Source organism: Manacus vitellinus, unplaced genomic scaffold, assembly GCF_001715985.3.
Source record: "Manacus vitellinus isolate BGI_N305 unplaced genomic scaffold, ASM171598v3 scaffold_12_pilon, whole genome shotgun sequence".
Taxonomy (NCBI): Eukaryota; Metazoa; Chordata; class Aves; order Passeriformes; family Pipridae; genus Manacus; species Manacus vitellinus.
In genome coordinates, this window is record NW_021938949.1 from 13,092,056 (window position 1) to 13,153,401 (window position 61,346).

Genomic DNA, 61,346 nt, shown 5'->3' on the forward strand with positions numbered 1-61,346 from the left:
CGCCCCCGGCGAGCGCGCGCCACCCGCGTCGGGCGGGGGAGGCCGCTCCGCCCGCCCCGTCCCCGCGGTGCGCCGCCGCGCCCCGCGAAGGCGCGGCGCGGGTCGGCCGTGTGTCCCCCCGGCGGTGCCGCCGGGCGGGCCCTGGGAGCGGCCCCGCGGCGAACAAAGGCGGCGGGCGGGCCGCGCCCGGGGGGAGCGAGAGCGGCGGGGCGGGAGCGCTCGCTTTGCTCCGGGGCTTGGAACCAAACCCCGGCGGCCGAGCACTGAACAGCGGCCGGGCCCGGCCCGTGCCCGCGGCCCCCCGCGATGGCACTGTGCGGGTTTGGGCGCTAAAGCAGCAGCGCGGTGATTTCTGTCCCCCCCCGGCCCGGGGCAGCCGTGCCCCGCGCTCGGTGCTCGGGCGGCCCGGGGTGTTCTGGTGCGGAAAGTCAGAACTGTATTGCAGGAAGTGGAAAAGAACGCCAAAACCAAACCGACCCCAGAAACAAAACAGGCAGCGAAACTCAGATATTGTCGATTGCGGTCGTCAGAGTTGGTTAGCAAAGGTCATCTCGGTGTAAATCCTGGGGGTGGATCTGGATTTGTTGGTAAGATGCTCCTTCTTCGGCTTGTTTTTTGGATCTGTTCTGTATTAAAATATCTGAAGGAACTGTAAATCGAAGTCTTCCAGCCCTGCTCCTTAATTTTCCTGCTGGGGAAATGAAGTGACTTCACAAAGCGTCTTTGTTCTCTCTTGTTTCTTACGTGAATTTAAGAAAAAATGTAACAAAGCAGTGAAAATTGAAAGCAAACCTCGAACAGTATCTTATTATTTTGTGGGTAGGGAGCGAGTGGGAGGAGATGCAACTAAATACTGAAGGTAAATAAAGAGCAGGGAATGAATAGGTGTTAAACCATTGCTATATATTCAGTTCCACTTTATTCAGGTATTTCCTTTTGAATACAGAAAAGTTCGTTTCTCTTTTCAGAAATAAAAACTGTTGTTATTAAGTGGCTTTTTGAGCTGACATAACAGAGTTCTGTGATTGTGAGCAGAAGTATTAGATGAAGCAGAGGAGTTAACTCAGCTGTTGGAACGTGTGTTGTTTACTGTTTTTCCTGTTTCTCCCCCATCATCTTGCATGCTTGAAGTCTCTTATATAACAACCCAGTGATGCATGAACATGAACATAAAATCTTTTGTACTTTTGCTGTGTGAGGAAGCTGTTTCTATAAAGATTTTGCGTTAAGATTTCTATTTTGCCTTCCTTATTTTGGTGCCAGTCCAAGTCTGGTGAGCAGTTTTCAATCTCTGTAAGGCATGCTTTAGTTTGCACTGTCGTTTATTATCTGTAATTACGTGTTCAGACTGTCAGAGGGTTAGGCTGGGCAATAAAATGGCTTTGACAAGTCTGCTTTGGGTCAGGCTTATTCTGTGATGGGCAGGTGCTTGATGGGCAGGTGGATTCTTGGCTGGGTTGGAGCTGGTGGTAGTGGAGATGTTCGTCTCAGTGGCATCTCTCTAGGAAGCAGTTTGGGTGTAGCTGCATTTGTGCCACTTCCCACTTGCCTCTGCCAAGGCACAGGCCTGCTTCCCTGTGCCCCTGGGGTGGGAATTACATGTAAATAGCTTTTGGATCCAGCTGCCTGAATGCATTATGCTTATTACTACTGCTGCTGCTGGTGCAGGAGGTACCAGCAGAGAGAGGCTTTTACTTCTGATAGGTGAAAGGGATTTATACTGCCTGCCTTTTGGTCATGTATTTACTCCTGCTGTTCTGTTTCAATCTTACTCTTCTCTCTGCAGTGTCCCCTTTATTCTAGGACCCAGGGTGTAACTTCTCTCCTCTGGAGTGCAGTTTTCCTATATGGAAACACTGGTGAACTGTTTGTGGTTTTATTTTATACACAGGCTTCTGCTTTCACAGCTTCTTTCTGAAGTTTTGATCTAGGATGGTGTAGATAATTTCTGACTGAGTGGATTTAATATTTTGGGTTTGTTACCTTCTGACTCTGTAGGAAAGGCTGATGTTACAGAAAGAGGTCTCTTTGTTCGCAGTGATTTCCACTAGGCTTGCACCCCTGTCAGGGTTCATAATTCAGCTGAACCATTGAGGCTGATAGAGATCTATCAACAGCAATCATGATAAAAATTTCAATGTGCTTTGTACTGTACAAAGATCCAATTTGAGATTTCTGCAACCCAGTAATTGTGTTAATAGTGAACTCAGTGATGCATGGCAAGAGGATACTCTCCTCTATCTTAAAAGAACACATCTATACACTGCACTTGTTTTTGAAGTTTTAGCTCTGTGGAGAGGGAAGTGCAGCAAGGACCACTGGCTTCCAGTTGTTTTTAGCATTTAAGGTGCAGAGAATACTTGTTTGAAATATTTGCAATAGCTGGAGCCGTGAATGTCTATAACAAACAATAACTGAGTTATTTGGTCAGCTGAAGGTTATTAATTCCCAGGGGTGGTAGTTCTGGTCCCTGAATTATGTTATGCATTTTTCTGCTGTTCTCAATTTATCTCCAAATAAGTGATCAGCTGAATTTGTGCAGCAGGAGAAAGGATCAGTCCTGCCCAGTTCTGTCCTTTGGGACTGGATTTTCAACTGGGGGAACTTGTGTGCATGGCAAACTGTAGATGCTTGTTCTCTGGACAAGCTTTACACAGTGTGACCTTGCTTTTTAGAATAACCAAGGCCTCTATTCTTTCTGCAGAAAAACTCAGTTCTCTACATTCTGTTTGAGTTTATTCACTTGTGTTCTACAGATCAGTCTTGGCTTTGCAAGATAATCTGGCAATTGTTGCATTCAAAGCCCTTGTGCCTGAACGTGGCACGTGGCACATGCTAAATATTGGGAATGTTCTTTAAAATGTATCTTGAATGCCTCAGAAGTGCCAAAATACAGAACACAAGGGAGCTGTCTTGCCTTGTGCTGGAAGGAAAGCAAAGAACCGATGAGAGGCATAAGTGGCTTTGTGTAACAGAAGTGGAGGGATTCCTGTCCCCCTCAGCTGGCACAAACCTCTTCTCCTTCCTATCCCCTGTTTGTGTGGCTGGACCAGCATCTGTCACAGAAGGTGTCATTGGCTCCTGGCAGTGGACTTTCTGTCACTTGGCTTCTGTGAAACAGGATGAGTCGAAGCCTGTGATAAAGATGAAACAGTATGAATTGTTCTTTAACATGTTTGGATTTAGGCAGCTCTTTTTTTTTTTTTTTATCTCTACTAGGTTTAGTAAATGGAGCTTGTCATGGCCACATAGGCAGTTGTATTTAATGCAACAATCAGTTCTGCCTCTGACCTTAATTACTGATACATTAGTCTGCTTTCTTTTTTTTTTTTTTCCTTCAGCTCACATACTATTTTTTTTCTTCCTTTAGCTTGTACCTTTCAGGGAATTGCACAAAGAGTAAAGCAACAGTACAGGTTTTGCTTTTCTGGTAATAGTTACAAGCTACAAAGCAGCATTTAGACTGTTTAAATGTATGTAAGTACATATGTTTACTTGTTTTAAGTTCTGTCCCTGCAAATGGAGGAGAGCTGTTGCTAAGTAGGTGGTGTTTTTTATCTTGGAAAGTGGATGGATGACATTAAAAGTCAAAACATGATTGTTATTTGCCTTGTATATAACTGAGTCTAATGTGTTTCTGGTTGAGAGGGTCTAAGGATAATTTGTGTGAAAGAGATACTGTCACAGGTGCTATCTTAAACAATTTTAAGTCTTCTGCAAAATCATCAAATATTGGGGCAATGTGACTGTCAAAGTATTTTAAGAAAAGATAAGTTTTGCCTGAATATCTTTTGGATGCAAATGAGAGGGAAAAAAAATAGAAAACTGCTTCAAATAATAAATTTCAGCACTCACATATGCTCATCACTTGCTCACTATTCTTTTATATGGGGTGCCAGTTTGTAACATTTCCATGAGCTTTATTGTTGTGGAGAAATTGGATCTGCACGTTCTCAAGTTCAGTGTGTCATTCTTTAATGTTTATGCTGGAGGTGATAAATAAATGCAGTTGTTACAGTGCTGGACTTTTTTCATTTCTTCACAAATTGGGGTGGAGTTTTGGGGTTGCTTGAAATTAGTAAAGCTGCTCTTAATACTTGTCCAGATTGAGTGGCAAGGTATTACATTGTCAGTTGTTAATTTAGAGGACTAATAGCTAACTACACAGCTCACATGCTGTGACTGCACACTTCAAATAGCCTTATCCTGAGGGTTATACAGATCATTTTAGCTTGTTTAACTGAGGTATTTGTAAATCCAGCAAATTAAAGACACAAAGAAAAAAAAATCACTGTTTCAGACGAATTAAATTGAAATGTCGAGCTGATGATGTGGAATTACATTGAAGTAATTCAGTTTTTCAAGTGAAGTAGGTAGTTTTGCTACTGGTCAAGTGTCCAGTGCTTTCACCTTGGTCAGCTGGTAAATATTATTAAAGCAGTAGTGTTTGCTTCTAATTACACTTCAGTGGTGGGGTCATGATGAGAGGCTCTAGAATTAGACTTACTGGTAGTTTTCTCATCAGTTTGGGTTTTATTAATAAATACACCAGGATCTCGAGATTATTTTTATTTCTACTTCAACAAGCAAATAAAAGAACTGTGAAGCTGTGAAGAGGGCCCAGTGTGGACCTCCAGCTGGGTGGAGCAGTAATGCATTCAAGCTGTGCCTGTAGTCTGGTGGAGCTTCACTGACATGACTTTGCCTCATCTGGAGTAGATAAGTGGAAACCAAAGATGAATTAGAAGCTGGAAGAAGGGTTTTCTGTAGGAATGTTGTGTAACTGGGCACTGACCAGAGTGTTGGTTCTGACCTGGGGCTTCTCCCTGGATCGCCGGGGGCACTTCAGTGTCCATTAGGGTTTTCTTGGATGTGTTCTCTGCAGCTGTGGTGGTGCAGTGTCACCTTTGTCTGATGGACTCAGTGTTGATGTGAGATTGGATCCTTCTGGGCCAAGTGCAAACTGTTACATATTATAACAGCCATTTATCTCTCTTCCTTTTTGAGGAGTGGCATATCCGAAAAGTGGATGTTCAGGATAACATGTCCAATGTGTCGGAAGAGAGAAGCACTAGACAACAGGACATTAAGAAAGGACTCCAGTTTATAGAGTATGGTTTTGTGGTTTTTATTCTTGTATGCTTATTCACCTCTATATACATATATATGAGATGGAAAGCTCTGGGAAGGTCCTTTTAGTGTAGCACCAGCAGAGACAGGAGAAGGACCTGAGTTTCTCCTCAGAGTACTTGCAAACACTAACATGTTAAATGGGGAGCAGTCTTAAAGAAAAGACAGAACCCCTCTTTGTTCCTAAACACAGCAGATTGAAGGTGGGAGGTTATTCCTTTTCTGTCTTTGAGAAAAATCAGCCTTTAATCTTTTTTTGTGAGTGGAAAATGTTGTTAGCCTGAAAATTCACCTTCCACTTAAGAATAGCTGCACTAAGACTGGGTTGCTACTGAAAGGGATGGGTTTGCTAACCACTACCTAAGTGTTTCAGCTCTCTGGAGCTGAAAAGTAACCTGATGAAAAATCATCTTAGTAGTTAACTTTCATTTGTGTCAATGCCAAATTCTTTTGAAGATCCTGATTATATTAAAATCATTGTGAAATTTCACACTAGTTCATTGTTCACATAAGGCATTCTTAGAGAAAGAAGGGGAAAAAAAAAGAAAAAAAGAAAACTGAGCATTTAAGAATTATTTAGAAACAGAATCTCACTTAACCTATATGGAAAAGGAAAGGGTTCCAATTTTTCTCCCTGAAAAGGTAGAAATAAATACCTCTTTTTTTTTGTGCTAGAGAAAGTCTCTGTTGCATGTCATACAAAAGATCTCTTAAAATTGCTGTAGTGTCATTGGTATGACTTAATTAAAATTGATGTGTTCTTGTGACAGATAATTTGTCATTTTATAATACTTACAAGAAGATTGCAGTTCTCCTCATGTATAATCTGGTTCTGCACAGTGGAGGAGAGGAAGGAAATCGTTTTTAATCAAACAACACTGATGTCTAAAACTCTCAAATCATTCAGAGCCTTAATACATTTTGAAGAGCAGAGTTGAGTTTGTAACTTTAACAGAAAGTGAGTCTTTAGTAATAAGAAAGCACAGTTTTTTAATCAGAACTCATCCACAGCTCCCTTCCTTGTTCAGGGCAGGCTGTAGGCAAAATTTAGAGATTTGCCTGTTGGAGGAAGAGAGGCTGCTTTTAGTGAGACCCAGCATTCTCCAGTGGGATTGTCTTTTAAGCAATATGTATAATAAATAAAGTTTGTGGTTTTTTTTTCTAGATCTACTTTGCCCTATCCAGGGACGCAAGAACAATATGAGGTAATGAAATTACTTTAATTGCCAGAAGGGTTTTTAACATGGACCTATCTTAGTACAGTTACTCTTGGTTTTAGTCATTCTTTAATTAGTGATATAGTATGAATGGTAATTTAGAAAGTCTTAGTATGGGAACTGGAAGACTACTAACATTATTATATTCAGATATTTGGGGGTGCTGAATTCACTCATACAGAAGTTTAGATGAAGTCTTTCTCTCCTAGTGTTGGGAATAAATTTGGGACATTAATTGAATAAAACAGTGTGCTATTCTAAGTAAAGTTAAGAGTAGCACAGCAAAAGTGAGATTAAAGGACTTCACTCACATACACCTTCAGAACATGTTTTGTTTCTGTATGTCTTATGAGTTTGGCTTGTATTTTCAAACTCATCCTCTTAGTTCTTAATCCAATAGTAGGTGGTTTCGTTGGATTTGAGAACATATTAGATAAAATGCAGTTGTTCACATTTTAGATTAAAAAATCCTTTTGCTGTGCAAAAGCAGCCCTTCTGCTTTGCCAGTTGCTATGGCTGCTGCTTGCTGAAAGAATGTATGGAACATATATATATATAGATATAGATGTAGATATATAGATATATAAACATCTTTGAGATTGTCTTGGGAAATGTCAGAAGAAAAATACCAATACGGCCAAAAGTTTTGCATTTCACTTTGATTCCGTGAGGCTACAAGTGTAATTTCTTTTATTTAAAAATTTATTTGGAAGCGTGGAAGAAAACCAACAAACTGCTGTTGACGAGTGTTGCTTTTCTCTGTTCCAGTTATTTATACGAGACCTCGTTAGAAACCTTTTTAATGAAGGAAATGACGTGTATCGGGAGGGTGACTGGAGGGGATCACTGAGCCATTACACAGAAGCTATAAACATTGCTGATTATGCTAATTCTGAAGAAATCCACGTTTCTGATGATGTTTTAGAGAAGCTGCACGTGAACAGGATAGCGTGTTTTTCAAACATGGTAAGCTCCTGGTCCAAACTGGCTGTGGGAAGACCCAGAAAGTTTAAAGAGTGCTTTGAAGATTGACACATTTCAAATCATCACGTTGGCACATTCTTTAAATTCTGCTTTTTAGAAGTATGATTGAGGTATTTTTAGTTACTAATACTAGAATATTAGCATAAGAGTCATACTGGAATTTGATGGAACAGTGTTTTTATCTATTTATACTGCTGATTGCACCTGAGTCTGCTGCTTTCTCTGCAGAACAAGATGGCTCTTCTGAAAAAGCTAAATTGTCTTTGTAACTGCTGGTGGATTTTACATAAATGATGGCCCTGCCTGTTTTTAGTTGCCTAAGTTGGTGACTGAGCAAAACTCATAAATGCAGCCTTGGTGAATGTCTTACAGTATTTCAGTACCTTCATCTAATACAGGCTAAATTCATTATTTCAATGATAATAGTTCTGATTAGTGGTGGTTTTTTTTCTTTTTCCTTCTCCTAGGGATTGCATGAAAAAGTTCTAGAAGACTGTGAGATAGCATTAAGATTGAATGAAAACAATTTCAGAGCTCTCTATAGGAAAGCAAAAGCTTTGAATGAGCTGGGAAGGTATAAGAAGGCTTATGATGCTGTAGCAAAATGTTCTCTTGCTGTGCCACAGGTGGGTAAATTATATATTGATGATTATTTTTAAAGGTTTGAAACAGATATTACATCATTTGAAACAGATATTCTTGAAACAGATAATATATCAAGACCACTGAAGTTCTTTCTGTTGGTTTGGGTTTTTTTTAATGGAGTAAAATATTTTTTATTCCTCTAAGCATTATTTCTTGTGGAAATGAAAACTGAGAGCAGAGATTATAGTCCCCAAGCTCAGTTTGTTGTGTTAACTTTCAGCAAAAGAAATAAGTCACTTTGCAGTGGGGCTCAAGTGCCATGAATGTTTGCAACAAGCACTAGAACCGCTGAATTCTTCGTTTAAAATTCTCTACGATGTGAAGAGAAACCCCCCATAATTAGAATGTACTGTATTGATTCTTTTGGTAACTGCATTTCAGCTTTCCAAGCCTTTAGTAACATTCTTGTCTTCCATGTGAATGCCTTGCTGTGCACCTCTGCTCTTGGGCTGGGGCTGTGTTAGCAGCAGTGTGTGCTACAGGAGATGATCTGTAACTGAAATCCTGGTCCTCTGAGGTCTGCTATCTGTGGTTGTTTGTGTGGTTGGGTTGGGGGTTTTTTTGTTTTATTTCTTTGTTATTTTTTAAGAGTTGGGGTGCATCAAGACAATTCCTGCAGGACTTTCAATTTAGTGACATCCAAAACTAGTCTGATGTGGCTCTCAGACCCTTCACGATGCAACCCGAAATGCTGCGAGTGGGGCTGCTGGAGAGGTTTCACTGCAGAAATGCATCCCTGATTTGAACTGAAATGCTGCTGGAAGCTTTGCATGCTTTGCTCAAAATAGAGTGATCACAGGACAGAATACTGACTTGCTGCTTTTTCACCTTTCCCCATCAAAGTGACAGTGACATGAGCAGACAAACTGGGGAGCGTAGGTTTGCCTCTTGATATAGAGAAGGTTTCAGTTTTGTTTCCAAAGACACAAGCACTTTATCTGAATGTGTAACTTTGGACTTTGGATCCTCACTTTGCACCTCCAGATCTGAATGTTTTTGCTTAAGGTTGATATGCCTTTATGTAAGTTTTATAAATAGCTTTTTCTAGCTGTGGGACATGATCTGAATACTAAATCTTAAAATAATTTCAATGGATAGCTATTGTGACTATAGGACAAAGGGAAATATGTTTTTAACTCAACTTTTCTGGTTGTGTGGTGCAATTACTCCCAAAATACAGAGTTCTCATTAAATATTCATCAGTGTCATGTAGTAGTTAATATGTTAATCAGGAATGTGGCCCTCAATTTGTGTTAAAATGATAAAATAAAACCCCATCCCCTCAAAGAACAAACACCCTCCTCAAATAAAAAGAAAAATACTCACCCACAAAAAAAACCCCCAACAAAACACTTCTCTGAATTTCTCTTGTTTTGGAAAAATCTTTATTTTAAATACCAATAAATAGGGGAAAAGGATACTGTTCATTTTCTGTCCTTTTCTTTTTAAATTCCAAGTGTTGGAGTGACTTTTGCTTGAGGGTAGCTTTATTTTTCATGTTTAGGTTTTAGTCCCATGTGTTTGTGAAAGAATAAAGCTGAATTAAGAGACACCCTGCATACAGGATCTTGCAGAATATAGACTGAGATGTAAACAGATGTCCTGGCTACATGACAGTACATGTAAATGATGAAATTTTATTTATGTCTTTTAGGATGAAAGTGTGATTAAGCTTACCCAAGAACTAGCTCAAAAACTAGGGTTAAAAATAAGGAAAGCATATGTAAGAGCCAAGGTAAGATTTTAACATTTTACAGTAAGGTTTCCCTCTCTTGGTGTCACGGTTGTGTTTAATGAAAGTATCTTTTCTTTGCAGCCACCCTCCTCAAATTCAGTTTCTAATGATTTATCAACTCAGGTAAGGTTTTACATGGTCCAGGGAAACTGTCTCTGTAAACTACAGGGAATAATTGTTTCATATTTCACCATGATAAAGGAAAAATGGTGCTATTGACATTTTATATGAGATGCTGTTATCTTGGTCTTTAGGGTTCTGTTGATCTTTGTGTTCAGTTTTGCTGTATATTATGGCAGACTGGGACATAATGTTATCATTCAAGTTATCTTGGTAGAATCAATGTTATCTAAAATATTAAATCCAGTGCAATGCATATATTTACTTTTAATGTCTTGAGGCAAGAGCATAGTTAATATGCTTATTTTTTATTTTACATATTGACAATTATCAAAATGAAGGTTGCTGGGATAAAATCTCTTTTACTATATGGATTTGTCCAAATTTGACCTTCATTAGCAGCTAAACTTGCATTTGTCTTGCTCCTTGTAATGTGTCTGAATGGCAGAAATGAAGAGGAGTTAATTTTTATCTTACAGACTTCTTTCACAGGAATATAGACAATTTAGCTGTAAATGAATGGGGAAACGTAGGAACAGCTCATTTAAGATACCATTTAGACTCTTTCATTCCCTGAAGTATCATTCTTACTTTTGTTGGTTGGCTGCAAATTTTTAGTGATACTGTGAGTGGATTTCAGTCTGCAAATGGATGCTTTATCTAAAACATTATTTGACCCTTAAATTGCATTAGAGTTCATAAATTTCAGATTTTATGAAATCTGCATTTTAGACCTTACTTTCTTCATTGTAAATATGTATTTGAAAAGTTCAAATGGCTTTTGTGCAAAGTGCTGAGAGGTTTTTTTTTTTTTCTTGCTTACAGAATTCTTCTGTAGAAGATATTGAGTTAGGTGAGTCTGGTGTTACAGTACCAATGCTAGGAAGCTAAATATGCCACACATATCTCATTGTATTTGTTAGGAAACGTCTGAAGAAAATTCATCTTGTCATTTGAGAGTTCTGTGGTAAAAAGTCTGATCTGCTTATCTCTAAAACTGTATATTTAAGTGGCTGAGCAAATTTCCTTTTGGTCTCCTCAACTTAATATGATTGTAGCTGCTCCTGTAGCGACCATTTCCATACTGTTCTTTTTGACTTGGAAGAACAGGGAGGGAGAATATGCCAAAGATTTAGTAAAGTATCAGATCTGTAACCTTTCCTGTTTTTCTTAGTTTGAGTGATAGATAAACACTGAGCCATAGGTGCACATGAACTGGAAGCTGATGGCAGCTAAAAACATTTAATGTGGTTTTCCTTCTTCACATTTCTTCACTCCCTCACCCTCCACACTGTCAGGGTAAAAGTTATGCAAGATCTTTTCACATCTTTGAACAAAGTTTCCAGTCGTTCCCATCTTACCTGTTTCAGATTTATCTGACCAGAAGCAAGAGATGGTTCCTGCTGCTTCTTCATCAAACTTTGTTTCTGAAGTGTCTAAAGTATCACCAGTTCCTGTACCATCTCTATCTGCTGTTATGCCTCTTCAAATGGAAAAGGTCCCTTTGCCTTCTGCAGTGTTGGCCAATGGAGGGAATGTTTCTTTCCCTATGCCAGAAGCATGTTTAGATTGTGGAGATGGAGATATAATTATTGGGGAAGAACTTGATGAATTACTTGATTCTGTGCCTGATCCAGATGAAAGTGTAATGGTAAGACTTTTTTTTGTCTGTTTTCTTCTATGAGTGGGATCTTGTATTTTTATCAAGTGGGCAAGTGGTGAAGTGTGTGTTACCTTTCCTGGTTACATGGAGCTGTATTTGTACATAGGTTGATTTTTTTATTTTTCAGATGCAGATTCTTGTAAATGTGGCTGTAGAGATATCAGGACTAGTACTACTGCAGAAATACTATTAGCTACTACTACTACTACTACTACTACTACTTAGAGGAAGTACTGTGAAAAGTGAATTGAACACTTGAAGTCTGGGCTAGTGTGGTTTTTTTGGGTGTTTTTGTGCAAATAACCCCGCTTAGAACATTAAGAGTGTGTTGGAGTGCTCACCCTGTAGCTGTAGAAACTATAGTTAAACAAGCAAATAGCTTTGCAGGACAGAAGTACTTGGGCTGTGGCCTTCTGGGACTCTCACTGGTATCTCTGCAATCAGAGCTCTGTCCAGATTCCACCTCCTGGCTGAACAGAAATAGTCCATCAGGAGACTTTTATATATTTTTAGAAGAGATATTAAAGAAATTTAGTTATATGAAATGTTGTTCCTAATTACACCATCATTCCAGCCCTAGAACAGAACAGTGTTCCTCAATTGTCAGTCAAAATGAGAGCTCTGATAGTTGAGCAGAGATGTCTGAACTTGTTAGCAGTTACTGGCTCCCTGCTGTGGCCCTGCCAGTCATTTGGAGTATTTATTTTGTATTGCACTAGTATTGCTGTTAAATGTTATAAAGTGTGTTAAACGAGGCTGTGGCATATTCAGTTCTTTAATTAGTTGTGATTTTAATTCCTCAGTCACCTGTGGATATAGGGTTGCAAATCTTCAAATCAGAAATGCTCGGGCTTCTCATTTTCCGGTTTATGCACTTTGTGTTTCAGAAAGGATTTTGAAAACGTAGAAAGTAATTGTTTTTAGCACATCCTAGGCAGTTTGCCATAGTGAAATCCAGGAGGAAATGCAGTCTTCCAAGACAAACTCCAGGCTTGTGGAGTGTGGAATCCTGAGGGAGTTGTAGACTGATAAGTTGGGGAACAGAGGGAGTTTCACATGGGCCAGACTCTGTGCAGACCTACTTGGTCAACCTCCAGGAATGGCAGGAGGAAGGGAGGGGAAACTTCCCCACTTGGCATGTCCTTCCTAAGGGTTTACAGAAGGATAAGTTGTTTTTCCTGGGGGAAAGAAGATGACCTGGCCTTTGCAGAATGTGTTACCATTGGATTGTATCCGGGGATTTATTTCAAAACTAATTCTTGACTCTTTGCTGTACTACAGTTTGAATTATGTTCTCTTTAGTTAGAAGAAAATAATGTTCATTTCTGTCTCTTCCCAGTCTTCACTTTGTGTTTTTAATGTAATTTGGAAATTCAACTCTGATCTGATGGATAAAAAAATCCAAATCTGTTAGTAAGTTAGTAAAGGTTTGGTAACTAAACCTTTGAAGTGATTGATCCATGGATAATGCCTTACACTAGGGCATTGTTTAGGGTTTGGGTATTCTTTTGGGTAGCTCTTGCAGTACAGTAGTGTGCCTTTCATTGATGTTTTTCAGTAGGTTTATAAAAATTTTGCACAAACCTTACTAAAAGAAATACTGTGGCAGATTTGTGTTCTTGAGGGTTTTTTTGCTGGGTGTGAACACAATTCTTAAATTTATTTTTTTTCCAGCAAACTACAGGAGCCAGAGGACCTATTCCTGCAGGGAGTGTAGCTCCTAGTGTTCCTTTCTCTGCCTCTTTGCTGGGGACGCTGCCAGTTAGTGCAGGATTTGTTCCTTCACCTTCTCTTTCAGAAATCTTTTCACAGCCTTTGGCTTCTTCACTGGAAAACTTTTGTTCACCTTTAAGCACCTTTTCAATCAGTGACCCAAAAAGAGGTAAGAAACAAGCCTCAATATTTAACCTTTTATGATGAGAGTTGTGCACGAGCCAACTGGCTTTTCTTTTTAACAAATGAGTTTTCACAACTATTCAGTAGTATTTAACACTTAACATTTCATCTCTGCTAACAGTTTTTGAGTGTTGGTTGTACACCAGAATTTATACATAAAACTTTTGTTTCCTTGGGGTCTGTGTAAGCATTGTCCAAGCTCCCTCTGTTCGGTTTTTCTATATCTGTTGTATAACTTTATTTGTTTCAGGTGAATGAGTTTAAAGAAGAAAGAGTATTCTTTCAAACATTTTTTTTAAACAAAGATGTTCTTGCAGCTTAAACCTTTTGTCATGATTTGGCAATAAACAAGAGTTACAAAAAGGGTAATACAGCTATGTACTCTGAAAAGATACCAGATTCAAACCATAAGGACTATAATTATGTAGTGAAATCAGGTATGTGAAATAAGATATAAATAGTCAGTGAACTAGAAGAGATAAAATAGAGTTTTGTCTCTAATTACCAGTGTTACAGGATCATGTTGTCTTTAGAAAGAAGCCAGAGTTACAAAATAAAACTTAAAATAGAAGAATCCTCTTAACCCTCTTTCACCTCATTCTTTCATATCAGGTATTTCTTATCTCACTACCCTTTTTGTACTGCACAAGTATCTTCAGATTGCTTCAGTATCTGCCTGCAAAGCTACTACTGATAGTAATTTTTCAGCCCAGATGTTTACAAGGAACTTTTACATAATTGAAAAAAACTTATCATAGCAAAAAAACCCCCAACTTTGGTGTTTGTCAGAAAACCTTTGATGCTTCTCAGGAATGATAAATAATTTTTTGCATGGGATGTTCTGGGGAACTGGTATAATTAAAACTTCTTGATTTTCCTCTAGACATCTCAAGTTCAGCTTCTAGAGATGGAACACCAACACTTAGCAGCAATAATTCCCCATTGTTTGTACGTATTTTTCATGTTTTCTTTCACATCAGTTCAAATGTTAACACCTTGGAGGCTTTGCATAGATCCGAATTTTTACAGTTGAAGTTTCTATTTTTAATAAAAAGGCACTTTTAGTGTTAAAATAGGATTCTGGCTTGGAGAACAGTAGCACTGGAGCTCACAGCAGCAGTAACTAAACACAAGAAAAAATTTACAGAGGTTGTTTTATATACGCAAATTTTGAATACTGTCACAGCCCCTTTTCCCTTCTGAGGAAGTTGCTGTAAAATACTGTTGAGCTGTAAAATAACCAGTCTAAAATCTCTTCTGATCTGAGTGCCTGAAGAACTGTCCTAGTACAGGAACAGAGCAGATACCACCTTGTGTCTGGAAATCTCTCTGCTCTCTGTCATACTGTGTATTTTCAGTTGTGCTGCTGGCACTGATTACATGGGGAAGGGTGACACCCCTATGAGCCAGGATGGGGTAATAATTAGCCTGAAAAGGGCTGTTCTCCCTGTACCTGCTTGGGTATTGTTTTATGCTTAGTCTGTGCTGTGTAAACAGCCTTTGTAAAATTTCCATGTCCCTTCTTAGACGTGTGTTTAAGGTTATAGTACAATCTTTTTGTGGTAGTCTTTTTATGCTTTGAAGAATAATTTTAGTAGGTTAAATTTGAATTGTAGATAACTAAATTATTTGGATCAAGTAAAATATACTTTCTTTCAACAGATAAATGGTCCTAATAGTTTGTTTGGGTCCGAAAATTACATGGGACTTGCAGGCCAAACTAGAAATGACTTTTCAAATGTTTTTAGCAGTACAACTGCTAATATACCTGTATCTTCAGCACTTGGGGGAAGAAACCCATTGGAAGGCACACATGAGCTAAGACAGGCCTGCCAGTTATGTTTTGTCAAAAAAGGTAAGGGCCTTTTGGACTCGATTGGTTTGATTTCTTTAAAATTAAAAAGCTGAAATGTTCATAATAAACCACCGTTGGCTTCTAAACCATGTTAATCCTGACTCGTTCTTTGCAGATGTAGCACTGTCTTGTGACTGCTAAAATATTTCAACCACTTTTATCTTCTTTCTTCTTGTCTTTCTTTCTTGTCCTAATAGATTCTTGATTCCTAAACCCACCCCACATCCCCACACGCTCTCCCCAGCCTGTGTGTGAGGTCATTCTCATCCTGTATTCGCTTTCCTCCCAAACCCCAGGGTACTGTGAAGAGTGACACCTTTGCTCAAAACTTGCAATACTCTCTCTGATTGGCAATGGGGAATTGAACTGCAGTTCAAAGTACCTGGTAACCTTCACATCCCATCTGTTTTATCGTTCTTTCAAACTAATTCTAAATGATAATCGTGAGGCTTCCAAACCTTGGTAATAATTAACTCCACTGTATTGACTCAAAGGAGCCTAACCAGTATTGGTCTTTAATACAACTAATCTTTTAGGCCTGGGCTGTTGCTGTTAAACAGAGCCATATTTTAAAGGCAATAGCTTTTATTAAGACTAATCTTAAATATAAGCATTGTGTTTATAGGCATAATTGACATTGATACACTAATAAAGAATTGCATCGAGACATTTAGGGGATGACTATTGCACATTAAGAACTTCTGTATTAGTTTAAAATTATTTTTACAAGAAAAATCCATGAAGTGATGTTTGAAAAACCATAGGACACATTCTTATAAAAGCAGGAGCTATAAAATATTTGTGAAAATACTTAGCATGTTCCTAGCTTCACTTTTTGTGTCAACATATCTACTTCCTCTGTTTCTTTCCATCTCTATCAAAGCCTTTAAGTGTCTCCTGCTTTTACTACCTTTTGAAATTGTACTGTTCCATCATCATCTTGTCAGAGAAACTGGGTCATACTCTGGTTTTTTCAGTCTCATAAACAGCAAAATTCACTGAGCATTGCTCATCTTCAGACTCTCTCCCTGATGTCTTCATTTGGCATCGTCCTAAAGACAGAGTTTAAAGCTAGGCTTATTTTTGTTTCCAAAATCACAAAGTTCTGGGATTGGCACTTCTCTTTTTGGCATGTGTGTACTTCTTACAGAGTGTGTTTTGTCTCTGAGCATAGTCCCTGTTCTAATAAAATAAAAGTTGAAGGTTAAGAGAGCCATTTGCTGATCATTGGAATTCATCTGCATTGACTTATTATAAGTAAGCAATTTAAGTTTTAAACTGGTGTTATGGGAATGTATACTTTGGAATTGGAAAAAAATGCAGCAATTTGCTGTCTCAAAGTAATCTTCAGGTTGTAACACAGCATCCCTCCCCAAATGTAGAATAACTTGTGAGTATTTTCTTGCTGAGACTGGTCCTTTTGTAAGTATTCGGGTTTTTTTCTATTCTGCTCAACATGATGGGTAATGACTTTTGGTTCTTCAGAGCTGCTGGTGCAAGTAGGAATTCTGTTCAGTGTGTTCATGTACTTTGCTTTTGGGCTTCTGTGCCAGTGTGTGTATGGAAATGTTACCATTTGCTGCAACTTGTGCAAATACAAGCAATTTTCTGTGATTGTTTCAGGTCCTAAATTATTGGATTACGCTTACCATCCCAATTTAGAACATAAATGTAAGAAGGATATTTTAATTGGCAGAATAAAAAACTCAGAAGATAAATCATGGAAAAAAATACGTCCAAGGCCAACAAAGACACAGTATGTGGGACCATATCATATATGTAAAGGTATGTGTTACAGAGAGGAAAATGTTAATGCCTCCACTCACAGTAATGTAGTTCAGCTTCTCCATAGTGAGGTATAGAATGAAGTTTTATTCTTGCTCGTGGGAGGTGGAGAAGGAAGTTCAGGGTTGTTTATAATATCAAAGGAGAGCCCTATTTTGACTGTTAATGTGGTTATTTAGAGAACATGCACTGTACTCCTGTGCTGTTCTTCATCGTGAATAATTTTGCTTTCAAGTGCCGGGCGATTGCTCTTAAAAAGAGCAACAAAAAAGCATTTTCTCTTGGACTTTTGCAGTATGAACCTCTACTTATGATGACTTGTGGATTAATGAGCAGCTTAGTTTAAGCACAGGGCATTCTGGGTTTTCTGCATTGTTGCCTTAGACTGGTACAGGATAGTTGTGACCCATGTAAAACTGATGTACAGGACTTCTTCACTAAAAACATTTGAAACGGAGCTGGTGGAAGCTTCAAGATGAATTTCCAATAAAAGTCTTTCCAAAAGCAGTGTCACAGTTGATGTTGGCATTTCAGATGTTGCTGCTGAAGAGGAGTGCAGGTACCCAGGTCACTGCACGTTTGCCTACTGCCAAGAGGAGATCGACGTGTGGACGCTGGAGCGCAAAGGAGCCTTCAGCAGAGAGGCTCTGTTTGGAGGGAGTGCAAAGATCAGCTTGACTGTGTCCCGCCTTCTGCAGGAACATCATGGATTATTTATGTTTCTTTGTGAGGTGCTGCCTGATTTCTAATAACACAATAAAAATTACGATAGATGCTAAAATTACCCGGAAAGAAATGCTTTGGTTCATGCCTGTTTTGTAAATTTTGACATGGATGTTCAGTAATAACCTGACTAGCTTTACATTAGAGACTAGATGAAGTATCTGTTAAAATCTTTGAGGTAAGGTATATTTTGAAATGTATGCAATACATACTGTATAAGTATTTTTTTTGTATTCCAGAAATGTTTTGATCACAAACCCAGAATAATAAGCAAAAGGAACAAGGATAACTCATCTTCTTGTTCTCACCCTGCTATGCATGACTTTGAAGATAACAAGTATGTTTGAAATACCATCTCTATAAGTTTCAAATTAAAAGTAAAGGCTTTAGGGCAGTTTTGCATATTGACTTTCATTTCTTATCTGTTGATTGACTTCTCTGCTAACTGCCTGTAATGCTTGGCAGCATAGGCAAGACAGACTTACAAAACAAGGGTTGACTCATGTAACTAAACTAAAGTGAACTGTTTCTTTATCAGTGATTCATGAGGGGCCCACCCTTGTCTTTGAATCTTATGGGTTTTGGTGTCAGTTTAATAGCTGGTGAGCTGCACTGATGTAAGTAGATGTATGATGTTAAATTAATATAGGAATTTGTAAGTTTTCTCTTTCTTTGATCTACTTTGCTTATTTTGCTGCAGTTTTAACTCAGTTAAGAACAGATTTACCTTGATTGCAATGAATGAAATAGACCACAGTCCTTAACTCTGTTGATTATAAAAAACAGTGTGAGGAAAGTGTCTTTAAAGAATAATTTAAGTTAACAAAGTTCTTATTGTTGTAATAGTATTAAGTAAATTTTGGAGAATTAAGAGACTTACATTTTTATATGAGGGATACCTAAGTGGGAGCATTTGAATTGCTTTGTTTGCACTCCAGTTCCCTATATTGCAGCTCCAAGAGCTGGGCTGTTACTGCAGTGCATCACCTCTGTCTTTAATGGTGTTCTACAAAAGAATAAGTATTATGTTAGTAATTAGATCAGGATATGTACTTCAGAGTGGACAAGATATGCTTCCCCTCTGGGAAACCAGTGATGCAGTTGGATTGAATTCAGTAATGCTTTGCAGAAGAGGGACCTCTGGATTTCACAGGAGCTGTTCCACGATGTTTGCTTACTCGGCCTAGAAATGACCCAGAGATGTGGCCTCCTCCTGGAAACTGTTTTGACTTTCCCCTTTCAAATAAAAAGCGTTTAAAAGACATTTTTGAATAATCTGTCATGAGGGATGGTCATTTTAAGAAATATCTAAAACTGGCTGTTTTCCAAACAGGTGCCTTGTCCACAGTTTGCGAGAAACTATGGTGAAATATTCCAAAATCCGCCCTTTCCAACTCCGGTGTCAGCTTGACCTGTGCAGACACGAGGTGCATTATGGCTGCTTGCGAGAGGATAAATGCTTTTATGCTCACAGTCTGGTGGAGCTTAAAGTCTGGATAATGCAAAAGGAAACAGGTATGTTTTGCTTTACTCTTTATTGTCTTGCCGCTCCTTCCTTGTCTCGACTCCCTGGGAAATCAGCAGCTTGGGATCAGGGCAGGAAGCAGGCAGGAGCAATCTGGTGTCTATCAGCTTGGGTTTTGGAGAGCTTTTCTGTGGTCCATAATACAATGCAGTTTTTATGATTACATGGTCACGACAGGTTTAGTATGTTATGTTTAAACGACTACTCAAAGATGCACCTTCACTTATGTGAGCAATCTGTAATTTAAAAAACTTGTCTGCTTCTCCGTGTGATGATACATACAATATTTCTGTTTTGGAGGCCCTCGTGATATCCTTCAGTATATACATTTGTGTGTATGGATGTAAATGTATATCCATGATATACACACATACACGAGGGTGTATATTTATACAATATATCAAAACAGATAAAAGCTTTGAGGCTGCAGTTTCATTCCAGTTTGAGCGTGTCTGTAATGCTACAACAGTCATAAGTACTCAAGCACTTTTCCCCCTTCCTTTTCAGGTATTTCACATGATACTATTGTTCAGGAATCAAAGAAATACTGGCAGAACATGGAAGCTAGTGCACATGGATCACAGGTATTTTCATTTTTCCATTCAACTGGTTCTGCAGTGACTCCGGTGATAATTCTTTTTTAATGTATGGAGTTTATTTTAGAAATTACTTTTTTTTAATGATTTCCAGATAATCTCTTTCAGTGTAGACTTTCTTCAACTTACTTCACTTAGACTAAAATGCCTGCTTTGCTGCTATGCAATTCCTTTTTTGCTTTGCTTATTCTGTTGTAGGTGGAATGTGAAACATAATTTCAAAGTCAGCTGCCATAGGGCAATTATCTTTTTCATATGGAGGACTTTTATGTGTATAGTTTGTGTGTATTACCACAACTTCGGGGTACATACACCTAAATCAGAAATAAGTTAAATAAAAAATGCATGTGTTAAGAAATGTCTAGTTTGAAATGACAAGGCATGCAGTAATACCTGCTTCCCAACATGTGTTGCAAACTTGTGCTGTAGGGGGTGATTCATAATTATGTATGGATTTCTTTGCAGATGCAAAATACCTTTTACTGTTGTTGTTCTTTTTTTGGCTTAAGATTCTTGGGAACCAAATGAAATATGGATCACTTAATTTGAAGATGAAGTTTGTTTGTGGTCAGTGCTGGAGAAACGGTCAAGTTAATGAGCCAGACAGAAACAAAAAATATTGTAGTGCAAAGGCCAGACACCCGTAAGTAAGATCAAGCAGTGAAACTTCTGATTTTTCAGCCGTTTAAAACCTCTTTTGGGAAACTTTTTTGCTTCTTAGAGTCATACAAGGAATTAAAAAACCAAAATATATTGAAGTAGAACAGCCATCTCTTTGTGGCATGTCAGTAATTGGTACTGAGAAACACTTTGGTGGCTCCAAAAGTGTTTTGTTATTTGGGTTTTGGTTTTATTTTTGAATGATCCGTTTCAGCCAAGTTTCAGTAGAACTTAGTTAAACCTCAAATATACGGCGAAAGCTTTGTAAAGAACCTTTCTGAGCTCTCCTGGTTCTGCTTCTCTGCACACAGTGGGGGGCTTTTTTTAACTGTATTTTCTTTCCCTGAATGTGTCTGGTTTTCAGGTGGACCAAAGATCGCCGTGTGGTGCTCGTAATGTCTAATGAGCGGAAGAAGTGGATGACCATCCGTCCTCTTCCTGCAAAGAAACAAGTGCCTCTGCAATTTGATGTATGTTAACATAAAACTAAGGTTTTGGTTAAGAAAACAGAGTAATGGGGTTGGTTTCATCAGTTGTGCAGGAATTCCCGTGGGAGTTGGTGGGAATATGTACATGGTGTTTCTAAGTTCAGCCTCAGAAAACCCTGATCTCACATGTTACTACTGAAGCCCTTTCTCATGAGAGGAAGTAAATAATTCTGAAGTAATTTATATATCTCTGTGGTCTGGTAATGTGATAGGAGGCAAAAAGCAGTCATAATACTTGTTTCCAGCAGTTTGTTTTTTCTAATTCCAAGAAATGACTTTTTTATAAAATAAATATGATTTTATTTTTCGTGTGATATAAATGTCTGACTGGAAGGGGAAACATTAGCCAAGGCTGAAAAAAAAATTCTACTAGCATCCATTTTACTTTATATTCATAAGAATTTTTTTTTTTAATTCATGTTCCAGTTGTGCAATCATATTGCTTCAGGCAAGAAATGTCAGTATGATGGAAACTGCTCATTTGCTCACAGTCCTGAGGAGAGAGAGATGTGGACCTATATGAAGGAGAACAGCAGTAAGTAGAAGAGTCCATTCTAACATGTAAATCCAACTGTTCTGCTTTTCATTCTTGTATTTCAATTATTTTTTAATCTACTTTCTTTCACTGTCTTTTGTAGTAAACCTTGCAAGTGCCCTTTTAATTTTAATAAACCCAGACTGGGTATTCAAAATCAGTATTAAATAAAAAATAGCTGTATTGTATATTTGTTGCTTGATGTTGCTTGATTTTTTAACAATAGTTTCTATCACTTTTTTAGATGTCTTAGAATAGTGTATTGATCCTTGCAGCAATATTGTTTGGGGTTTGTACTTTATATTGCCATGTGTGCACACATGGATTTTGTTGAAAACATAGTGGGGAAAGCTCTTTGTGGAACAGCCCCGCCCAGATGTATTTACTGGGAATTATCATTCACTTTCTGTTGCAGACTTGTTATCCCATTAGTGTGACTGGGGGAAATCATTAAAAATCAGAAGTAAAAATGACACAAATGATCAGATCCTGTTCTGCAAGAAAGCAGAGTAAATTTACCAAAAACTGTAGCACATGTTATATTAGTACTTTGAAATTCAGGTATCGATACACAGTGGCACAGTTGTTATCTGGGTCCCTGTTCAGAAACAGGTCTTGCTTTCCTCCCTATAGGCAGAGCAGGGTCTTGGTAAGTAGCCAGAGACTCCTGTTGCTCTTGGCTCTTAATCTCTAAACTGTGTAACTGTCTACATTTGTTTCCTTCCTTTTTTTCTTCTTACCATAGGTGGGGACTGAATTAAGCTTTGCAAACTCAGTCATTTATCTAGTGTTCTCAAACTCTTGCCTTAATTGCTAATTACTTATTTTAGCTTCTGCTCTCATTAGTTCAAGACTTGGAGCAGTTGTATGACATATGGCTAAAAAGTCAAAAACCAGAAAAAGGAGATGATACAGCTGCTCAGGCAAACAAAGAAAATGGGAAGCAAATTCACATGCCAACTGACTATGCTGAAGTCACGGTAAGTAATCAAAGCTATAATCCTAAATCCAACCATGTGGGGTTTTTTGGGGTTTTTTGTTTGTTTTTTTTCGCCCCAGTCAGTAACTTAATGTTGTTGCCATCATTTTCTTGGTGCTTCCCTAGTCCATTGCTAGCTACACTAAATGCAAACACTCACTGACACTGTGAGGCAGTTCTTCTAAAGCCAGTGGAGATCATAAACTTCAGGTGACTGTTTAAATAACTATATCTCTTTAGGTAAACAACAATTTTCAGACCAAGATAGAGCATTCAAAATGTATTAGGAGCATTTCTGTGCTTAAATCATTGAATTCTCAATGTTCTATTTTCAAATTCCTTGTAAAACAGGTGGATTTTCATTGTTGGATGTGTGGGAAGAACTGTAATAGTGAGAAGCAATGGCAGGGTCACATTTCTTCTGAAAAGCATAAAGAGAAGGTTTTCCACACTGAGGATGATCAAAACTGCTGGCAGTATCGCTTTCCAACTGGATATTTTAGCATTTGTGATAGGTATGTGGTTTTTAAGATGGCAAAAATGATGACAAATGACAGTTTAAATAATTAAGGCAGTTACTGGTTTTGACAAAGTTTCTAGTATTTGTTGCTTTGCATACATCTTTCAACAAGAAATTAAGTAATTAACGGTATTTTAACGTACTTGAGAACTCAGGGAGTGACAAGGTGCCTGATTGTGGAGTTGCAGGTTCATGGCAGCTGTGTGAAATGAATATTGTTGGTATTATTACAAGTTTACTTAGGCAGCTGCATATTAATTACCTGTAGAGCACAGGAACAGTGCCTTGCTGGGCAGTGACACTGGAGCTCTAAGGCAAGTAGAAATGTTGGCATCAAACCAAATTTGTTAAAATCGAGTATTTGTTATTAGAAATCATTTATGAATGTGTTGAAGAGAACTTCTAAGACCTGTTGGTTTTCCTCAGCGTTGGTTGTATGTTTTGCTGCTCCCTTTAATTCTTAAATGCAGCCTGTTTACCTGCCTGCAGAAGACTTTTTTGTAAATCTGTTGAAAATTCTTTCCACCGTTGGAATCTTTTTGGAAGGCAAAAAGCTTTGGCATTCTGGAGTTAAAGGTTCAGTTTGCTGAATTGTTATTCAGTTTTGAGTGCCTTAGAGATCTTGAGAAATTGCACAGTTATTTTTCATTTGCAGTCTTTGCATGGAAGCTCACACTCCCCTTTGCTCAATTTTTAAGTAATATTCTAAATGTATTTGGTGTTTTGAACATAGCAGACCTCGAATATGCAGTGTAAAGTGAATACAAACTGGCATGCCAAATTGTACTGAGTATTCTAAAATCACATTTAGTTAACAAGGATTAATTAGTTGGATTTTTTATCAATAGTAGTTCTTTAGCTTAGTGAGTTAAATGATAAGGTATTCATTAATATGAATTTGAAAGTTTCAAGCATTAAATGACTCAGTAAAATAGGAACATGAAGGACAGAAAGAAAAGAGCTATGTCTTGTCCTCTGTAAAATGCAATCAAATGTAAACAGAGTTAGTATCACTTTAAAAGTAAATACTCTTCCAAGTGTTTTTTTGTCCTTAATATGTGTATTTGAAAAACATGATCTGAAGAAAATCTAGACAAAATAGTGATCACGATAACTCTATGAAAACACTATTTAAAATCTGTCTTAACAGATATATTGCTGGTACTTGCACTGAAGGAAACAACTGTAAATTTGCCCATGGAAATGCTGAACTCCGTGAGTGGGAAGAACGAAGACAAGTTTTAAGAATGAAGCTCAGCAAAGCAAGAAAAGACCACTTGATTGCTCCCAGTGATAATGATTTTGGAAAATATAGTTTTTTGTTTAAAGATTTAAACTAATACAGAGATGACACATACATGTTATCAGCTGGAAGCATAAACCAGAAAATTTGACAATAATCAAAAGCATGTGACAGAAAAGCTGCAGGTTTTCTGCTTTTATTGGCATATATTGTTCCTCCTGAACAGCAAAGTATAGTAGATTTAGGGGGATTGAGCAGACCTGTCTATGCTCTCATGAAACAGAGTGGTGATTAAAAAAAATCTGAAGTATTATGTGCTTACTCACCTTCTGTTGGACAGAAAGTTAGGAAATAGAAGGGGGGAAGAGTGGTTATAATATCTAGGAAGCCCCCTAGTCTCAGACCTTCAGTTGAAAATCTTCAAGGTATCAAGGTATTGCAAAACAGAGTGTTATGAGCTAAGAAAATGATGGATGAAAATTCTTCAGATCTTTTAATGGAGAGGATTTGTTTAAAACAAAGTTTGCTACTTATCTATATGTAGGTTGCTAAAAAGGATTTTCTTATTAAAGATTTTAAACAAAATAACCATTTAACTACAATATATGTTGAATGGGTATTTTTTCTCTATTTGTATGTTTCAATATAATTTACTGAAAAAGGATCTTGGGAGGAAAAAAGTATTAATTTTTGAAAATGAAGTAGTTAAAATTCTGTTTCTTGGTCTTTGCTGTTTAAATGATGATTTTGAAAGATTACACTTGTATGTCAGTATTGTGTATTATTGTATGGACTAATGTTGCCTGTAATAAAGAGAACTTTACACAAAGCTGTTTTCTGCATGTAGCCTCTCAGGATTTAGATTTTTTGTACAAACAGACAATGATTTGCCAGTTAGCAAAAGCTTGAGCACATGTAGCTAAAAGTTTACTCAGTTGGTATTTGTGTCGCTCGCTGCTTGTTTGCGGTTTTCTGTATCGTCATTAGCTCATGGCATCACTGCAGTAACAAAAGTGGCCAATAACTTGCAATGTAGACAAGCAGTTTGGAGCTATGTGGTGCTGGGACACGTTTTCAGTCCTTGGACGTGGGCATGAGGCACTGCCTCAGCTGCAAGGTGGATGGTGCTTCCCATTGCCTTTCCTGCAGAGCATAGGACATGGAAAAACCATTCAGGGGCTGAGGTGACTCCTGACTGAAGAGCCTTTGGGCTTTACAGTAACTGGAGCTTCTGTTGTGTTTTGGCTTCTCTGCAGATAAACTGCTTTCAGCTTTCTTTGTGTGTTTGCTGAGTTCCTTCCCCCCCCCAACTAAGCTGTTCTCGGTCACTCATTCAAAATAGCTAAAGCTAGGTTTCTTTTTTTTTTTCTCCCTCCTCTCAAGAGTATTTTTCTCTGTTCCTGGCTGACCTTATATAATTAGAAGAGCTTTAAGAATGACCTCAGTAGATTGAATGTAGTCATTGAGCAGATATTGTGTATGTGTAAAAGGTGTTGAACCAAAGTTCGGTGTTACCCATACACGACATGGATGCTGTGTCCCTCCACAGAAAGCACAACTATGAACCCAACACCTTGTGCTTCAGTCATGGCTTGGGGATCTTGGGAAGTGACTGCTCCTCACAGCCTGGGCTGCAGTGCTTTGAGTACAGGATGCAGACAAACGAGCTCTCGGTGCTTGAAATACCACCCGCTGCAGTGCTGATTTTTTTTACATTGTTTGTAATAAACTGAGCGTGAGACAAGAGTACTGTGGACACTGTTATTTGTGTGACAAAACCTGATTGTATCGTGTGCCTTTCTGAATTGTTTTTTCTCAATTTTATGCTTTCATTGTTTAATTGTATAAGTGCTCTGTAAATCATTGGAAGTAATTCTAGGAAAAAAAAAATACTAAAACATGAAACCCTCGTTCCGTAAGGCCGGTGTGAAATCTTTCATGGGGGCTGGTGGGGAGTAACTGCCGGGGGGCTCGGGGGTTATTCCCTCGGTGATCCCGGGACTCTTAGGGCTGCCCAGCGGGGAGCGGGAAGCGAGCAGAGCAATCCCGCTCCCAGCAGAGCAATCCCGCTCCCAGAGCAATTCCCGTTTTCCCGGGGCCGGGCGGGCCGGGCGCGCTCCCGGCGGCCCTGCGCCGGGCCTCGGGGCGCGGACGTGCGGCGGCGGGTTGGCGGGCGGAGGGGCCGCCCGCCCGCCCGGCCCCGGCCCACGGGGGGCGTGGGAGACGTGTGCGAGCGGGAGCGGCGCGGGCCCCGCCGCCCTGCCCGGCCCTGCTCGCCCCCCTGGCCGAGGGCCATGTCGGTGTGCGAGCGGCTCCGGCCCGCCGCTGCGGCCCCGCGGCTGCGGCCCGCGCGCGCTGATGGCGCGCGGGCCCGAGGTGCTAGTCGGCGCGGCGCATCGTGCTGGCTGCGCCTTCCTCGTCGCCTCAAAGTCACTGCAGGTACCGCCGGGACGGGCGGGGGAGGCGGAGGTTGGGTGCATGCCGGCGGCCGGGCAGGCCCGCGGTGCCCCGCGGTGCCGGGGTCGGGCACGGCCGTGCCCGGGTGGGGCGGCCGGGATCCTCCTGCCGGCCCCAAACACGCGGTCCCCATCAGGCAACCGCGGACCCGGCGCGTGCTCCGGGGCGCCGGGTGGTGCCGGCGGTCGGCGGGGGGACGTGTGAGGGGAGGGAGCCGTGTGTGAGGGGACGTCTGCCCCGGCGGGACACACGGGCTGGGGACGGTGTGAGTGTGAAGGGAGGGGTCAGAGGATGGACCGGGCTCTGCTCGGGGGTGCCCAGCAGTGGGACAAGAACTGGTCCAAATGGGCAGGAACTGATGCTCAGGAAGTTCCACCTGAACATGAGGAAGAACTTCTTCCCTGTGCAGTGACCGAGCACTGGAACAGATTGTCCAGAGAGGGTGTGGAGTCTCCTCACTGGAGATATTCCAGAACGGTCTGGACACAATCCTGTGCCGTGTGCTCTGGGATGACCCTGCTGGAGCAGGGAGGTGGGACCAGATGATCCACTGTGGTCCCTTCCAGCCTGACCCTTTCTGTGATTCTGTGGCAGGTGTGCTGCTGAGATAAAGCTTCTTTTGCTCATCTCCAGAGGTAACTGGACCCTGGCACTGCCACAGAGGGGCTGAGGGGGCTCGGGGCTGAGCTCTGCCCTCAGCACTCTCAGCATGGCCTGGGGGAACGGGTCTCTTCTGGCTCATGTGTTGGGGTTGTCACCCCCCTTTGCCCGCACGTGCTTCAGACAGAAAGATTTTGCGGTTTCTCCCCAGTCTGGTGGTGCTCCTCTTGGGAGCTGGAACTTCCTTGTTTGCAGAAGCGGCTGTGGTTCCTGTTTGCCCCGGGCTGGGTACGTGGAAGCCGGCGATGTGTGCGCTGGAGGGGCTGGGCATGGGCTGCTCCGTCTGGGAGCCTGAAGTGGGATCTGAACCTTCCGGATGGGTTTTAGGTCAAGGGGACTGTTCTGTGATTCAGGTCACACTGTATTAATTTAAGAACATGTACTGCACTTGGGGTTTCATTTTGAGAGTGGGAAAAGGCTGCATGTTCTATATGTGTGTCACTATTCTGCAGGATCTACAGGTAATGCTTCTGAAAAATCCCAAGGCCTTCTTTTCTCAGCTGTGCACAGAGGGTGTATTATTTGAACCAGAGTGAATTTTAAGTCTATCAGTGAGTGTCTCTGAGTAGCTGTGCCTCTGCTCCAGGAGTCTGTATCTCACAGTGACCAGATAATATAGATAAAAAATTGTAAAGCTCTTACTGTATTTCAGAATGTATGGTGGAGAATTTCTGAACATAATCACCTCCACAATTAACTATCCATTACTAAAAAAATTATGCTTTTTTTACATTTACAATGATTTTTCTATTTTCTTCTTGCTTTCCTTAAAACCTGCACGTTCCTTTCATTTTACTGCTGTCTCTGTTTGAAAGCTCACAAATGGAATGTGCTTCTTGACGCTTGTACTATGAACAGGAAGTTTGATTAAAGGGGTTTGGCTTTTCAGTTTGTAGTTAAATAGACAAACTGATATCAGAAAAGTATTCCCTGTTTGGTTGCCATCAGAAATACAGAAAATTCAATTGTAAAAATTCCACATACAGTTTGGAGGATGGTTAGTTGCATTTGTTAACTCTGAATACAGGACATAGTTTCTCACCACGTCTCAATGCGATTTACAAGCAAGACTCAGCACCACAGCAGAGTTACAATCACTAACTATTCTTACAATATATGACTTCGGCAGCCAGTGGATAAAAAGTATGGAAAGGGAAAATTCCTTTACTATAAGGCAATCCACTTTGGGGTTTGAGGTATTGCAGGTTTGTAGTGACTGAAGGAATAGCCAAATGAGACCTGACCTAGCATGGATTACTATGGGAAGCCTGTGGTTTAGAACCTGAGTTATTTCTGGCAAAATGCAAATATCGTTCAGACAGCTGCAGTCTAAGGACCTTGCAGTCAAAGGCTGGTCCTGCAGGCACTTGCATGGGCTTCCCTTTATTACCAGAGTGTTCTGCTGGAAAGAGTTTAAGTTTCTCTAGGCTCTGAGCAGCAGGTAAATAACACAATCAGTGCTTTAATAAACAGTTTGTGATCATTGTATTTGTGTAATCATTTCTTATGTAATCAGTTTATATGTGTATAATTTTTAGGGGTTCTCTTAGTAAAGCTGGGTATTATGTCAAGGTATTCTATTATGCCTTTGGTATTGCAGAGGGAGACACTGCTGACCAGGTCACCTTAAGCAGCTAGTAGCTATTGATTTATTATGTTTTGTTTTTTAATAAGTACTGAAGTATTTTCATATTTGAAGGTAATTGTTTATTTCCTGACTCACTCATGTCATATGACTTCTGCTGATGTGTTTTATTTACACTTTCTTGCAATTTGGAGGCAGTTCAGTATCTCATTTTTAAGGCTTATGCTGTAACTCTTGAACTCTTTCAGTTTAATTCTGTAGAGGAAGCAGAGGTTTTAAACACACTGAGGTTGTCCGTTTTCATTAAACCAGTTCAAGGGGAGAAATTCCAGTTGATGTCTCTGAAGAAGTAGGTGTGAGACCAACCCTTGCTGCCATGCTGTGCTTCCAGCAGCTGATCAGTGTGTGACCTGTGAGCCACAGCTTATGTGGGAGCTGTGTCCTGTCCAGCTGGCAGGCAGAAAGCACGGAAGAAGCTGCCAGTTCGGATAGGCAGAGGGTGCAGGAATGGGAGGGAAGCAGAGGTGTTGGTTGGGAGGTGATTTAAGAACCTGAGGGTTGGAGAAGGAGATGCTGGGTTGTTGGTTGGGAGGGACGGGAAGAAACAAAGGTAGAAGTCCATAGAATAAACCAGATTTTTGATCATCTGTGTGAAAACATAATGTTGTGAGTAGTGGAATTAATGAATTATAAACATTAGGAACCATTTTCAAAATTCTGGATTTTGGAGCAAATACTTTCCCTTACGTATGAATTAAGAATTTCCATAACTTCTAGAAAATATACTGAGGGCAATTCTAAAATGTTGAGCTTTAAGTGTATGCTTGGTAGCCTGGAAATGAGAGAAGAGTGTGGCTTTTTGCTGTATTATAGAAACAAAGGTGCTTCTTAAAAACCAGAAAGATCATTAAGTTTGTAAATGTGGCAGAGTTGTTAGGAGGTTGCCTAATATTTGAGTTGGACAGTGTTTGGGACTCAATAATTCTGTCACAATTACTAAAAGGTTAACCTGAGAAGGATCAAAATCAGGTAATAAGATTTTTGTATTAGCTTTTTATTGCAGCACAAAGTAAAGAAGTGCACAACCTTTCCTAAAACTTCCTGTCACGTTACAAACCATGGCAAAATTGGGCATTACAGTGTGGTGATCCAGTTTTCAATCTGTCTTGCTCTAGTGTTAATATAGCTAGTGGAAAATTTTAAAATTAAGGGAATATAAAAAGGAAGTATGATCATTCACTTGCATTTGAGGCAGTCTATACCATAGCAACTTCTGAACACCTTGGAAATGCTGAATTCCAGGTTATTTGATTGCTGGTTTGATAGCAAATTGTTTCCTGAGTATTTGCTTTATGCTCTTGGTATTTTAGACTATTTGTTGATTTTGTCCTTACATTGCAGGGAAAATGTTCCCTGAACAGTTTGCAGTGCCTGCTCTAATCAGTAAAATAAACTTAACACGTATTTACAATTTTTTCCCAGACAAAATGTGAAAGAACAGAAGTGTAGAATACTTTAAAGCAAAGCATAAGGCAGGTACTAGTCTCTGTTTATATAAACATCACATCACAAAACTTTATGACCAGCGTCTCTTTTCTTATCAGGGTGCTGTTACCTAAAGTACAAGTGTTAAAAGAGGATGAGGCCAGGGAAGAAATCCAAAGAAATCACTCTTCCTGGTAATTTTATACTCTGTGGCAGCCAGCTGTAAGAGTGTGAGCTAATGTGCCCAGAGACATAGTTCCTGGCATCCCAACGTGGCTTTGTAAAGCTCGGGCAGGGTGATCTTTAGATTTTATGGTGTTTCCTGAACGTCACTCACGTGGCGCGAGTTGGAGTCGTTTGTACCGGTTTCCCAAGTTTTGTCATCGCGTGACTTTTGCTAAGGACAAAAATCCTGGCTTCGGGCACACGTTTAACTGCTGCTACAGTCTCAGTAACCACTCTCTTAACCTTTTCCTGCAGCCGAGCAAAAGATGTGACGATGCCAGCGAAGCTCCCCGTGAGTTTCTTCTCGGCGAGGTCTCCGGTGGTGGATCTGTTCCGGGGCCAGCTGGACTATGCGGAGCAGCTCCGGCAGGGCTCGGAGATCGTGCTCTATTTCTTCTATGCCCCGTGGTGTGGGCAGTCCATCGCAGCAAGAGAGGAGATAGAACGTGTGGCCAGCAGGTTGTCAGACCAGGTACCTCCAGAGAAGATACCGATCTTAAACGTGACCTGATAGCTTTTTGAGTGTCCCAGCTGAGGCTGATTTCTGCCTTCCCATGGGAACCAGTAGGACTTGAATGCCCACATATTTGAGTAACTCAGCCAGTGGTCTTAATCTTAATATAGCATACAGAGTGTTAGAATAAATGGAGGCAAGCTGTGATTCCTCCTCAGTTATTTCTGCTCCTGAATGGGGAACGCTACAAGTTTCTTGTTGTAAAGTGTTCTCAGATTTATTCACCTGCCTTCAGACAGAAATTCCATGGAGTTTGTTTCCAGTTCCAGGATCCTTGGAGACACTGGTAATCATATAAGATTGCAAGCTTTCTAGCAGTTGTGTACCTGTGAACACTTCACAGGTACAGCTGTCTTAAACCTCCACTTGTTGAGCTCCACTGCAGAAAAAGTAATTAATATGGATTACGACTAAATCAGTACCTTTGAAGGATTTAGATGAAAACCCATAAAAACTAGAAAGAATAGCGACCAAAAGGGTTGCTGTTGCAAAATGACAAAAAAAGTCTTTGTGTGATAGAATTAAGAGCAACAGGTATGGAATGCTTAGTTGAAAAGGCCCTGAAAATAGCAGATGGAATAGATTGTAAAAAGTACAGCTGGGATAAAAGTGTCACAGTAGTGTACTTTGTTAGCTGTGAATTTTTACCTGCTTTGCAGGTGCTGTTTGTGGCTATAAATTGCTGGTGGAACCAGGGGAAATGCAGGAAGCAGAAGCATTTCTTTTATTTTCCTGTGATACATTTATACCATCGGAGGTAAGATTTCTTATGTATGGTCTGGGCTTTTTATTGCTGTTTTGGGGAACAGAGATATCATATAAAATGCTGCAGTTTGAAAATGTTACATTTATGGCTATAGTAAACAGCTGTAGAGGAGGAGACTCTGGGTGAAGCTCATCCTGTGTGCTACTCGGGTGCCAGGTAGGGCTGTAAATGTCAGTTAAATGACATGCTGGGCAAGTCTTCATCCTTAAGGAAATTTTGTTTTGCCTGTGCATCTTCTGGAAGTTCTACCTCCAATAAAAAGTAAAGAATTCAGAGTTATATATTAATTTCAGTTGACTAATTGCTCTGTAGATGGATTATATCGACTGGTCCTAATTTATTACAGCAATAAAGAATGTACTTAAGGGTTGTTGAAGTGAGTGGAATTTAAGTGCATATTTAAATGGCACTGTGTACTGAAGACCTTCTTCTAAATTTGAACTCACTTTTTATGCTCCAGATGTTGAGATATCATTGTATACAATTTTATATAATCTCATTTTTATTTTTTAGTATTTGTATGTATTATCCTTTTTTTTCTTTCTCTTTGTGTGGAGCAGAAGGTAAGGAAGCACACTTTCTAATGCTACATATGATAGTTTATCCCTTGCATTGTACTTTTGTACTGTAGTCTTGAACTGCAGCTCTCTTTCATCACAGAGGCTGGTTATGGTTTTTGGTGGGGGGATTTATGTATTAAAGAGGAACAGTCCTGGTCTTTGTTAGCTGAACTTGGAGTAGACACAGGTGACACTGGCATAATTCAAACTGCACCACAAGAACCTTACAATCCCACTTGGATGTACATTGACTTAAACTTACTTGATCTTGAACTTACAACACAATAGATGGATGCACTTGGATATTATCAGTAACATGAAGCAGAGTTGCAACAAGATGAGGTGTAATTCCATATTGATACTTCATAAAAACCCCTCGTGCCTGAGGTATTAAATGTTGAATGTGGTGTCCTGGGCATGTGACATGTTGAAGCACTGTGTGTTGCTGTGAAGGAAAGGTTTGTAATAAACCAGTGTAGGATGTAGAATAATCTAGTGGGCTCTAGAAGAACTTCAAAGCACCTGAATAGAGGTACCTCAATTGTCAGTTTGATATTTTCCAATGTGTCTGTACAAACTGTACAAACTATATTAAAAATGCATCACATTAAATTCTTCAGTGGAAACGGACTAATTCTTTGTGCTTTTTGTGTTTGATTTCATTTTGGACAGTGATGCTTTGTCCAACCTAATGATAATAAATCAGATGCAGGATTTCAAGGGGATAAGGGGAACCTCTGGAAATCGTATCTGCAAGACCCAGCCCACCTTCAGTTTTAGCACTACCTAATGTGGTGTGAGCTGTTTTATCAGATGGCTGGGGGAACTCTAGATTTGCTTAGTTTGTTCATCAGCAGTGGGCCTGGATTTGTCCCTGCCTTACTGATTGCTTCCTGTAAAAGTCTGTGTAAAAATATTGCACCTTTCCAGGTTGATACTGTTTGAGATACTGAAAAATCAAGTGAAAATAGTTATGTTTTTTCAGATCTGTACTTTTAAGTCACATGTATGTAAGTCACACGTATTGGTCACGTGGACCAAGCACAAAGATGTGATCCTATCATTTATACCTGCATTTTACCAACTTTAACGGGACTCAGAAGTGTTCTCCATCCCTCTGTCCTTACCAACACACTGCCCCTTTCCCACAGAGAGTGGCTGGGATTCCTGTGCTGTGCTTTCCTCTGCTAACACAACTCCCCATCAGTCACTGAAGGCGCTGGTAAACACGGAGAGCAATTCCCTAGAGGCTGAGCATGCTGTCTGTGTAACTCCTATCTGCCACCCCCAGGAAGGACTCTCTATTGTTAATTTAAGTCTTAATGTTCTATTATTTTTTTTGGTACTAGTTTTGGACCAATTGAATACAAAGGCCCAATGAGTGCTGTTTATATTGAAAAGTTTGTTCGCCGGGTGATGACACCACTACTCTACATCTCGTCTCGATCAAAATTACTAGATTTCCTCTCAAATTATGAGGTACTTATCTCTCTTCTCTAGCTTTACCACTGTGGTTCAGAAAGAGTTTGACTTGTCTAAGGATTAAATTTGATCTGCTCCAAAGTACTAGTTTATTTTCAGGATCCTGAAATCAGTGCCCTGTAAATTTGTTAAAATCATAAAAATATTAAATGACAAATTCATAATGTTGGTTCCCTGTATAGTTACTCTTATGATTTAGTGATGCTCTTAATTTACAGTACTTTAGCAGGTAGAGACAACAATCAAAGTTGTTACCTCACCAAAAAGTTACATATGAACAAGAAATGAGGAAGAAATCTTTTCACAAAAATCTTCAATCTAAGCTGGGACAGCATTTGAGAAATATACAATCATTACTTTAATCTTTAAAGGAATGTTAAGCCTTTCTAGTAGGATAAATCTGTTAAGTAAAAACAAATGTGAAATTAGTTGAAATAAGAGCTCTTAACCACATTGTATGGGGTAACTTCATGGTTTTAATCCACTGGGACATGGTGTTTTATTAATTTTCAGTCTGTTGTTTTCAGGAGTGCCAAGACTGGTAACAATACTAGTGGATTAATAACTTCCAATAAGACAACGTGTACTTAAACAGAACCATTTCCAGTCCCTTTATAACTGTTCATTTCTGTGGTGCACAGTGCAGAAATACCACAATCTTGCTGAACCCCGAGCTGATCAAATCCCTGCTGTGGCAGTGGGTACAACGTGTGAGGGACCCTCCAGTGTCCCAGAATGAAGCAGATCCTCTGGGAACTGGGGCGTGTCCTAATGACTGGTTCTGCTGCAGGATGGAGCAGGTCCTGTGTGTTAAGTGACAGCGGCCACGGCGGGAGGGGACACACGCTGGTGGTCACCATGGGCAGGGGCTGTGCTGTTCTGCCAGCAACTGGTAATGGACTTGGCTTTCCAGGGTTTTAGGCCTGGAATGTGAGTCAGGAGTAGTGAGTTGTGTGCCTGTCTCTGGTGCTGATACTTTCTGTGGTCACAAGCACTTCTGTTGTCCTCTCACTGCTTCGGTTTTGCCATTCTAAAATGTTTGTCTAAAACGTTCTTTTGCCTCTTACAGAGATCTGAAAACAGCCATCCTTGGTTTTTGGTCTGTGTTACATGAATTATTTCTAGGTAGTCTGCAAAAGATAACTAATAAGCTTATTGTCATTAAGTTTGAGTTTGCTTTACAGTAAGAGGTGCAATTCCATTGGAAAAAGGTTAAGATAAAAGACAAACTTAGGGGGAACAGAAAATATTTTCTAAACACTGCTTAGCAATTGAACAGTTATTTTTGTTTCTGTGTTCAAACTTCCCCCATTCCTGTGCTTGAAATTCTGTGGCTGCAAATGCCAAAGCTCTGTTTATGTTCAGCATTTGTTGGTTCTTTTTTTTTCCCAGAATGGCCCAAGAGTAGAGTCTGATCTGTCATGTTGCCCTGCACTCCTTAAGGCTGAGGTTGTACCAGAGCATGGCACTTGGTGCTCAGTAGCTTGCCTCTGTAAAGTTAAGCAGGAAGGAGAGAAGGGGATACAAAAATAGCAGATAAGGGGGAAGAAACAGAATTGTTTATGAAGGTGGATGGGAGGGAAACATAGTCAGACCCAAAGGAAAAGATAGTTTTAAACCAGAAATAAACAGGTCATTTCGTAATTTTAAACAGAAATGTGAATGGTTTCTAATGATTTCCATACAAATTGAAAAACTTTATACCATTTGTAGAAAATACAGTCCAGGAGTGACTCCTGTGTTTAAGAAGTGAGGAAGTTTGGGGAATAAAGTAGACTGCAGGAAGTGCACGTATGGCACAAAGTAATTGCAATTTTAAGACCCTTGGCTAGTTGAAAAGCTGATTAACTTGAAGCTCAGAATTCCTGAAAGATTTATCATCGTCAGTATCTGATTTTCAGCCCTTTGTCCTGCCAGCGAATGGGTTCTGCAACCAAAAAGAAACGCTGGTGAACAGAATCCAGCTCAATGTAAGGACAAGTGGTGTTTGTTCCTTGGTGTTTTGTCCCGTCCTCGGCCCGGTCACGACTATCGTGACATGCTGTGCTGCTCTCACAAGAGGGCGCTCAAACCCCGTGAAAGCACTTCGGGTTGAAGACGCCGGAGTTCAAATCTGCGTTTTTTGATTCTGTTTAAGGTTATTTTTTGTGGTTGTGGGATGATACTAGTGCAAAACTAGAACTGGATCAGAATTAGAATTTAATTTTTGAGAGCCAGGAAAAACCCCATTTGGAAAGCAGTTAAAATCTTGGAGTGTATAGGAAGATGTAAGAGGAGAAAGATCTGCACGTTCTGCCGTAACTCAGGGTACCTCTGAGTACCTGCAGTCATTTTGTTTTCTCAGCTGCAGAGATGTAACAGTTTCACTTTAATCCTAACTGGCCTGGCTGATTCCTCACTGACTAACCCAGCTGCTAGAAATGCCCTTGTCCTCCTGAGGCACAGGGCAGGAAACATGAAGCCACTGTAGTTACACCAAAAGCTTCACTCATTTATGAAAATTAAATGTGCCCAGGGAGCTCATCATTTTCTGGCTTCAGCAGAGCTGGTCTCTCTGGGAGGGAGCTGGTGTGTGTCTAAACGTGATGTCAGCTCTCTGCTCTGCTCTGTCTGTGTGGAAATGCTCCCTGAGCATTACCCAGCTGGGTAGGATCTGACACAGAAGGGGATTCAGGTTGCTTTTGTGTGGGGTACTGAGGTGCCTGTGTTAAATGATGGTGTGAGAATTTGCTTTCAGTTCTGGATACCCAATATTTTTAATGTCCTTGGAAAATGAGCAGACTCTTACTGGTAAATTTAATTAATATCAATCAACAGTTTCTCTGCATTTCTACAGTGTAGATTTACTGGTATGTAATATTGGTTTTTCTGTTCCCCAGAGAAAACACATTCCTTTCCTCTTGCTGTTTCCTTTCCTGTGCTCACAGATAAAATGAGGCAGGAATTGCCTGCCTGCACAAGTCTGAGATTCTGAAAAAAATCATCTCCCTTACTTCAATGCAACACAGCCAAAACATTTTTTAAAAATTACAGATTGGGGTAGAAATAACTTGATTGAGTATTATAACCATCTGATTGTAAAAGCTAATCAGTAGCTGTGTTTTTTTCCTGTTCTCTGTTCCCATTATTTCACATTTATTGGCCTTTAAATTACAGAGCTCTTTCATCGCAGTCATTCAGTACTGTCTGTCTGCAGCTCTTCCAGTCAGCTGTAGTTCCAGTGATTCCAAATAACCTTTGCAAATTTTGTTCCTCACCCTTCTCTCCCTTTCCTGAAGTCCTTTTAGGAATGTTGAACTACGTGAGTGTCAGTGCACATCCTTAACTCCATGAGTATCAGTACCCAGCCTGGCTGACTGTCTTTGGCTGCCGAGAAAAATTAACTTCTACCTGTAGTTTTTTGTCTTTTCTACTGATCTAGAAAAGGACCTTCCATGTTATTCCTTATCACCTTACTTTCTTCCAAGGTGCTTGGTAATGCCTTGCAGGCTTTGTGGAAGTACAGCATGCTGCATGGAGTAGATCAGGCATCTTCATGCTTGCTCATCCCTTCAAAGAACTGTGGTAGATTTGAGGCTTGGTTCTGGAATAAAACCGTGGTGGCTGTTCTCCAATAAAAATTACTCATCTGAAGATCTCTGTTAATTCTAAAAGTTTCCATGAACTTGCTGTTGTGTAGTTGTTGGGATTCTTGTCAAGTCTGTTACTCGATTTAATTGCATCACACACCACTTTCCATTCCTGTGGTGTAGAGACCAAGCAAGAAATAGGCTCCACTACAATTAATGATTTTGTATTTCCATATATGAGTTTCCTTAGGAGATGGTACTAATAACTCTTCACTATTGACATCCTCAGGTTTGCTCCAAAGCCTTTCCTACAGACACTCCGTTTGAGACAGGGGTTGAAAATTGTTTCATGGGAAGAAAAGCTCCAGCAAGCTCTGTTCTAGCAACACCAACACTCCTAATGCTCCTTACAACCCCTGTGTCACATTCCAGTGTTTTATCCTCCTGCTTGTATAGCAGGAAGTCTTATCCTCTTCCACTAATAATTCCTAACTGCCTGCATGCAGGGGGTTACCCAGAGCTCCACAGAGATGGTTGCCTGGAAGCAGCTGACCATCAGTAACAGCTTGTATGTAAAAAACTCATAAACTGTTTGCAGGCAGCTGTTGCTGCAGCACTTACTGAGTGTTTTGGAGGGTCTTACATGAAGTGGGAGTTGTTGCTGTCAAGCTGCTCGTGGCCTGCTTGCATTCCAAACCAAGAACCTCTTATTTGCATGGAGATCTTTCCTGTGAGACTTGAGTCTCGCTTGTACAGAGCAAGAATTCTTGTTATTTGCCATCCCCTGGAAGTGCTCAGCTTTGTTAAATGAGCAGAGCAGTTGGTGTGAGCAACTGAATCTCTTCATTCTTATAGCTGGGAACATTTTCATGGTACTTGAGAAGAAATACAGAATTTTAGTCACTGTCCTCCTGGGTATAATTGCAGCCTGTAAAGGGGCAAAAATTCTAACTCCTCTGGGATGGTCATTAAAAGACCATTAATTAACCAGATTACTGATTAGGTGTATAGCATTAGTATATATTCTCCTACTACAATGTCTTTTTTAATTGAAGTCTTAAACTGCTGTTATTGTACAACAGAACTGGCAGTCAGTATCAGAATGTTACATTTTAAATATTTAACATAAATATTTCTACATCTGACTTTTGGCTTCTTGTCACATTTTACTGTCACTTTTGACTCTTCTTTCATTCACTGTTGGGTGCCATAAGTTTGCTTGGTACGGGATTAGTATTCAAAAGTGGTCCTAGGAAATGGGAAACTACAGTTTTGATAATCTTATCTGTCTTCTTATTTTGGTTCACTTGAATGCTTTGAAAGTTTTTTATAAGGGATTGTTTCTTTTATTGTCTTAATTTGGAACTAGGAGAAAAAAATAAACATTAATCACTAGCCCATTTGTTGTTTAAAAAAGAACATTGCTGTATTTTTTCACTACTACTTCATTTATATTTTTACTTCCTTCTTGGCAATTATTATTGCAGAAATTTCACTAACTGCTTGTATCTCATTTTTATTATTGATAATTTTCTTGGGGTACCTCATAAGGAATCTTTATGAACAAGGGTCTTGTGTTTAGCATTCATTCATTCATGGAAGAGAATTCCTTCCTGAAAAGAGCAGGTCATTAGCTGGAATGGGCAATGTTGTTATTGGAGAACATCCTGAGATCACTAATTCATAGTGAGTTAGGTCAGTTTGTATGGCTGAGATGAATATCTGAATTCATATTAACAATAAGAGGTAAAATGTATATTCACGTTTTAAAAAGAAATTTAAATTTTTATATGTAAAATTCAACAAAAAAAATAAAGCAGGCTCTGACATACCAAATGAAGATACTTATGTGAGAATATATTTGCCACACAAATGGGTAATTGGCGAGTCTGGAATCTCTTGTTCCACAGCAATCCCTGGGCTGCTCTTGCTTTGTGTATCAAATGCTTTCTGTGTGCACTGGTGGAACTGGGAAACAAATAACACAAAATAACCAAATTCCATCACTTACTCTGTCCTGAAAGTTTATTAAGCCAACCTGAGTGATGCATTAAAAATGTAATTTAATAGTAACTTTTACTGGAATATATTTTTCAAAATTTAGAACTGAAACTTAACTGAAACCTTGGAACAAGAGAAGTCTAGACTATGCACCTCTCTGTTCCAAGACAGCTTCTCCCAGATTCTCTTCCTGAGTTTCATATGAAGTCATTCACCTGGAAAAATCAATCAGCCTCTTTATTTAAGGATGAGTCTTTTAAATTTTGAATTGTCTCTTTGGCAATTTGAAGAACTTTGTGGATATGCAGGTGGGATGTGGAACTCTCCTTGTCTTTATGCAGCTGGTCTGTCACTGATTCTTGCACTGAAAGGATTTACAGTGACTGATACCTTAAAGATGGGATGATCCCTGGGCTTAGCAGTTCAGATATTCACACACAAAGTGTGAATTCATATGTAGTTGCTAATTATGTGCAACATAATTATTGCTTAAACTGTTTATACTGGGAAAAATCACATCTGACATTCCAATTCTAAAAGAAATCTTTATGATGCTTATGTTTTCTTACCTTGGTGCTGGAACTGACTTACAGAATAGTTGCAAAGCAAATATGAATTGTTTTTGGTGAACTTTAATAGCTAACATGGGCAATACACCATTAGAAACTCAGCATCCATAAACCTCTTTCTCATACATGACTTTTGAATGACAACTTTAGAACTGTTTTCTAGTCAGTCTTTAAATACTAAATTTTTCCTTGCAGTGTAAAGTGGCTGTTCCTCAGTAAACATTGTTGTCTTTTAAGAATTTGTTGTGGTTTACTGTAGGTGAATAATTGCTGTTCCCATATATTTATACTTGAAAATAGCTTAAATAGCTCTAATTCTTATTTCAGCCTGGAGTTGTGGGGTATTTTGAGTTCAATGCTTCACCTCAACCGCCTGGTTATTTAACATTCTTCACATCAGCATTACATTCATTAAAGAAAGGTAAAAGCTTCGTTTTCATAATTTAAGGTATCTGTGAAATTAGTTATGTATAAGAGCTTTAGTAGTTTTTGGCAATATTTTGTAACTTGGGAATTAATCCCTTCTGTGTGTTTTTGATGTTGATCTAATTATGAGACCATCTCATAGGATGCTTACATGAAAAGCTTATTATGTGATCAGCCATCATGGAATGAAGTGTATGACAGGCTGCTGTCCAAAGATACACTAGGATAGAGATTCCTCAAAACCCCCCACACATCCCATACAGAGCCATAATCAGGTTCCACTACTTCATTAAGTGGAATCCAAGATCTCTGGTCTTATGCAACATGTGCAATGTCAGAGGCATTGGATGAATTTGACTTTGTCAGTATTTAGTAACTGAATTCAGCCAAGTGCTTTCCTGGGTGGAGTCAGAGAGCTGGCACAAGGCAGCATGATGGGAAGGGCTTTCTCCCCCTTAATAATCTAAAATACAAAACCTCCTGGGTTTAAACATGCAAACTTTGTATATGATTAATACCTGTTTTTCCATCCTTCTGAATGGAGCTTTCTTAAAGTTAGGATTATCACATTTCATGGATATTCCTGTCAGCAAATGGAGGAAATTGATACCATTATTCTTATATTTTACTGTGCCACTGGCTTGATATAGAGCCTGTTCTGTTTTGTTCTGTGATTTCATTTATATGTTGGGACAGTTCTTTGCCACATAAAGATGAGAGGCAATCTGTCTTTGCGTGTACACATATATAAATATAGACTATGTATTTATAATATGTATTTAAATAATATGAATTTGCTATAAATATGCATCACTTAAACAGTCAGTGTTCGTACATATGTATCATCTTGGCTTTTGAGATGCCATAAAACACAGAAAGGTGCATCTGTGATACCAGATGCTATATTTAATAAGCAAATGAAGAAAGTGGACCATTCAGGTTGACATTCTCTATCCCCTCCGTGCAGAAAAGGAACACGTTTGTTCTTGTCACCAGCTTCTGCCTCAGTCACCAGCGTTTGCAGCTGCTGTTCCCAGGTCCCTGTGCCTTTTCCCAGCAGTGCTGTGTGTTTTGGTCTGAAGGTGGTGCTGTGAGGCTCTCAGTGTGTGTAACTGTGTTTACAGTCTGCCCCTGTGCCCTTGCAGATTCCCTCGGGCCGATCCGCTTTGGGGTGATCACGGACAGGCGCGTGGCACAGGAGCTGGCCCTGGAGCGTTCGGGCAGCGTGTATCTGCACAGGCACGCCAACACATCCCTCGTGAGTGCTGCACTTCCCTTCTAGGGACCCTGGCACAATGGAGGTTGAAGCTCTGTCATACCAGACCATGAATAAATGTTTCACAGAGCTTTAGGACACGAGGTGTTTAAGAAGTATAATTTTGTACAGTAATACACGTGTTCATTCTACCCGTCAGCAGCTGTTTTGAACAGTAGCTGAGACCCCAGCTGATCAAAACCTAAAACCCCAAGCTCTTCAGAAATCACTATACAAAGACCTTTTCCCAAAGCTTCTACATCTTTCAGTGCATCAGAATTAGAAGGCTGCTTGAGTGAGGATATGGACAAAGAGATTTTGTGGAAGTATTGTAGGAATAGTGAAAACTTGCATTTTGTTTTAAAGGTATGACATGACACTGATTAGAAGAATCACACAAATTAAATTAGCTGAATTTCTAATAACTCTTACTCCATGTGCCTTATTTTTTTTTGGGAAGCTAAGGCTGAAAATACTAACTTTCAGGTTTGCTGTTTGGCATAGAGACCTTCCCTACCCACACTGCTACCATGAGGGGAAATGCTGTGAAGATGGTATTGTGATGTGTACTTTATTTAATTGAGACTAGGAAAGATAGGGATTTTTCAGATGAAATAACAAAGTACATAAAAGACTATTGTCTGTGCAAATTATTTAAGGTAAACTTGCCTGAATTTATTAAAATCGATCCTAGAAGCTGTGAGCACTTTTTATTATGCATTTCAGTAACTCAGTAGTTTTATGATGCATTCAGTAATAAGAAATACCAGTTTTAAATGCAGTCTTAATGTTTGGGTCTTAGAAGGCTAATTTAAAATGAGTTAATATGGCGAGTTAGTAGTGGGAAAAAATATTCTAATATTCTGTAAATCGAGGTATGTGATGATACCAACTTAGGGCTCTTTCAATTACAAAGAAAATTTGTACTATTGAGAAAAAGTCAAGATTATGAAGCTATAATAAAAGAAAGAGGAGCTTCCCTGATAGAATCCTTTTTGCTTGTGTGTGTTACTATAACCTGATGAGCATTTTGGAGGCTTTTCCAGAGGGAAAGAGTTTATGAAATGCTGAAGTTTGTTGACTGGTGTCTAATATCACATTTAGAAAGAGAGTTTTAGTCATTCCAGTAACAAAGCAGGCCATACTGGAGAACTGCACTCATTACTAAACCAAGTGAGGACAAAGAACTGTTCTTTTCCCCCTTTAAGATCTATCCAAAAGACATCATGAACTACACTGCTGAGAACATCTGCAAGTGGGCCCTGGAAAACCGAGAGATGCTCATACGCTGGCTGAGACCACACGGTGGGAAAAGCCTTCTTCTGAACAATGAGCTGAAGAAAGGACCAGCACTTCTCATATTTATACCTTACAACCCCTTAGAAGAAATTCATCCTCTTTTAGATGAAGTAAGTGAAATAATTTATTTTTTTTTTTACTTCAGAAATTGTAGAACTTGAGAGCTGTAGTCAGTGGTCTGAGCTTAATTTTAATTCATTTTATTTCGCTGTTCAAACTATCCAGTTTTGTTTAAAAACACTTCCTCAAACCATATTATCCCAACTCCCTTACAGTGGTTTGCATCCCACACAATGTACCTTTGTCTCATTCAACAATTCTTTAGAACAAGCATCTTGATCTTCCCTGACCACCTCCTCGTGGTGGGTGCTGTGGGAGAGATGCAGATCTTTGCCAGCTGGAACAGAAGCCCTGTGTGTTTTGTCCTCCCCATTCTGTTTCTACTCTCCTACTGTCTTTCCAGAGGTGCTTGTGCAAGGAAGAACAGAGCTTTTGTAAAACCAGACAGTGTTATTTAAGATTATTTAAAATATAGCCCAATCAAAAAGCTACTCAGAACCACTCTGATTTTTATACCCCATGCATTCTTTAATCACCTTCCAGTTTTCTCTTCCTCTGCCATTATTTCCTTTCTGAACTGCCCAGGACAGGAGTTTGTGTAGCTGTGCAGAAACGAGGCAGGGAAACTAACTTGGCTGAAAACCAGCTTTTTGTCCCTGGGCTATTTTTCAGCTGGAATCCATCATCCCATTTAGTATAACACAAAGCTGCACATCCCAGTGGTGATCCCACAGCACTGAGGACAGTGGGGAACAACAGACAAGCATCTGTGGGAGACAAGAAGCAGGGCTAAGTTTTGGTGATAGTGCTGACTTACATCCATGACATCTGTGTCCTGGAAAGTGTAGGCCTTCCACATCAATATTGCAGTGTCTGTAGCAATAAGGAAAAAAGGAAAATAACTTAGGATACAATATTTAGCCAAAGTAGAAATAGACACAATGAAAGCTAAACTTGACTGCTACAAGGTAGGGTTGGGACAATCTTTGCCTGGAAAAGAACTGCCATTACTCTTGTAGTAACCTGTCTGATTTTTGGCAGACTTAAATCAGTGATGCTTGTCACAGGTTAAACATTCTAGTAACAGGTACCATTTATTTTAGATCAAATCAGTGCAAGCTAAGATGGTCCGTTTCAAATTTCATTCTGCTAAATTACAGTGTTTATCAAAATGTGAAATGAAATACAAAATATTCCAGTTGCTCTTGCATAGCTTCAGTTTGATGGAGATATTATGCAGTTTGTTTACCATGGCAGGAGCTGTTTACTGCAGCCAGCCTGTGGGTTTCCTCAGGCAGTGAACCCACTTGACTGTAAGGCAGTTGCAGGGAACAAAGCTCCCAAGTTTTATGTTGAAAGTTCTCAGAGCAAAATTTGTTTTCTGATCATGGCTCACTGAAATGAGCTCAATAGTGATGGTCCTGTGACACAACAACCCCTCCTAGATGAGGCACTTTAGCATCTCTTTGATAATCACAGTGACTTCTGTGGAAGTGTTCCTCTGAAAGCAGTGTGTGTGTGTTCTGGGTTTTGTTTAATGTGCTAATGAGGATGAAAGGAAACTTCCTCTTTCGTTTTCCTTTCTTGTGTGTTCTGTTCTTTGTCTCCTAGAAAGGGAATTCCTTCTGTGGTCCATACACATGCCTTTTGCTCTGCTTGTTTACCCTTGGTTGTGAAAAGCAGAATGGCGATGGAGCACAGAAATGTTGGCACTGAGAGACAGGAGTTTTTTCCTTTTTTCTTTCTTCTCCCAGTAAGTCACATTACTATATGCAAAATACACTTGCAGTATTGCAACTGTATATGCCCATGGTTGAGAGAATACTAACATTGCTTCAGCACTCTTAATGGTTGTTACAAAATCTGTTACAAAATCTCTATTCCCTTTTCATATGGGAGCACTTTTATTTATTTCCTCCTCATATTGGAAAATAAGGGAAATTCAGGAGCTTGGACTCGTTAATGCTTCATGTTAGTGGGATTTAACCATAAAATGTAGTGTTACTGCACTGCAATAAATGTGATGCAAAGAGGACCTTGAGATCAATGTGGTGGACTGAATATTTTAAAGTGATTTTTTGTTTGTCTGTATATTTAATGTTTATATGCTAAAATATCGGAAAATTTAATTTCGTTATCAAGTCAGAGCCCCCTATAATATTGTAAGAAAAAAGAAGATTAGTCAACTTCATCTCTCTGAAATTCCATCTGTAATTGCATATATGTTGTTAAACCTGCAAGAGAGAGCTGCATTTGAGTGAACTATGTACCATTAATCCTGATTTTTTTCTTCCTTTCTTTTGTTCCCCCCCATAGATTACCAAAGTGGCCTTGGAATACCACAAGTGTAATAAAAGCCAGGCAGCTGAGCCAGATCTTCAGCACTTAGGAGACACTGATTCACCAGCTTTTGATTCCTCTGTACCAGATGCACACGTGGAAGTCTCCGAGCCCTTGTCCATCTCCACGTACCCCTGCTGTAACACGGTGGTGCTGCCACAGTGGCATTCCATCTCCAGAACTCACAATGTCTGTGAGCTCTGCGTCAACCAGACCCTTGGTGTCAAACCAAATAAAGTCCACGTGCCACACTGTAACTTTTTAGAGATAGAAGCAGCTTTGGACTCTTTCTACCTCCAGGAACATACCTTTTTTCAAGTTATATCAAATACCATAGAGTGCAGCAATTTCTTAAGTTTCTATAGTCCCTTTAGCTATTACACTGCATGTTGCAGGACAGTAAACAGGCATTTTTTAAGTTTCATTAGTTCTGAGAAGACCATCTTTCAGACCCCCAAAGTAGCATTTTCTTCCCATGGGAAGAAAGATAACACCCAATTTTCTATTCCTCACATTGAGGATAGGAATTGTTTTATTCCTGACCTTAATATTAGTAGTATGAACATTACTGGTCTGAGCTGCAGGACCAACAAAACCTTGAATCTCTATCTACTGGATTCAAATCTTTTTTGGATATATGCAGAGAGACTAGGAGCATCAAGATCTACTCATCTTAAGGAATTTGCTGCCATTGTTGACATGAAAGAAGAAGTGCACTATGTCCTGGATCAAAATCAGTCACTTGTTGGACCTACCCTGGGTATGGTAACCACTATCCAAATGCTTGAATTAAGAAAATTATGTTTCCAAGTATGCCCAGTATTTCCAGGTATCTTAAAAAGTGAGACTACAGTCAGAATTTACAGTTTGTAAATTGTAATTTATTCTGTTCTATTTAGTAGTTAACCAAGCAGTTATGAATTATTCTGTTGACTAGAACAGAATCATGTTCTGGGTGGCATAAAAACTAAGTTCCCTATACCAAAAGTAACTTGCTTTAAAAGAAGTGAACCTCAAAAGGTGTTTTTCTTGACTGTCTGATGCGTTGAAGGAACTAGTAAAATCTAAATTAATTTGCTTGTGGGAAAAAAAAATTATTGTGCATCTAACATATTTGATATTACAGAAGACATTTGTGTATTAGTGGTGGTGCTGATGTTTACTCAGCTGTTCTGTGTACTAAAATATCCCAGAATTTTGTGAGATACTTCCCACTTACCAGCAGAGACTTCCCCATCCTCTTGACCTCTGGAACCAACTTAAATTATTGTAAATTGATTTTGAAAATTATGTCTGTTTTCAAGGTAGAGCTCTGAGGTGGTTGTGGCCAAATCTATCAGTGCTCTTTTTTCCTGTCTGAATTGGAGAAGGAAACAAAGAACAAACAAAATAAACCAAACAAAATCATGAAAAATAACAGAGGAAAAAAAAAAGGGAAAAAAACCCAACCCAAGGATTGCAGTCCTGATATACTTACAAATTACTGAATCAAACAAAACATGCCTAACCACGTGCATTTGCCTGTCATTGCCATTGCATTTGCTGCTGTGCAAAACTGAGTCTGCCTCTGGAAAATACTGGGTTTTTTAATGTTATCTATGTAAGTAAACATGGAAGGAAATTCAGGTGAACATACTATTAAAATAAATTGTTCCAGAAGGTATGTCAATGTAATTGTTACAGCACTAATTACATTCCCTTTTTGCCATGAATCTCAGTACAAAAGGATGCACAGCATAGAACAAGTGGCCATGGTCTCATTGAGGATCACATCCCACCCTGTATCTTGTCTCCATCCCAACCCCCCAGGAAAACACTCTGGAAAAACAAACAAAAACCTCAGTGGCCATAAACGGATGCTTAGGAAATATTAAGCTCAGAATGAGGAGATACAAGTTTCCTTCCCCTTTCTGCTCCCAGTACTTTCTGTCCCCAGCGTTTCTCGGGTCACAGGATTTCCTGAGCGTGACGGGGGTTTCTGTGCTGGAAGGCTCAGAGTATTTCTGGGCCGTCACTGGAACTCCCAGAAGACTTTTGCTTCTATGTATTTTGTCAAGGATTCAGTTGTGATTTATGCTTGGGTTGTGTGGCTTTTTAAAATTTTGTTTTACTTCCTTAAGCCTCTTAACTTTTAAAATTTTATAATAACAAAACGGGTCAGTGTTTAATACATTTAACAGATCTCAGTCTTTGCAGGTGGTTTGTAAAAATCCAGGAATATGTCTCAGTTTCCCCCTTCCTTTCAGTTGCAGATAGTCCAAATATGGAGATCTAGAAAGAAAAAATCCTGGTTTGGCCTAGTGTAAGAATTTAATGAAATGCTGAATAGTAAATATAAAATTAAATGTCCTGCTGTTTGCATTTCGGAGATAAACTTGATGATCTGGTATTTTGTATGTCTGTACAAAAGTGCAGGTTTTACTTGGGTCTGGTTTTTGTACTGGAAATACAAGCACAAGCTGTTTCTGTTTGATCCAGGAATTATTTTTATTGTTTTTCATGTTATGCCTTTTGTCTTGAACTTTTGTTCGTATTGAATACTTCTTTTTTTTAATAATATTTCTCCATCCAAATTGAGTAGAAGGATATCTTGCAGCAATTTAGAAAACATGGTGTAGGCTCAGTGTAGTGTAGCTGAAGGTAGTTGAGGACTTTGTAGCTTATTTTAATTTTTTACCAGTGACCAGCTACTTGTTAAATATCATAAAATTAAGGAGAAGGTTGAACAAAGAGGAAGGTGGTCACTGGTAGACAAAAGGGGCTGGTCAGATTGGCATGGGAATAGCAGGGTATTTAAGGGTCAAAAGAAAAGGACAATTGCAGAGAAAGGAATAAAAATGGAAGAATAAATGCAAATAATTGTGGACCTAAACAGAGCCTTCAAGATAATGTAGAAAGTAAAAAATGGAGAGAGGATACTATGATACTATAGCAGGTATGTGGTTAGATAGAAGCATAGAGAATAATTATTATAGTACATTGAATAGGGATGGAAGCAAGATTAGAGTCTAGTGTGGCAAATGAAAAGACTGTAACAAAGAAAACAAAAAAAACCCCAGTGCAACTTTATCTTGTTTTCACATCAGTTGTGGTTACTCAAGAGTTGATACCAAACTGTCAGAAATTATTGACATGAAACCAGGTTTAAATTTGTATTTTCTCTGTAAGTTCTTCTGAATTAAAGAGTAAAAACTGCCAAAATCACCTCTGTGAAACTGAAATAACTTTGCTGTGTATCCATTTCGTTGCAGAAAACTTCATTAAAAATTTCAGTGTTCTCTACAGTCCCTTGAAAAGGCATCTTGTTGATGACCCTTCAGCCCGTTTTCCAGAACAGCGTGTGATCACAGAAGTGACTACTCACACCTTCCAGGAGGCTGTGTTCTCAAGTGGAAAGGTACAACCTCCTTCCTCAAAGCTTTCTGGCATATCATTGCACAGATTTTAAGGAGGGGATCTCAGTCTTACTTAATATCAATGGACTTTTCTTCCTTGTAACATGAAGTATGGTGTTTGTAAGAATTCAAAAGCTTTCCAGTTGCATGCCATGACATTGCTTTACCTAAGATGCCATCCTGAACAGGAGTTAAATTAATTTGATTTTTTTAATATATTAAGGTTTAATATCCATTGTTGTTCAAGTGTGCAGTGAATGTCTGCATCTCCAGCTGGTTTCCAGCAGCCCTAACTCCTGCTTTGATAGTTAGAGGCAAAAAGCAGAAGTATAGACATCATCTTTTTTTTTCTTTTTTTTTTCCCACATGAAGTAGACAGTCACTGTTAGATACATGAGAATTTAAGATTGCAAGAGAATCTTGGCAAGTGTAGTAAAGTTTGGTGCATTTTTACTTAAAGGGAATGATCCTAAACTAAATCATCTTCTCTATTTTGTCATTATGGAAAGGGAATTCCCCAAGGATTTTTGTGTGTTAACTCAGTAGTCAGAGGACATCAGTAAATAGCTTGTAATAAAGTTTATTAATATTAGGATATAGTTTACTTTCACATTTTAAGGGTTCTGAGTTATAGATGTTGTGAAAACCAGTCCTCCTTTCTGCAGATTAACTCCAACAGATAATCAAACTTCTCCATTTCATTTTGCAGAATGTCTTGCTGCTCTATTATGCACAGTGGTGTGGATTCTGTGCTTCTCTTAACCACATCTTCATTCAACTTGCTCGGCTTTTGCCTCCAGATAATTTCACTGTGGCAAGGTAAAAAATTCTAATTTCATCTCTCCAGAATAATGTAAGATCATTGGGGTCATCAGCCTAGAAAATAATTACTTTTTTTTCTCTCTACAATCTTGAAATAGTAGATGTGAATGTCATCTGCTTCATTTCTCTTTGAACACAGTATTTTGTTTTCCTTTGTATAAATTTGGTGGTTTTCCATCTCACTGCAGTAGTTATCCAGTTTAATTAAAACTAATTTTTAAACAGTGCAATTCATCTTGAAGCTTCCTAATTTCAAAAAGGGAATCAGTAACTTTTCCCCCTGGATGATAATTTGTAGCAAATATTAATATGCTGTACTGCTCTGTGTGAGAAATTGTTTGAGAGGCAAAATGCATCTTCTTGTGGGTTTTTCCTGGTGGGCAGCCGAGCATCACTGCTGCCTGTGCACTTCCCATTCCCAGTGGGATGGGGAAGAGGGAGGAAGAAGAAAAGCAAGAAAACTTGGAGGTCATGTTTAACCCAAACATTCTTGCTCATGTATTTGATAAGATCAGTATTTACAACATCTGCTCTGCTTGCATCTTTGTTTTATTCTGATGGAACTTACTCCAGGAGGCAGCATGAGATGTACAGAAAAAAACAAGTCAATTAAAAATCTGGGGTCTCATCACCTGTTTATAATTGCAGCTTTATTCCCACAGATGTGATGCTATTCTCAAGCCTACACCCCTTCTCCTTCCCAACTTTGAAGTTCCCTCATTTGCTCCATTGTTTTCCCTGCAGTATTACTGATGTGATCATCTGCTTTTTGTAATTAATAAGAATTTTATTTGTGATCAAAGAAACTCTGAAATGCAGAGAGAAATGTAACAAGCAGTTGAACAAGTGTTTCACTCACAAAATCTTGTGTTCCTTTCTACACAGAGCTTTAGAAAAAAAATGTGCCATTAAGAATGTGCTTGTCCTTTGAAGAAGCAAAAGTAATTTACTCCCCAAACTACTTGAGAAAACAATATTAATGGAGTTGTACTTGAGGAACAGATTAATGAATAGAAATAACTTCAGTCTCCTGTTGAAACTGTTAGGCAAGTCTGTGTCAGGGAAGGAAGGTGTGCACATAGTGAGCAACTGCAGTTTAACTGCTGGGTGAGAGTTGTTTTTTCTAGGGGGAAAAAAACCCCCACAGATATTTGTCAAATTGAGATTCATCATCTTGAATATTAGTAGTTAATTCTGCTGACTCATGCACACATTTAGATTTAACTTTCACAGATACTTATATTTCCTTCTTCCCAATCCCTAAAATGGTGTTTTACAAGAAAATACAGATTGTTCATCTCCCTGTTCTCTTCACCAGTGTGTCTTTTCTTAACAGAATTGATGTAACTCGAAACGACCTTCCCTGGGAATTTATGACAGACCGTCTCCCAACCATTTTATTTTTTCCTCATCAGAGGTAATGTAATTCTTTTCCCTGTGGATTTTTAGATTTCATTGTACTAAGTTACAGTAATTAGCTGGTTACATGTCTTAATAAAGAAAAAAGCCAAACAGTAATCCATTTCCATATTTGCATTCTTACTTCATGCATGTTCTAATTCTAAAAAACCCCACCAACAAAACAACAAAATAACCCAGCCAACAGTCACAGATTTCCACCCTTCTCCCTCAAGAACCTTAGCAAATGATAATTCAGACTACTGGTGCTGTGTAGTTACCACAAAATTTTTAAACCCATGCCTTAAGTTTTGCAATTCTAAATTCACGGTTTAGTTCAGCACAGAAATAGTTTCATTTGTATCAGTTCTGACTCACCTCAAATTCAAACTGATCATTACCCCTTTCAGAGGTACTCATTTTGTCTTGGTCTCTTTTAAAAAGCAGTTCCAGACTGTCTCTGGAGTGACAGACTGAATAGTGTAGTAAAATTGTTTTTTTAATGTTCCAATTGGTTTTGTAGAGGTCCCTTACCTCTAGTCATTGTTTTCACTCCTGCTTTTCCTCTCCAGTGTATTTTATATTTTACTGCATGTAGGTAATCAATAAAATTAAGTTCTGATAGTGTTTGTAGTATCCACAGCACTCCCAGAATAGTCATGTATTCCCTTTGGATATAAAGGCACCCCATATTAAGGTTTTCTGTGCAGCAGCTTATCCATTTGCCTTATGAGACAATTTTTGCAAATTAACACTTCTCAATTTCTTTCCACCACATGCTGTTAATATTTGGTTTTGCTATTTGTTTTAAATAGCCTTTTAGCTTCTTTCATACAGACTGTGGTTTGGATCAGTAAGAAAGGAAGATGATGTAGTAACATATCAGCACGGTGTAATGAGTCAGTTTTGATTTAGTGCAGACTATTTCTTGCCTAAATGATGTCATGATTCATTAAACTTGGAGGGGAGCTGATTGTCAGCTGAGAAGCTGCTGATGGTAATTAAAAGAGTAACTTGGTGGATCACCAGAAGTCTGCAGGGGAGGGAAAATCATGGTGCTTAATCTTTGAGAAACAGCTTAATTTTGATGTACAGGAGCCTCACGTGTTTAAAAGCAAACTGCTCCTTGCAATGCCTTTCAGATGCTGGAACACACTAAGCTCCTGTTTCCAGGATAACATCTATAGGGTCAGAGAAGTCATTTCCCAGCAGGTAGCTCTGTAGATCTGTACTTCAATTCTAACAATACATGTAGAATTAGGAACACTTAAATGTTATCCTTCAACTTCCAAATATGAATTGTCAGTATGCTCTGATCACACCTGCCCAGCAGTAATGCTACCACACGTCCTTCAAGTTCTTAACCCTTGATGCCATGATTGGGATACTTTTTGTTTTTTACCAATCTAGGCAGAGATGTTTATGGCACCCAGACTAGAAGACAGGTAAAAGAGTTCATCAGAAGAAAATCTATGTGCTCTTATCCTTATTACATGAGTTTAGGTTTCTCTTAGCTGCCGTACCAATTATGCTTGATCAAAAAAACCCAAGATATCAAGTTGAACAGCAGATGCTTAGATAAAATTATCATTGCTTACCTATCTGAATGTTTTACTATGACTTGTTAATGTCTTTCTAGGAAGGAGCAAAGTGTGAAGTTCCCTGAAGACTTTTCAGTTAACCTTCCCAATCTCCTTAAATTTATTTTACATCACTCAAGTCTTTCTGCATCAGAGCCCTGTACCAAAGAGTGCCGACATAAAGAGTCAGTTCTGCAGCAAGGACACATCTCACACTTGGAGAGAGAAATTCAGAAGCTGAGATCAGAAATCAGTGCCCTCCACCAGGCCCATGACCAGCTGGAAGCACAGCTTTCTGAAGCTCGGAGGGAGGAACAGAGACTGCAGCAGCAAAAACACACACTGGAAAAGCAGCACAAGACTCTGCAGCTCCACAGTGAGCAGTTACAGGCCACATATGACCAGAAGAATCAAGAATTGTTAGAAATGGCTGAAAAGCTTCAAGAATTAGCTGATGCATCAGAAAACCTCCTTAAAGAGAATGCTTTACTGAGAATTCTGGTAGCATCGAGGGAAGGAAAGCTACAGAGCAGAGATGAACTTAAAGAATCCCTTCAGTCTGAGCAAACACTTTCTGAAGATAACGATATATCACCTTCAGCAGCTACTGCCATGTTAGAGGAAAGAAGGACTGATAATACTGATACCATAGAGACAGAGCACAGTAGTGGAAACAGGACAGAATGATTGCTTACATAAAGTCAAATGTTTGGGTAGGTATTTATGCAAATTTTATTGACATTCATTGTAAATAAAGACTTCTTCCCCCACATGATCTAGGAAAAAAACAATCAAATGGAATATTTTTGTATACTTGAACAACTTATTAGATACCCCAATCTTGAGAGAAGAGGAGAATGGAAAACACTTTCTGCACTTTACTATTGCACTAACTTGCAAACACCTATCCATTTAATTTAAAGATGCTGATTTTTAGGGGCAGCAGTGTGAAGCACCTCTGACTAAGGACCAGTTATTTTTCACTGGCTTTCTCTTACAGCTGCTAGAAAAGAAATTAGACCTTTGATTTATACTTTTCCATAATTTCTGAAGTTTGCCCTTGACACTGCATTCTCTTTGCTGAATTAAAATAGAGATACTTCATCTGTGTAATCAGTAAACTTGAATGGACAAAGTCATCCTGCTACAACTGTTCTGTTCTAGAACTTCAGCACTTTGTATCACTTTTGTATCCCAGTATTCTGACTGTCCTGAAACCCACAAGAGCCATGTGTGAACTGTTCTCTGCTGAAAACTAAAGAAAGTCTTACTGAATTAATCCTTTTCTCTTTGATTTACAAGAGGTCTGGAATACAGCAATTGAAGTGTACAGATCTGGCTACACATGCAAGTCTCAGGAGACCAGGATCTTAAAAAAGCATGTGTCAGGTTAAGAACATCTATCAGCTGTACCACATATGTTGTACTCAAGAGGCAACAGCAGGAGCTTTTTGCTACTGCCAGCATTCATTTTGCTTCAAATTACAGCCTTCAATTAAAAAAGAAAAAAAAAAAGGGCAAATGTAGCACTAAAAATGCAATTCAACATCTTAGTGTAGAAGAGAGGACAAGACTTTTTGTCTAGGTCATTATTGTCTTGCATATAGTTAAAGTTCTCAAGCAAGCTTGCTAGACCTTAGTTACTCCATGTGTAGAGGTATAAGAAGCAAGTTGAATGCTTCCTCTAGAGCTGAATTAAGGCTAGACAATTAAGTGTTTAAAAATACCAGTATGCAAAGGAGGCCATGTATAAAGTAATAGAAAACAGGCCAGTGGCCTCAAAGCACGTGTGCCTACACTAAGAGTTTAGAACATGTAAGCTGCCATTGTTGCTCAGTGTTGTCCCCCATCCTCCCCCCAAACCTTTGAGGTCCAGAATGTCCCATTTAACACATTTTTACAGTACTGTAGCTGAACTCTAGCACAGAGCAGGAAATGTATGTTCTTATCTGGAAGGACTGGGCCCTTGGTAGCTAAAAACTTCTACAAACTGACCAGCAATTGCCCTTGCCCCTATTACCAAGAGTAGGAAAGACTGAAGCTTCTCTTGCAGAAGTACAGTTAAATCCAGGGAGTTATCTACAAGATACATTAATTGAATTCTATAGGTGACTGTTTGTGGATTAAAATGCCTTTTTATAACAGGCTGTTAACATACATCCTACCTGCTAAGTACACAAACCAGGGTTCTAGGAAAAATTCATACTGGTTGCACTTAAGCCCATTTTGATAAGGAACCACTTCTGCAGTTTCAGCACACAGACCTACAGAAGAGAAAAGCCTGCTTTACTGCCATTTCAGACTCCTGGAAACCTTCTGGACCATCCCTGAGAATTCAGTATCCATCATTAGTTTCCATTAGCATGGCAGTTTCTTTGCAGTAGGCTACATAGAGAACTCAGTTCTAGCAGCCAAAACTTAACCTAGATAGCTGCAGCTAAAGGAAATCTCTTCCTTTCTTGTAGCTCCTCTGTTTCCTCCCTCAGCACATTACTGAAGGCTTATCCCTTTTCAAAGTAAATACTCTGCACCAGTCCAATAAACTGTTAAAAGCAGGACTTCTGACTTTACAGCTGTGCACTCAATCTAGTAGCAGAAGCAAGGTTTAACTGCACATTTGGTTTTGAAGGTCTGGGATCCCATCCATGGTTGTGGTTCAGGAGACCCCTTGTGTATTATGTACAGTTGCATCATATTATTCCCATATGCTACAGAACACAAAGCAAAAGTTTCTAGTGGCCTATTTACAATTCACAATTGTAAAGTAGTTCACATTACAGTAGTAGCTCCATCAAAATAGGCTCAGCTAAACATTCAAGTAAAAAAAACTGGTAGTAGTCTCTTCACACCAGTATATCCCTGTGCCCATTGCCGGCAATGGACGTTATGCCAGGCGAGTCAGCTCCTGTCATAGAGGAATTAGGATACACAGTTGATGCAAAGTGCAACTTTTCAGTGCATGCAGTTGCAAACAAAGCTTATTTAGTTCTCATCAGGGTGTTTTCTGATGAGTGGTGTGCACGTGACCAGGTTCTTCACAGTATAGATTCTTGTGCTGGTTACACATGTCAGTCCATCGACACGTGTTGCTCCAGGTTAGCTGTGAACTTCGGTGCCGTTGGGAGTCAGCTTAGCTTTCCTCTCCACACAGGGTCCTTTAGCAGAGTACTGCACCAGCAGGAAGGGCTCTTTGGTTTCTCCTTCGCCCACAATGCTTTCCTCATCCTCAGACTGGCTGAGTTTCTGCAGCCTGAGGTAGCACCAGCAGCCCAGGATCAGGGCCCCCAGCGCCGCGATGGCGATCAGGATCACGATCACAGTCACCACGCCCGTGGAGGGGCTGTGATCTGTGATAGACATGGCCAGGAGCTCAGACTCTGCACTTCTTTAGGGGAGATCCTTCTGTCCTCACTGTCAGTCTTGCTGCATCTTCAAACTCCTGCAGTGGAAAAAAAACAATGAAGTTGTGCAGTTTCACTGTACTCAGCAACATTATATTAATGGCTGGTATCCTTCACATGGCACGTAACCCCCTGCATTCACTGCTTTGTGCTGCTCACACTCACAGAATCACAGGATCTTGTTTCAGCTCTTCACGTGCCTGTCAAGATAGCACATGGTCAGCCTACTAAGAGGTAACAATTTTTACTAGAAGATATGAAACAAGACATTGGTAAGGTATTTGTGAAGGGATTTGCAATGCTGATGCGTTACTGTAAGTCTGTCCATAACACTGGTCTGCTTAGAAGGGCTGACTACATGGTAATTAATTGTTCATTGAGCTGATAAAAAACAACAGATGTTGCTTTATATACATTTTTCATAAGAAGCAGGTAGAGCTATATTTATTGAAGACTAACAAAACACAATGGGAAGATGATTATTTTAAGCTCATGCTCCTCTTGGGGGCTTTAAAACAATAAGAGCAAGGTGTTGTGTTAGGACTGCAGCTGAAATTGGAACAGAGGCAGCAGGCAGGAAAATGGGAGAGAAGAGCTACAAGACTTTCTTAGTCTGCTGTAGTTTTAGCAGGATAAAAATACATAGGTCATGTCATTTGCTACTTCCACTTCCAAATTTAAAGGGTCATGTGAGCCTTGTCTTCAGTGTCAAAGTTATTGTTTACAAAGCTGGCAGCTTCACTTCCTTCCCTTCAACTAGGACATACAACAAAGTCAGTCACTCATTACCTTTTCTTTCCTGTACCCCAGCTCTTTAACAAAAGAGAAACTCAGGGAAGACTTTAGTAGAGACTGAAGCCAGTCCTCCCCAGGAGCATCTCTTACCTCTGTACTGCTGTAAAAATCAGGTTAGGGCTCAACACTGCAATGTCAGGTACAACAGGAGGTTCTAAGATCAGATGCAAGTGCACATCTGCATTTCACCTGACCTGTAGCCACTGACTGGCAGTGGAGTAACAGCTTCCAGCTGCTCTAAGTGCCAGTCTGTTGAGGGTAACATTTTTCCAAGAAAAGCTCTCCCTCACTGTTGCTGTTGCAGTCTCTCACTCACTGCAGCATCTTCATCCAAACCCCTCAGGAAAAGCCAGTCTTACCCAACCTTGAGCCAGAACCATTAGTTTATGGTGTTACCCACTGCACTAGAAGCCTCACCAGTGTTTCAACATGAATCAAGGCAATTACAGTGCAGTACCTTTACTAAGAGAGCTCAAGCTAGAGACTAAGTTTGTTCCCTGCTGTCTCATGGAATGAGAGACCCATGTGCATCACCATTTCAGCAAGGACACCTCCACTACAGACAAGTTTAGCATATGTCATTAGGGTCCAGTGTCACATACTCTGGTTACATTTCCAGCCCTGTAAACTACAGCAGTCAATAGCTCATAGTGTACCTGACACAACCAGCCAAGTTCTGCAGATCCAATTTTGCCCAAGTAATAAAACCAAAACTGACCACACCACACCCCCTCAGCAGAGCTGTGCCCACTGCAGCCAGAGAGGTGTATGATTTGTCATAATCACCTTGCTTCTGCAATGCTTATTCAACACAGGGTGATCAGCTGAGGGTGATTTAGAGTGACTTTCACATAGTTCATTTTCCTCAGGGCATGTCTGAACAGCAGCACTGTTTGATCAAGCCAAAACAGTACAGCATCAGCAGAAAAGAGAGTTTGCTTCCCATGCAGGCACTGCACAGCCACGTTAAGGTCTCTTCTGCAGCTTCCACCTTTGTTAGCAGCAAACCTACTGTTTCTCTACAGCAGTTTGGTGCAGCACATGTTATGTTGCACAGTTACTGTCACCTAGAAAATAGCTTTTAGAAGTGGAAACTAGCATTGCAAATGCTACCCCTCTGCCAGTCTTCAAGGGAATAGACAGCATCAGCTATATAAATGATGAAACTTTGCACATCACCATCCTCTGTATCACCAGGATCTTTAGGCAGTCTGGGTTCAGGATGCATGAGACTGATTTATACTTACTGAACAATTTTTAGTCCAAATTTGAGTGCAACACAGCAACTTACACATTCCTCTTAAAGATCTTTCTTGGACAAATCCATAGGTTTTTAACCTTTAAAGTTCCAACTGTTTTTTATTTGATTAAAAACTCAAAGAATTTCACTTCTCAATGAGATGAAGTGTAGACATCATTCCTTCTCTGCAGGCACATCCTTCTCTTCCCACTCAAGGACTTTAGAGTCAGCACCCTTTATAAAGTCATGTATTAAGCATCTGTACAGATTTCCAGGGGCACAAACCACCAGTTAATAGGGCATGATAGTAGCTCTGAATTGCTGGAAAGCTACAGTGTTGTTGATAGCTCACACTGCTCTTCCTGGCTTTAGGTCACTGAAGCTCTCCTGCAGCCTTAGTGCTATCCTTGGCACAGAATATTTGCATGTTGTAACTACACTAGTAAGAACTTCCAGAGAGGCCTTTGGTTTCTGTGTTTTCTAGACACAGAACTCCAACCTTGCTACTCTTTCCACCAGCAACTGACTGAAATCCAGATTGAGCTGTCTCCATCGTCTGCTTCTTTACAGGAGAAACATTGCATTCTGCAGAATCCCCTTAAACTTATCCAGAGGAGATAGTGAGTCTGAAAACTATTTTTCTCCTTAAAGCCTACCTGAGCTAAAACCCGTGAGCGTACCAAGAGTGGCACTGACTTCCCTTATCACTTTTACTGTGAGATATTATGAGCTGTAAATTCCTCATCTTCAAAGGGATTGCCAACACCATCCATGTGTATTTGGTGGCACTTGTAGTGCTCTGTCCCTTCCCAGCACACTTGCTATCCAAACAAGCACCTAAGCATATTTACTCATTAGCCAGATTAGTCAGATTCACTGCTGTGAACTCCAAATAGCCTATTTCAGTTCTTATACCAATCAAGCAGTGAAAACATCAGCTAGAAACCATTTTTCCATAAATAACTGCTTCTTTTCTCTTTTTGCTTAATAACCAGCTTCTACTCAGAAATTTCACTTGTGAAGTTTTATTATCCAATTCAGAAGCTGTAACTAAAGGACAAACAGGCAGCTTAAATTGCAGAAGGCTGTTAGGGGACAAATGCAATGCAAGGCTGGCATTAATTTCTAAACCAGGTTTTTCATTATTCCAGGCATTGTGCTGCTAAGTTCACTAATGTTAATGCCTGCAGGCATGTTTCTAACAAGAAATACTCCTACTGTTCAAGGCAAAGCTATAGGAAAAGGCTTCAGATCTCCTATAGTTCACCCAAATATACCAAAGTCCTCATCAAGCAGTTATGTTCAAGGTGCAAATATTAAGTCTTTGGGCTTTAATTTTTTGGGGGAGGAGAGGTGAGGAGGTGGGAGCTGTTTTATTACAGTATTCCACATTAAGTATGGGGCAGGGCAAAGGAAATGAGAATAAAACTACCAGAGTGACCTTCAGCTTAAAAAATTAAAAAAAAAAAAAAAAGAAAAGACTGCTTAGTTAAAAAGCCTCCATGTGAAGAGACAGAAAAACAACAGCTTGTAATCAACACACTTCTAATAGTGAACAATGGTTTCTCCTGTATGTGCCAGCAAGATTGCTTTTGAGGAATGCTGCATACTCATCACAATAGCATCCTTATTGCCAAGGGAGGACAAGGAGAAAACCCACTGGGGAAATCTGAGCTGTACTTCTACCACTGGCACACAGGTGTTTACAGCACCCACACTATCCAGCCACAGAGAGCGAGGCCTTTACAGTATAGGAGTGCTCAGACTTCACCACTTCCAAATAAAAAAAGTGGGATCACTGTTATTCTTCATTAACTCCAGCTTATACCACCTTGTTCTGATAATGCCAAGTTACCTTGCACAAGCTGGAGCTTGGCCAGAGGCTATTTTAGAAGCAGGGAGCTGTTTACTAGGTGCCTTCAGTGCAAATCATCTTTTCCCAACCCTTATTATACTTCTGATGAGGAATAAAAAGAGCAGGGAAGGCAGCTAAAAAAGTCTTTTCTGTGGCTAATCAGTTGTAGACAGTATTCCAAGAACGTGGCATTCAAGCAACTGCTAGAAAAAAACAGATAGCTAACAGTGTTGACTGAACAGCAGTTCCCACATGAAGTATAGTAGTACCTTAGACTTAATCAAGACTCACTTTCAAAGCTTTACACCAGAAGTTAGCATTTTACAGAAGACAGTAAGATGGAGAGATGAGAGAGCAGCAGTCTAAGATGTTCCTCAGACACAAAGACAGTTTCAAGAGCAGACAGACCTCAGTAGCACAGCAAGTGGAGTAGGTTTGTGCTGTAACTGCCTGTCAGGCAAGTCAGCTGGTTAATGCAGAACTAGAAACAGGCTTCTCGTGTTAAAACCACATTTGCTCCAGAGGCAATTGCATGGCTGGGAAAACATCTGTCAGACTGCAGATTTGTATCTGTCAGTGTCACATCCACTCAGAGCTCTAATGGAAGGTCTGTCCTGACACGATAACAGAGTCACTTCCGACATTCCCTTACCAGCAGTACCGTGCCGTACACATCCCGTGGCGTGGCATGATTCTGATATATTAGAAAACTGCTGAGATACCAACTTTGTTTGCTGATAAAAAACTGCCATTTTTCTATTTACATTCAAGGTGGTTCTCCAAATGTGTGAGTTTTTTTTTTTTTCTATGGGCTCTATCTAACAGCAACTAGACAGCACCCATACGTTTCTGACAGTCGGGCACTTGTTATACTCAGCTCAACTCTTCAGACAGCAAGTGCCCCAGAAGTTAATCACGTACCTGCAACAAGCAGCTCAGGAGCTCAGGGTAGGAGCTGTCTACACAGTTTCAGAATCACCTTATTAGAAAAGCGAAGGTCACACTGCTTTTGGATCTTGTCTGGCAAGTCTTCCTCCTCGCTCCTCCCCTGTGAAGAAGGATCACATTGGTCTCCAGCTGCTCCGCATCCCGAGTCCCTTTCACTCCTGGCTTTCCCATTACATAATCGCGTCTAACCATCAGCTTTTGCTACAGGCGGTCAGGGAAAGATCCCTTACTGCTTCACCTACCTGCTAATCAAGGCAAGAGTTTCACAAGTGGTTTAGAGTTCTTCAGGTCTATTCAAAAGCAGCATCTACTGACAGATGCAGATGTCTCTACACCTGCATTCGTGTCGGGAAAAGGAAC

The 61,346-nt window shown here is 39.7% G+C and overlaps 3 protein-coding genes across 5 annotated transcripts; 2 read left to right on the plus strand and 1 right to left on the minus strand.

The window, feature by feature from the left end:
• The first annotated feature begins 338 nt into the window (after nt 1–338).
• ZC3H7A (zinc finger CCCH-type containing 7A) lies at nt 339–26,218 on the plus strand. 2 transcript variants are annotated; one of them, XR_001920032.2, is made up of 23 exons: nt 339–587; nt 5,008–5,111; nt 6,296–6,335; nt 7,116–7,313; nt 7,799–7,957; nt 9,631–9,711; nt 9,793–9,834; nt 10,657–10,684; nt 11,202–11,482; nt 13,169–13,376; nt 14,274–14,338; nt 15,053–15,245; nt 16,869–17,030; nt 17,565–17,761; nt 17,993–18,090; nt 19,087–19,268; nt 19,786–19,862; nt 20,384–20,517; nt 20,899–21,004; nt 21,449–21,557; nt 22,388–22,537; nt 22,888–23,051; nt 24,207–24,526. XR_001920032.2 is itself a non-coding variant. In XM_018067455.2 (23 exons), the coding sequence occupies exons 2-23, from the start codon at nt 5,044–5,046 to the stop codon at nt 24,394–24,396; spliced, it is 2,916 nt and encodes a 971-aa protein (XP_017922944.2). In that variant the 5' UTR covers nt 345–587; nt 5,008–5,043; the 3' UTR covers nt 24,397–26,218. The 2 variants fall into 2 exon arrangements, 1 of the variants encoding a protein (XP_017922944.2); XM_018067455.2 differs by having other exon boundaries at nt 345–587; nt 22,404–22,537; nt 24,207–26,218.
• A 4,859-nt stretch (nt 26,219–31,077) lies between these two features.
• Nucleotides 31,078–54,023, plus strand: TXNDC11 (thioredoxin domain containing 11). Its single transcript, XM_018067456.2, has 10 exons — nt 31,078–31,183; nt 31,885–31,982; nt 40,500–40,593; nt 41,744–41,856; nt 43,062–43,262; nt 45,529–46,312; nt 48,804–48,949; nt 49,657–49,766; nt 51,106–51,186; nt 52,807–54,023. Exons 2-10 carry the CDS (start codon nt 31,926–31,928, stop codon nt 53,432–53,434), a joined length of 2,214 nt encoding a protein of 737 aa, XP_017922945.1. The 5' UTR covers nt 31,078–31,183; nt 31,885–31,925; the 3' UTR covers nt 53,435–54,023.
• On the minus strand, nt 53,454–61,332 carry SNN (stannin). 2 transcript variants are annotated; one of them, XM_018067458.2, is made up of 3 exons: nt 61,229–61,332; nt 60,960–61,086; nt 53,454–56,186 (listed from the first exon to the last, which is right to left on the minus strand). In XM_018067458.2, exon 3 carries the CDS (start codon nt 56,105–56,107, stop codon nt 55,844–55,846), a length of 264 nt encoding a protein of 87 aa, XP_017922947.1. In that variant the 5' UTR covers nt 56,108–56,186; nt 60,960–61,086; nt 61,229–61,332; the 3' UTR covers nt 53,454–55,843. The 2 variants fall into 2 exon arrangements, with proteins under 2 accessions (XP_017922947.1, XP_017922946.1); XM_018067457.2 differs by having other exon boundaries at nt 60,960–61,332.
• Nucleotides 61,333–61,346: the final 14 nt, after the last annotated feature.

Coding starts and splice junctions, on each gene's coding strand:
- ZC3H7A (XM_018067455.2), top strand. CDS start 5,044: ATGTCCAATGTGTCGGAAGAGAGAAGCACTAGACAACAGGACATTAAG. Junction 9,712..9,792: donor AAGCATATGTAAGAGCCAAG/GTAAGATTTTAA, acceptor TTTTCTTTGCAG/CCACCCTCCTCAAATTCAGT. Junction 15,246..16,868: donor GTTATGTTTTGTCAAAAAAG/GTAAGGGCCTTT, acceptor TGATTGTTTCAG/GTCCTAAATTATTGGATTAC.
- TXNDC11 (XM_018067456.2), top strand. CDS start 31,926: ATGCAGGAAGCAGAAGCATTTCTTTTATTTTCCTGTGATACATTTATA. Junction 40,594..41,743: donor ATTACATTCATTAAAGAAAG/GTAAAAGCTTCG, acceptor GTGCCCTTGCAG/ATTCCCTCGGGCCGATCCGC. Junction 43,263..45,528: donor TTCATCCTCTTTTAGATGAA/GTAAGTGAAATA, acceptor TCCCCCCCATAG/ATTACCAAAGTGGCCTTGGA.
- SNN (XM_018067458.2), bottom strand. CDS start 56,107: ATGTCTATCACAGATCACAGCCCCTCCACGGGCGTGGTGACTGTGATC.